Source organism: Phaseolus vulgaris, chromosome 11 (genome assembly GCF_000499845.2).
Source record: "Phaseolus vulgaris cultivar G19833 chromosome 11, P. vulgaris v2.0, whole genome shotgun sequence".
Lineage (NCBI taxonomy): Eukaryota > Viridiplantae > Streptophyta > Magnoliopsida > Fabales > Fabaceae > Phaseolus > Phaseolus vulgaris.
Genome location: NC_023749.2, coordinates 5352638 through 5408603, shown reverse-complemented (window position 1 = coordinate 5408603; position 55966 = coordinate 5352638). Strand labels below are relative to the sequence as shown.

The following is a 55966-nucleotide window of genomic DNA, read 5'->3' as shown; positions in this document are numbered from 1 at the left end:
TGTATAAAATTCTAGAACGTTATAATAAAATAATAAAATTATTATTTAAAAAAAATCTAGAACATTGGTTAGTATGTGAACTAGTAGATCCAAGGCTGCTAATAAATTAATAACATTGATTTAATGATTAAACGTTACTTCTAGCAACACTTTTCATCGTCAAGATAACATGAAACATAAAGCAATATGTTTTATTTTCAAGAATTAGTGTAATATTTCCCTCATAGATGTAACTCCAAATAAACTGTCCTGTAGTAATATTATCAAAGTGTAACAAGTTGATGGCTATAGTGAATAACTTAGAAACTCTTTTCTTCTTTAATTCAATTACCTTGGTCAAGTTCTTCATTTTATAAAGAATCAAATTGAGTAAGAAGAGTTGATAGATTCTTTCTTAATTCATAATTAATTCTACAAGAATTTAATAATAGTTCATACTATTCACCTAGCGCTTATTAGATTTCTAAAATCAAAATATAGTAAATAACTTGTTTACTGCTAATGTCGTGTAAGAAAATATCAAATGTCTTCATTGTAATTTTATTTTGATAATTTAAAAGTAAGGTTTACTATTAATAATTCTTAAATAAAATCAATGATCGCATTCTCATATACATCGTTTATATATTTATTAATCTTTATCTAATAAAGATCATTATCATATATATTAATTTATGTAACTAAGTGATTTTTTTTAATAATTTTATGATAAAAAAGATAGTTGTCATACTACAATGTGTCCTACAATAACAGTTCTTTAATTTAAATTTATAAGAACCTTATCATATTAATTAAATAACAAATATAATAAAATAATAAATGAATTTATCCATACAAACATGATGAATTGTACTCCTTCATGGCAGAAGAACTCAAACTTTTTTATTTGCTCAAGGTGATTTTACATACACTAAAGCTATATCATAATCTCACTATTTGTTTTGGGCTATATGAAGTTAGACAGTCACTGATAAGATGCTCTTTACCAACCTATTCAAAGCATCATAGGAAGATTGATGTTTTCCCTTTTATTACAGTCAACTGCGGTATTAATCTATTTTTGTACAAGTTCAATAGAGAAGAAAAACATGACCAATTGATACACAAAGTTGAATACACATCAACAACCTTCAATCTCCTCCTCCAATTACCTTTTCACGCAGGCTTATCCTAAAGTCTACCCGTTTATTAATGGCGTCTTTTATGCAATATCAACATCAATATCATGCTCCTTAATTTGGAGACATTATAGGGCACACGATGTTGAGTGAACAAGACACAAGTGCAATTTTCTATTCAGGCGAAATCAGACTATAAAAAAAAATATATTGACCACTTGTACAGTTTACAATTCCATCAATTTCATTTTTTTATCTAAAATTTCAGTTTCATTTTTTTTTATGAAATTCCATTTCTTTATCTAAAATTTCAGTTTTTGGATGACAAACTTTTCTTCATATTATCAATCTCAAGTTGATAAATTAAGTAGATTGTTAATGTATCATTACTGATAAAAAAAATTAAGGAAAAATGAGAAAATAATGTTAGTTAAATGGTGATTCATCGTCCAAAAAGTTGATCAGATAAAGATAACTGAAATTCTGATAAATAAAAAAACCAACTTATGACACCAGAAGTGATTCACCAAGCTAAACACCAAAACCAACCGGCCAAGAAAGCAACTTTGAGATGAATCGACAGTAATTTCGCCACAACTCCAACAATGTTTCCAAGAACCATGATTCCCAATACATTAAAAAGGGTATTGATTTATTAGAGTTAGAGTTGCTGAAGAAGTTCATGGTAGCGTTTGCATGAAAAGCAGGTAAAAATGACTTAGTTATCAAAAAAACATTTGCAAATGAGTCGCACTAGCCTGAGTGGGAAAAGCTAACAAACCATTTGGGTACGTAGAACATCCATTTCCAAACATGATATATATATATAATATTTACATTGGTTTAACTTAACAGAGCAGGGTATCGCACACACATCTTACAAAACAGAGCTGGATCGGACATAGACTCACACGACATGGTTAAAGACAACAAGAACGACAGCGTTTTTATGTCTTTGTTTGGACTTTAGAGTGAACAAATTGAAGAGACAGAGTTTGCTCACTGAGGTTATTGTCTGGTGAAGGGTTCAGTCGGTGCCGTCAATTTGAACGACCCTGAGATTCCTACTAGGAGGTGGAGGAAGGGGTTGGTGAACCTTGGGAACAGTGACAACAAGAACCTCGTGACGCATGTTGGCTTTGAGTTGTTCGAGGTTAGCGTTGTCGGGGATCTTGAACCTGGTCATGAAGTTCCCACTCTCCACGCTCACTTGGAGCACCCTCTCGTCTTGGAGCTCCACCAGCACGTCTTCGTTGGTGAAGCCGGGAAGCGCCACCTTCCACACGTGAGCTCTGGACGTCTCCCTCCAGTCCACACGGGTGTTCACCGACGACCCGGATCCGAATTCGAAACCGGGGAAGAAATTGGAGATGGAAGGAGGGAGAGGAAAATCGAGGAACGGATCCCACATAGCGAAGAGATTGGAGGCGTTGCCCTCCTCCTGGTTCATTGGAACGATTGACATCTTTCGACACTCTCTCTGCTCAAACCACAACAATCTAGAACCTGCTTCTAATTAACGCCTTTAACCTTTCTCAACCTTCTCCAACCTCAAACACAACAAATTCTTTCTCCTTTTTTTAATCAAACAGATAACTATAATGTTCTTGGGCCGGGCTACGTAAAACAATTGGGCCAACCAAATGTGTTTCTAATTTTCGGTTCAATTTTATTTTGATTATTCTATTTTTCATATCATTTTACAGTGAAAAATCACTGCTAAATATTAAATTTAAATAAATACGAGCCTAATTCTACATATTTAAAAGGAATAAAAAAGTTTATTTATTTATTTTCTGGATAAAGAAAATGTGAAAGGGGAAAAAAAATTGCCGACATATTATTGGGTTGAAGACATTTGCGACCAGCACTTGTTTTGTCATATCTGAAGGATGGAAAGTAAAGCATTATAGCAGCTGTTACGGTCCTTGTTGTTATTATAAACTGTGGTTCAGATCGGTGCGTATCAACATGTTCCTTTTCTTTTGTCTGGAGAATGTCGTTTTGTGGTTCAATTAACTGTTTTCTTCTTTAAGTATACTAACGTTTTACGTGTTTTGCATGTGTTAAAAGACTTATAAATTAGTCATTATATTACATATAAAGACATTCTTAATTTTTTTTAAATGACATTGTTGATACTGTCGTGCATTGCGTCCACGACATTAACAATTACGTTTCGACAAACAATTTAATAGTTTATTTAAGCAGAGAGCACACATGGCAATTAAAGTTTTAAAATTTGGTCACGATGTGATCTTAACAGCAGTGTGAATGTTTCGGGTATCTGTGTTTTTTTTTGTTTGGCTTGAGTTGTGGCCTTGTCTTTGGTGAGAAAAAAACTACACAAATTGGATAAAACCCTAAGAATAGCAAGAAAAACTCGAATTGTCAATGAAGATCCATCCCATTAGGATCGTATAAACAATAAGCAGAAAAGATGGTTGGATCGAATTCACATAATTTTCTTAGATACCTTTTTTAATAATAATAAAAAGGTACTTTTAAAGCGTTTTCTGAACAATATTTATTTTTCGAAAGTCTAAAGCTAATTTATCATTTAGAAAATAGCATTTCCAGAAAAGCATGTTTTTTAAAAACTGATTTTTATTAAGTTATCTACAAAACATTCTCATCAAAAAGTGGTTATAAAGTTTTACTCAAACCATTTTCTAGAAAACATATTTTACTTTTTTTTTAATTATTTAATGATAGTGGTTTAATAAGATCAGTAAACACTTGTTATAATAGGTTTAGTGCATATAGATCTCCTCAATAATTATTTTATTTTAAGAAATTATTAGTCCAGATATCAAATGTTTTCTACAACGTCAACTTCATACTAAACTTCCTTCAAATTAAACATTAACCCATTTTAATATTCGGTAATAAAAATTGATGTTAGATCACACACGTGTATAGTATACTCTGTCTATTGTATTTTATTTTCTAAAAAGATTAATAAATAGGAGAAAAAAAGGTTTTGGTTTACATTATCGAAATGGATGATGATGGTTTAAAACCATCACTTTTTATCTTATATAAATTACAATTCTGTAAATTAATATTTTTTTATAATATTTATTTATTATGTGGAGACAATAACATCTTACTTGTAAAATTAGAAATTTCCAAGAAGATATAATATACCCAATAAAATTCGTTAAGATCCGGATATAAAAAAATGAGTTAAAATAAGTTATCCTTATCTCTATTTCTATTTCATATAGGATCCACATGTTTGTTTATTAATTGAAAAGAGTGTAAAAATAGATCTATCTTAGTTGATATGCAACATTTATTCTTCATTTCACCATCATGATCCCTGCTACTTCCATTTTCCAAAATGAGCAGTTTCCATTTAAATTATCTTGGTGGTGTAGGAGAAGGGAGAGGGGATTAAGCAAAGTGGAAGCATAGATGATGCAAGGTTTGTTACATCACATGCCTTTCTTGATTTATCCTTTGCCATGAAAAGCCACTGCTGTTCTTACCATTTCTATTAATCTGCATTAATAACATGGCATGTCCTATGTCCTTCCCTTTCAATGACAAAGACTCAAATTACACCAGAGTGGCGTCAAACCAAGACATCATTAGTGTTACACATGCGTCTGTCCTTTTTTATCCACACTCTCATTGCTCAAAATCCAAACCTACCTCACTATTCTTGCTGCATCCACCCAGCCTCAGCTTTCACACAACCACCCACGTTTTCCTAGGTTTTACTCATAAACATGTTATATGGATCAAATCAAACTATTCTGGTGTAAACCTATTAGATATTTTGATTTTACACAGCTTTATATAAAATGATAAAAGTGTTTAATATATGTTGTATCTAAGATGCCAGCATAGAAACATTGTAAAAAATTCTATCTATCTACTTGATGATGATGATATTTATATGAATAACATGAGTTGATGTTGTTGGTTGTTTTTATGATGAGAACACGTGGGTTTGGATTTGTGAAAAAAGAACAGAGATTCCTTTTTCCTAGACTCATCCGAAAGGTGCAGAGTTTTGTTCAGAGGCATGTTGGAGATTTGTGTGGCAAATCCGAGAGGGTATCCTGAGTGTCTGTGGTGAAATGTGGGGAAGTTTTATAAAAATGGTTGAAAGGTAGTTTTGTTTATTGTGAGAATGATAGTGAGGGAGTGAGAGATGAAGAAAAGAGGGTTTGATGGAAGATTTATTGGTTAACCATGCAGGGGTGTGTCTCCCCAAAGAGGTGCATTATTAGTGGAGGTGTTAAAAGAAAATATGGGACCATTGGTGTCAAATGTTCCTCCACTTATCAACAATATTGAAAATATTATAGCTGGATCAGGATGTCATGTCGCAATGCCTTTTCTTCACCAATTAATAATGCTCACTAATTATTATTTCTATTTCCAGATAAATAACTATTCATTTTATTCTTGCAAATACCTATTTTACTAATTTAAATAAAGCAGTTCAAGAAAATTCAATTCAACTTCTTTTTTATTTAGTTTATAAAAACTTAAATAAAACTTTATAAACTAACCTATATATAGTGTTTGAAATTGAAAACATGTTTTAAAATGAATTCACTTATAACTGAACCGCTTTCAAAATTAAATTGATTTTATTTAAATTTAATTTGACCATTTTGCGTACCTTAATTACTTATTTGTAATAGTTACAGACAGAACAAAACAAAAAATATATTTTTATAACTTAGGTCAAATCAAATTTGTTCCATTTTCCTACTTTGCTAGTAAATCAACAAAGTCTTGAAAACCAAAATGTTCTCGAGTACCTAATAATATATATTTTAATTAAACAAACATACTACATTATTTAATAAGTTTAATATATTTCAAATATTAATTTCATTGAACGGGATAACGATCGAATAATTGATAAGAGTATAAAATTGTCTTATACCAATAATGTTGTAAATAATAATAATTAATATTATTATTGTAATATCTACCAATAAAAACTATTTTAGAGACAAAAAATAATTAATTGTTATAGTAATTAAAATAGAAACTATTTTAAAGACTAAAAAAATTGTTGCTTTCTAAATTAGTTTATATTATTGTTAAATGGTTTCTAAATTGGTATCTAATTAACAATCAAAGTTTCTACTACTAAATTTAGAATCTAAATAATTGGTAGTTAAAATCTTGGTTGCTACTTAGATACCAATTTAAAAATCATTTAACAATAATAAAAACTAACTTAGAAACAACAAAATTTTGAGTCTCTAAAATAGTTTCTAATTTAGTCACTATAACAACTAATTATTTGTTGTTTTTAAAATTAGTTTCTATTTCATGATTTTCTTGTAGTGGATTAAATTTTTTTCTTGATTTAATTATATGTATACCATAATCCGAAACTCATTTGATCATATATATTTAATCACTTTAATAACATCTTAAAGGAAAATTATATATATTAAATCATAAAAATCATATTAATAGAGATTTACATGAACAAAATTTAAATTCATTCTTATATTTATGAATATTTATCCCATTTAACAATTCAAAATCAAACACTAATTTGAATGTTAAAAAACTTTTTTGCAAATATCTCAATATTTAAATTGAAAATCAAAACCTAAAGACAAAAAATTGTAAGATAACTAACTTTAAAATAAATAAAATTGATTCTCACAATATTATTTTAAAAATTTAAAATTAAAACATTAATATTGTCATGAAAATAAATAAATTCAAGGTCGCTTCTATCACTAGTATGATTTGTACTACACTCAAAATTTATTTAAAATGCAAATACCAATTATAGTTTATATATATTTTATCTCAACCTAGTAAAAAAAAAAGCTAATGGTGTGTTTGCTTATGGAGGTGACCCTGTAGTCGCAGATGAATTAGAGAGTATCATCCCTGTTTGCTTTTGTGAGAGGGGGAAGTTGAGGGTGAGAGTGAATGAAAATATGGGAGTATTGAGGATGCTCTCATAATTGAAGAGAAAAGAAAGTGAACTTATTGAGGTCGCTTCTATCACTAGATGAAAGTCACGTAGGATGTATGCAAAGATGAGAGTGCCCTTATTTTCTCACCTTTTTTACTTACAAACTATCATTAAGAGCTTTGCATGGAAAAGCAGTGCACAATACTCTTCAATTTGCGCATGAGGTTTAATAAAATGGAAAATAATAAAACTATACTTAAATTTAAAATTATATGTAATTAGTTCTTTGAATTTTAAATTTTTTTCTTTTATTTAAAAATGAAACTTTAAATTATTTTAATTAACTAAAATATACGCAAAATTAATCGTTATTTTTTTTATATACAAAGATAAATTTGTAATCTTACAATTTACACTATTCAAAATAATTTAAAATACCTTATAATCACCACATCACGTATTTTAATCAACTTTTATCACAATTCACTCTAACCTACCATAATCCAAACAACTTCACATTTTCCTTCCTTCACACCCTCAACTTTCTATTCTGACACTTTCTAATCTAAACATAAAGTAAAATTATGACGAAATGAAACTTAAAACACAATACTTAAATGTATTAATTGACCTAACTTTTTATTTGAAGGATTCAAAATATAAATTATAATAATTATAATAATAATAATAATAATAAAGTCTCCCTGTTATAAAAAAAATCATTTTTATTATATTATTCTCATCTCAGAAAGCTTATGCGTATTTATCCGAAAAACAATGAAAAGTTATTTTGATTGCACGTGAGTGAGGCGGCTTAACAAATCGAGGAGATGCTCAAGTCATTAATTAAAATAAGTAAATTATTAATATATGTAATCAAATTTTAAATATGAATTTATTACAGTTTATGATAATTTTTAATTTAGCATGTTGCAAGATTTTTAAATGCGCATTGAGAAAGCATTTAATCCGTAATTGCCATTATTAATTACTATTATAGCTTTACAGACTTCATTGATATTTGTGCAGTCGAATATTAATTTATTTGCACTCTTTTATTGAAAATAGAGATGTGTTAATTAGGCATGTTTAATTAAATAATTAAAATTGAGGAGGATAAAATGGCAATAGTTTTAAACATAACTCTAAAAGCATAATATAAATTAATAACTAATATAAGGTAGGTGAATAATGAAATTAATGAAGGTTGTGAATCCTTGTGATACTGTATATGAGACAGGAGAATGTCGAAAGGGACTGCATAATTATTAGGGCAACATCCAAGTTTAAAACTTCATTGATTAGAAACAGTTAGTTTCGGAAAAAAATTGATTATTAAAACACAAACAATTTGTGTTTGTAGTTATATAAGGTTGAAATTTCAGTGATGTCTTTTTAACTGTTAAATAAACAAGGCTGGAAAGAAAATAATTTATTTATAAATATTGAAAGTCCTCAATAAAATGAGTTTTTATTATTCTTTTAATATGAAAAAAACACCTTATTTTTTAAGTTAAAAAACTCATCCTCTATATATAAGAGGTTTTATGTATGGTTGTGTCTCCATCGAAAACAAAGAATTCTTAAAAAGTAAAAATGTTAGACACTAATAATAATAATAATAATGAAAATAATAATTGAAAAGGGTAAAGGCAAGGAAGTGCAAAGGTGTGAGAAGAAAAGAAGAATGATGAAGAGAAGAGGTGACTGATATCATTCATTCACTGCAGCAGCAGCATCACCACCGCAGCAAACACACATCAAAGAAGAAAAAAGAAAACCTTTGGATCCCAAAAAAGCCATCTTTTTTCCCACCCCACTTTCTCTCTTCCCAAACACCGCCGTATTTCGCTTTCTCCTTTCATTTATCCTTCCCATGCCATACTCCTCTTCAATTCCCCTTTTTTAATCTTATCTTGCTTCTCTCTAACCCTTTCTTCTTCCATAAAAGTGACACATCAAGTGTTGTTACTATTGGAGAGGAAAAGGGTCTCATTCTCTCTCTCTGACTCTCTCTTTTGCTCTCACAACACACCCTTACTCTTTTTTTCTCTTGTGTGATTGCACTCTCTCCGATGGGAGCTCGTTGCTCTAAATTCTCTCTCTGCTGGTGGCCTTCCCACGTCAAATCAAACCTCCATGATTTGTCTGATAATGGTGACTTTCCTTTCCTACTTCACTTGGAACACACTAAAACAAAAGCAAGAAGGTATTTTTAATTTGAATGCTAACTTCATTTCTGCTTTTGATTTGTGGGTGCAGATGACGATGGGAAGAGGAATGAGAAGGATCCTTGGGGAGGGTTCAGTGAGTACAGTTTGGATCAGCTGAGAGTTGCCACCTCAGGATTCTCACCAGACAACATTGTCTCGGAACACGGTGAGAAGGCTCCAAATGTTGTCTACAAAGGGATGCTTGAGGATGATAGGTTGGTTGCTGTGAAGCGCTTCAATAAGTCTGCTTGGCCTGATTCTCGACAATTCCTAGTTCGTGCTACTGCTTCTGCTTCTGCTTTTTGCTTTTTCTTGCTGTGTGTGGTGTGAGTGGAATTTATGTCTGATTTTGGTGTCTTGTTTGGTTGGACTTTTCAGGAGGAGGCACGTGCTGTGGGGCAGCTGAGGAATGAGAGATTGGCTAACTTGGTTGGGTGTTGCTGTGAGGGAGAAGAGAGATTGCTTGTTGCAGAGTTCATGCCCAATGAAACACTCTCTAAACACCTTTTTCATTGTGAGTTTTCCATTTATTTTATTTTTATGTGTTTTATTTTTATTCAGCAATCAACAGAAGAGAAGATCTAATTTGATGTCATTTAGTTAAACCCCTTTGGCATTTTCAATATTTTGCTTTAGAAGCTACATCAGGAGTCAAATTTGAGTGATGTGCTCTCTCAAATTTGTCCCCTGATTGTTGACGCTGTTTATGAAATATCGTTCCCATTTTAATCCCTTGATTTTGTGACTCAAATGATCTGCTCTGGCAGGGGAAGCCCAGCCTATGAAATGGGCAATGAGGCTGAGGGTGGCCTTATATTTAGCTCAAGCTTTGGAATACTGCAGCAGTAAAGGAAGGGCATTGTACCATGATCTTAATGCTTATAGAATTTTATTTGATCAGGTACTTCAGCTTTTAACCTCTTTTGTGCCTCTTTCCTTGTATTTTGACAACTTATGTGGTACCATATTGGTGGACAGGAAGGCAACCCTAGACTCTCTTGTTTTGGACTCATGAAAAACAGTAGGGATGGCAGAAGCTATAGTACAAATTTAGCCTTCACGCCTCCAGAGTACTTGAGGACAGGTAATATAGCCTTTTCTTTAATATTGTATTACTTGGGGGGCTAAAGGGCCCTTTTGTTAATTTCTTGCCTTCTGATTTTTTAAATTCCCTAATTGAGCTAATGTGTGATTGAAATTTGGCAGGAAGAATCACCGCGGAAAGTGTGGTTTACAGTTTTGGCACCCTATTACTTGATCTTCTGAGTGGAAAGCATATCCCACCAAGTCATGTACATTCCATCTTTCCCATTTCATGTTCATTTTAATTTAAGGTGGCATTGTGTTTAGTAAATCTTTGACCTTTAGAATTTCAGCTCTTTATGGTTGGATTTGACTAGATTTGTAGTAACATCATGTGATGGTTTGGTTTAAAATGATTATATTGTATATAGTGTTTCATAAATAAGGAGGTATATAGTGTTTCATAAATAAAGAGGTACTATAATGCATACAGTGTTTCATAAATAAAGAGGTACTATAATGCAGGCACTTGACCTTATCCGAGGCAAAAATTTTCTGTTGCTGATGGACTCGTGTTTGGAAGGTCATTTTTCAAATGATGATGGAACTGAGTTAGTGAGGTTAGCGTCGCGTTGTTTACAATATGAACCTCGTGAGAGACCAAATGTTAAGTCGCTTGTGACTGCTCTGACCCCTCTTCAGAAAGAAACTTCGGTATGCCCTTCTTTTTGTCTCAAGTTATTCTATTACAATTCAATCAAGGATCAAAGTTTACTTGGCTGATTGTATATGCCAATGAAGCCTGTTGGAATCAGAGAAACGTATTTGGTTTGAAACTTGTGGTATTTAGCAGGTACCGTCATATGTTTTAATGGGCATACCAGATCAAAGTCTGTCATCAAAGGAAACAGTTTCATTAACACCTTTTGGTGACGCTTGTTCCAGAAGAGATCTCACTGCAGTACATGAGATTTTGGATAAAGTGGGCTATAAGGATGATGAAGATGTTGCAAATGAGGTAATTCTTAGGTTCTATTTCTTCCTCTACTTAGACTTTTATTCAGAGGGTATTTTATTTTTGTCCACACAGTTTTGAAACCTGCTTGATGTCAGATCTAGTTGTTTGAAAACTTTGTTTTACCATGCGCGCACACACGCACACATTGAGTAAACCCTATGTTCCGGTTTTTAGAGCGTAAGTTAACTGTCTAAGTTTCTTCCAATTGGTTCTGTTGCTTTTAGATCAATGTTTAATGAAGTGGCAAAGGCTTTTTCACTGTGTTGAAAATGGTCACACACTATATGTCTTTGGTCTTATATATATGGCGTGACATTTTGCTAGAAAGACACTGGTCATGGGTAACTAAAGACATTTGTGAATCTTTCATATCCATGACAGTTTACCTTTGCATTTCTTCATTCTAATGCATCTTCTGGTTTTGGTCTGCTTTTTCTATGCCACCATTTTAGAGAAACAAATTCTGTGTAGTATGATATGACAAACAAAGTGTATTTTGCTAATTCTTTTGTAGTTCATAGCACAGTTAGACACTCCTTGTAGAATGATATTTATGGATTTGTATTTTGCCTCCTTTCGTGTTGTCACAGCTTTCCTTCCAAATGTGGACAAATCAAATACAAGACACTCTAAATTCGAAGAAGCAAGGCGATTCTGCTTTCCATGCTAGAGACTTCTCTACAGCCATTGACTGCTATACACAAGTAAGTCAGTTAGAGATTTGTGAATTTGTTATCCAGAAAAAAAAATTCAAAACATCCAAACTTCAACTCTTTATAACTTCAGAGTATCTATCCTTTATCACTGCAAAATTAATGATTACTTTGTTAATGAAGTATTTACTGGGATGTCCACCAACATTTCTTTTTCTAGATTGAATGTTTTGGCTATAGTAATTTTGGTAGAATAAAGGAGGGTAATTTGGATTCACCAAAAACCTTGGAAAATTAATGCTTGGGGCAGTTTAAATTAATACTATATATCTTCGAAGTTGAAAAAAGAGGGAGGAATGTCTAAAGTAGACATTACCCAAGCTGGTTAAACCTCACGAATACCATGGATCATATGTTCCACACCATTACGTTGAAAAAAGAGGGAGGAATGTCTAAAGTAGACATTACCCAAGCTGGTTAAACCTTACGAATACCATAGATCGTATGTTCCACACCATTACTCGCAAAGCATTGTAAATGAAGATTCATCAACAGTTAATGGATATTCATGCCAACTTTCTTTTGCTAGACAGTTTCATGATTCTTGTTTTTGTTTTGTGTGTAGTTCATCGACGGTGGAACCATGGTATCACCTACAGTGTATGCCAGACGCTGCTTATGCTATCTGATGAATGACATGGCACAAGAAGCACTTGGAGATGCCATGCAAGCTCAATCTATATCTTCTACCTGGCCCACTGCATACTATCTTCAAGCAGCTGCTCTCTTCAGCCTTGGCATGGACAATGATGCACAGGAAAGTCTTAAAGATGGAACAACACTGGAAACCAGGAAGTATAGAAACTGAAACTGTATAGTCTTTTCTCTCTTCTACTTCCCCTCATTTATCAACCGAAATTTTTATATATCACTGTTAGTTGTATGTAATTTATATATGCTTTTTAGACTCTTACGATGACTCTATGGCCTCCCTTGCATTCTCTTGTATTTTTGGCCCAATGATGTGAATCTCATTGCTCAGATTCTCATAAAAGATGTCCTATTTCCCACCTAAATTCTTAACAAGTTAACGAAGAAGTAAATATCAGTATTTTTCGCTTCTTCAACCACTATGTGTAATTTGTCAGTAACAAGCACTCATATTTTTATTTGATAGATGTTTCATGATGAATAACTGTATAACCAGGATTAGATTCCATAATTCTCAGAAGTTTCAAACAAGGTGATGGCTCATTCTAGTTTCACACTTTCACGCAAGATCACTCTATTCACACGTGTAATTTGATTTTGTAGAAAATTTATGCATCAGAACTTAAAATACTTAAAATGTTTCGATTATGAATTAGTAACATTCTAACAAACATAGTTCAACATTTAAATGTTTGCTGGTAAATTAGTAGTTTAGTACCGTTCAGAACAAATTTATAAGCAATAGAGAATCATAACATGAAGAAAGCAGCTATGAATAATAGACACGTCATATATATATATATATATGTATATATATATATTATAGTATAATATATTATATTTATTTAAGGTTATTTTTTTTTCATTTTAATATGATTATTATAAAAAAATATTATCTTTAATATTTTATTTTATTTTCTCAAGTAAAAGTTTAATATTATCTTAAAATATTAATCTTTAATAAAACTTTAATTTACTATTTAAAAATAGATTTAAATTATAAAAAATAATTTTATGTTTGTAATTTAAAAATTAAGTAAAATAAAATAAAATATTTAAATTATAAAAAAATACATAATATTATATAATAAATTGTATTTAAATTTAAAAATATAAATTAAATAATAATTTTAAATTCAAAATAAGAAAGTTCCTATTTGTCTAATCCCTCATCCTCTTTTATCTTTCACACTTTGTTTACCTCTTTACCTCTTGTCACCATTACCACTCCGCTCTCATCATCTTCATGTTGAAAATGTTGTTTATCTTCAACGAAATTCTACGTTTTCTATCGTTCAACGTCATCAATCTCTTGTCTCCAAAGTTAGAAGTTTGCGTCGTTGTTGTACTGTATTTTAGTAGGAGAATAGGAAAATCGCGAATTTGTGCAACGTCGTCTTCTCTTTTCTTACTAGTTTATTGTGTGATAAATGTGTTCAAGAAAGTTGATCATATCATCTTCAACATACTCCTTTTCTTACTAGTTTATTGTGTGATAAACGTGTTCAAGAAAGTGGATCATATCATCTTCAACATACTAAAAAATTATATTGTGCTCGTATCCATTGTATGTCCATGTATAAGATGCTTTCAAAGCATAAAAGGTATATCTATTGTATGTCCATGGCTAACATGTTTTCAAAGCATAAAAGCCATATTTGTAAATCATGTAATAGCTTCATAGAAAAGTAGTACAATATCATATTAATATATATATATATATATATATATATATATATATATATATATATATGAAACCTTGTCCACTCCTTTCAACAAGAAGTTATGATTTGAAAATTGAAGACGTTGCTAAGTATTCAATTAATCCTACTCTCAACCATATACAATGTAGCTAAAAGAAGCATGTAAAAATCAAGTTAAGGTTTCAAAGTTTTTCTACTATGTTGGACACAGTATCATTTATGTGAGAAACAAGTCTTGAATTTCATGATTTCAAGAAGAAAGAAAAGAACAAGATAGTGTGGGCAAGGAAGAAGAAATACTATTCTGGAAGGAAAAAAAAAACTGTATTCTCATTCTTTTTCTAACTACGTAACTCTTACATAGATAATGTTTTATACATTCTAAAGGAAAAAAAAAACTTAGGTTTTGGAACAGAGCCCACAAGAAAGATACAAGTCCAATAACATAAAACTTAAAACCCTCCCTCAAGCTGGAGCATGTATGCAAAGAACTTCAAGCTTGCTGTAAGTTTATGGAAACTGTTTTGCTCGAGGGCTTTTGCTAAAAAATCTGCAGGTTGTTCTGCAGATCAAATGGGCAGGAGATGGAATAAATTCTGTTGTAGCCTTTCTCGAACAACATGACAATTAATGTCAATGTGTTTTGTATGTTCATAAAAGTTACTATTAAGAGAAATATGTCTGGCTGCTTCTGAGTCACACTAAAGACATGCAGTTTTGAAGGTGGTGACATGGAGATCTCTTAGAAGAAAGATCAACCATTGTAGCTCACATGAGGTTGAAGCCAAGGCACGATATTCTGTCTCTGAGGATGATAGAAACCGTGCTTTGCTTCTTGCTTTTCCATAAAATCAATGAGTCTCCTAGAAAATTGTAGAAGCCAATTGTTGAGAGTCGAGTCATGGAACATGATGCCCAGTCAGAGTCACTAAAAGCTTTTAAATGCAAAACATAATTCTTTGAATAGAAGAAACCTTGTGCAGGTGCAACTTTTATGTATCGTAGCACATCTTGAACGACACGATGATGATGGATTGTAGGCTTCTGAACAAATTGACTCAAATGTTAAACTGCAAAGCATATATCTGGTATAGTATTTACAAGATACAAAAGACGTCCAATGAGTCTTCTATAACTTGAAGGTTCATGAATGTCAGGTTCTTCAAACATATTCTCTACCTTTTTCTGCATGGGTGTGGTTGCTGGTTTTGCACACAATATTTATCTCATGCATGTCATTACCGGTTAGAATAATGTCATCTACATCCTATGTAATTACTATGTAACTTTTGACACCATACAATAAAATTTGCAGTGAATGGGATGAAACTAGGTCCCTTCAGTGATCAAAGAAAATTTAACAACTACCACAAACAAATTCTTTAGTATTATTATAATTTTTATTATACTTATTATTATTAATAATATTAACGATATTGATAATATTAACAATATTAATAATATGAATATAATTTATATTATTGATAATATGAATATAATTTATATTATTATTATTATTATTAATATAATTATTAATAATAATAAGTATAATAAAAATGATAATATGACCAAAAAACTTGTTTGATCTAGTGGTTAATGCTTCCTAGTGGAGTACAGTTTTTAACATGCTGAAAGGATTCATCAGTTTGAGTGAAGAGAGAAATGTTCTTCTCGGATGAAAAATCAAAATTATAAAGTCCTACACCAAGCCTAACTCGTCCAATCATCTTGGATGTAGAACAAATAATATATTCAGTGCAAATTCGATAATAAATAAAACATTGTATATTATGAAATCTTCATATAAGACTATGGTCAAAATTTCAGACTCAATTTCATAGTAAGTCAAGAAAAAAGACATATCACAGGTTACATGATCTGTGACTCCGGTATCAAGAATTCGAGATTTTGGATTTGTTTTACCTTTCTCAAGAGGTTGATTACTGACAACATTACTGATTATTCATTTGAATAATATCAACTATTTTCTGCATTTGTTCAGTGATAAAGCATTCAAAATTTGATGATTTAGAAACTTATCTTGTGGAGAATATCTTTCAGCCACCTGCTCTTCAAGATTTTCTACCGCATTTGTAAAAGCGTGTGTGATTCTCTGTTTAATCCATGGTGGATAACCATGTTTTAAGTAACATTTATCCACAATATGGTTTATCTTATTGCAAAAAGAGCATTGCTTTCCAAAATTCTTTCCTCTGCCTCTGCCATTTCCTTTCCATCCACTGGTGTTCCGTTTTTTACTAGATTGACTTGCAGAATCTTTGACTTTATGACAACAACATCACCGAAATTTCTTTTTTGTCTCTCTTGTTGCAAAGCAAGAGAAAAAACTTTGTTTATACCTGAGACTTTATATTGTTATAAGTATCTCTGAGGCCTTTTAGAAAAAACAAAACTCTCTCTAATTCTTTGTACTTGAGGATGGTCTTGGACAATCTACAAGTGCATTTGACACTACAGACGCATGTAGGAATGGGTCGCAGTGAATCCAGTTATTCCTACAATATTTTTGAACCTGAGTAATATTTATAAATGTTTCTCTCTCCTTTTCTGATCGAATTCATTTTTTAACGGAGATCATAAGTGTGGAAATGGATGCTTTTGGAAAATCTCTCCTTCATATCTTCCCAAAAATCCCTTGTGTTGTCAATGTAAATGGCGCTTTGTGTGATAAGACTCCGATTAATCCACAAAATCACAATGACATTGCAGCGTTCCCATGCTTCATATTGCTTGCTCTTGCATGTCGATTCTGGAATCTCTCAATTGAAAAAATTAAATTTGTTCTTCAAGAGCAAAACCTTTTTCATCGCACAACTCCATGAATAATAGTTACTACCGTCAAGTGGAAGCAAAACTAGCACTGCTCCTGGATTCTCTCCGAGATGAAGGTGGTAGGGACCCGTTGGGTCTTGTAAAGGGTCCTCGAAAGCCATAAAAGAAAAAAAATAAGAGGATACAAGAATATAAAGAAAATAAAAAAGAAACAGAATATCAGAGCGAGCGCAGTAGGTCAGAGCAAGTTTACCCCTATGATATCATCTTGAATTTCATAATTTCAAGAAGAAAGAAAAAAACATGATAATGTAGGCAAGGAAGAAGAAAGACTATCCTGGAAGGAAAACAAAACTGTATTCTCATTTTTTTCTAATTATATAACTCTTATATAGATAATATTTTATACACACTAAAAGAAAAAAAAAACCCTTCAACTTTGAAACAAAGCACACAAGAAAGATACAAGCTGAATAACATAAAACAAAAAAACAGGTGCACATGAAAATCCTGCTGATCCCGCAAATAAAAAAAACCGTCATTGCTAATTGTTAAAATAATAACTCATTCAAATAAATATACGTTTGTTTTCCTGCTTGACACAACAAAAATTATGACACGAAAATAAAAAAATAAAGTTCTAAGCATGTTACTAAACAGCATAACCTATAAACTTACAAATCAATTCTTACGTGGGTTGGTTTATGATGCTCACTGGTTCAACAGATCTGTTAAATATATCATAATAGTTGAAGCCAAAATGCAAAAATCAGAAGCAAAAAAAAAGCGTAAAGAAATCCACTATGAGAAGATGATAATAAGTGAAGAGTTTGAGTGAGTATGACAAATGTATGAGCAGGGCGCAAAGTCTGTAAAAGGAAATTTATTGAGTGTCAGAGGCAACTGACAAACACGAAAAAACATGTGAATGATACTTAAATTCATGTAAGGCATTCTATGTTTTCATATTTAATGTTGCTAAAAAAAGTATCACAAAAAAGGATGAATGAGCCGAATTAAACATGTCTTGTACCTAAAGTTGCAGATTTAATTCCTCAATATCAAAATATGGCAAGTCTTTTCTAAGAACCTTGAATCTGGAAAATTTTCCCATGTCTGCCTTCTCACACTAAAATTCATGTACCAAAAAAGGATTACAGAAAAAGATAAAATTATGTTCTTTGCTTCTTCCGGACAAATTCTTAACGTCCTTTCATAGTACCCCCATAATTTTTTTAATTTTAAAAATATACTTATGCAAATAGTTCAATATTTTTTTAATTTTAGATTGTCTAATTCTAAGACTTTTCAGATTATACAATATAAAATATAGTAAAATAGATCTAATGTATCTTGGGTTATATAATTCAAAATACAAATTTGTATTCTGAAATATCATTTAAATTTAATGTTAGAATAAAAAAATTGTATTTTAAATTGTAAAATCTAGAATAATAAAATCTGAAATATAATGTATTCCAGATTTAACAATCTGAAATACAAATCACAATTTATAGTTTGAATAAAATTTGAAATACAAATTTATAAGTTTTATAATCTGAAATACAAAATTTGTATTTTGAATTCTATAATTTAAAATATAAATTTTGTATTTTGGGTTGAAAAATACAAACTACAATTTTTTTAATTTAGATTATAGTATCTAAAACGAATAATTTTAGTATTTTAAAAAATATGGGATATCAGAAGAAAATATGGAGGTGTAGTAAGAATTTTCATATTTCTTGTTTTGAAACGAACCCAATTGGGCCATATTATAAGGCCATCATGCTAACATGTTTTTATCAAAACATTATCTTTGTAGGAGTTCGTTAATACGCTATATGTGTGACTTTTATTTTATAGTTATATTTTTTTAATGAAATAATTTATAAGCATTTGATATTATTAAATTTGTAACTAATATTTTAACTACAAGAAAAATACTAATATTTTAGTGCACATAAGAGCCTTCATAACATAATGCATGTAGACCATGACCCCAAATAAGTTTTAAGTGGTTACAGAATACAACTATTTTTTAAAATAATAAAAATGAAAACCAGTTTGGTGTAAAAAAAATGAAAACCAACTCAATAAATTTACCCAAATTAATTCACATTAACCTATAAAATGACTAGATTGAGTTAAATTTGTTTTGAGAGTGAGTAAGGAACTCCATTCAACTGAACTCATTTAAACTCGTTTATCATCACTCTTACCATATAACATAATCTATTAATATTATTATACTATAATTTTTTAATAGGTATTTTAATTATCAAAAGTAAGTGTCACTTCTTTATAAAAAAAATATTTTTTAGCTGTCATTAAAATAATATTAATTCCTAGTTGATCAATTATGAGAGAATATAATTAACAATACAAATAAAGAAGATAAAATTTGTGGAATGATAGCAATAACATACAATTAAACTAATTGTTTTTATTTTTCTCTTATTTGGTACATTTATTTTATGTTCTGCACATATTCTGAAGCACAAATATAGCATTTCAACCAATCCACTGAAAGTATCAAAACTATGATGATGGGTTGGTGTTGCCACTGTTAGCTCCTAATCAGCTTCCAGGGTCCTGACCCAGTTCCAATCCTGCATCAATGTGATTTCTTTAATTCATCAATGTTGTAAGAATAGCAAAACCATTAGGAAAAAAAAATACAGGTGAATTTCTACCTCAGAAGGCCCACAATTGCTCTAAGACCCATATAGATGCTCAAAGCAATCCAAATTCCTGTGAAACCGCCAACAGATGATAAAACAAGTAGACAGATTATGCTGACAATTGCCACCACAACCTGTGAAAGTGAAAAGAAGATCATAATGAAGAAAATCAGTTTCTATTCTAATGATTCTTTGGTTCATACTTAATACCACACAATAGAATGAAGCAGTTTTGAATATTGACCCTGCATCGTTTATAACGAGTAGTAGTGCATTGAAAGGAACAAAATGTTTAACTATATAATCTATTATAGCATGAAAGAAAATACCCACCAATGAAATGGCTGAATATGCAAAATCAGATGCCCCAAAGTTGATACCATCAAATACAAATGCCAAAGCGTTGAGGGGTTGAGTGGCTGCTACAAACTGATCAAAATAATGATTATGAATTTAAGTTTCACCGCTTTGGAATTGAAAAGATGAGCTAGTGATTTGAACATAAGTTACCGGGATCCCAATTCTAATGAGGTGAATGACATTAACATCTTTGGTAAATAGTTTAGCTCCAAAATGCAGTCCTGTTCCAAGAATGAATGCAAGAGCTAACCCCAGAACCAAACCCAGCTGCAGTATAATTGCTTGTTACATTGCAACTAATCAATTTGTTGCAGAAAGATAGGGAAATATTTCCACATTGTAAAGAACCTGTAATACTCGAGATGCAGTTGCTTCGGCCTTCTCATAGTCCTTGTTAGCAAATGCACCTGCAAGAATTGCCTGAAACAAGCATGATATCATCATAGAAGTTATCAATAATTGGAAATAGATTGAGATCGAAAGTTTCCTTTCTTTTGCTCCTAAAGAGTGGCACGATATAAAAATCAATCATTATTCTTACACCCACTTACAAATATGATCACTTCAACAAATTTTTGTTATGATTAACTTTAAATAATTTTGATATTAAGAAATGAACTTTAAGTCAAACTTAACCTTATATAACCGACTTATAAGGTGAGTTCTGCATTCAGTTTTATGACTCATAAGGTGAGTTTTGCATTCAGTTTTATACTATAAAATGTCCTTATTTCTAGTGAAGGGGAAAACTCCAACAAATTGAGTTTAATGCCTATGCTAGGTTGGTGTAAAAACTTGTATATGTTGAATCAATCGAAAATCACCTCTAATGTGACTTTTCATGTAATTATTGTATAAATGAAAATGATCATACTTGATAGTTTATGATAGGATGATGACATAAAAATGTTTTATACTACCAGCATATAGTCTATCTTCTCAAAAGGATTCATGTGCATGTCATTGATGCTTTATGAAGGCTTTGGTATGAAACATGCATGATTAGCACAGCGGGACAATGTGATTGTATCTAACCTGTCCGGCAACAGCCAGACCATCGGCAAGAAGGGACACAGCTAACCAAATCTGCAGGCAGACTTGAAATGCAGCCATGGATGTTGGTCCCTTGCGTGCAGCTAATGCTGCTGCCAGTGTCACACAGAATGTTACAGCAATTACTCTTACAAATAATAGAAAGCCTGGATGAAAAAGTTGAAACAGGAAAGCGAAAATGTAGTGTCAAATGTCAAGGATCAAGCGCTTGGTGACCTTAATCCAAGGGAAACATTTAATAATAAAAGTGTGAACTTGAATGCAAAAGGAAAGATGAAGAGCAAGGTAGATATTTTAGAAGCACCAAATAATGTGATTAAACACCATGAAATGAATTCATCAGATTGAGAAAATTCTATGCTTGCTTTCATTAGTGTCATTGCAAGTTAATCACTTATAATGCAAGAAAATTCTATAAAGTTAAGTTGGTGGAACTGGTAATCTGTTTTGTAATATAGGATATGAAGCTTTTAAGAATTTATTTCTATAATAAACTAAAAAATGTACATGCCATTCCCTTTTCAAGGCTTTGGTCCAGCAAAATAAATCCTTACCATTTTTAAGAAATCGATGAAATTGTAGATGCTTGATGCTTGGCGGTATAAGATCAACTTTTTCCATCAAGCTCCACAGGAGCATAAGTGAAATTAGGTACCTAAATCACCAGTTAATTAGAAAATAAGAGATGACTTAGGCCAAAAGGAATAAAAGGAAAATAAGAGATGAGTGACGTGATTATGCTTCCAAAAGATGTTTCCAGACTCATTCATATTTCAATGGCAGTTTAATCAGTGCAATGAAATGAGACTCACTGAGATATAACATGAGCAACAGCTGCACCACTGACCCCGAAGCGGAAAACAAATATGAATAAAGGATCAAGGGCTACATTGGTCACATCTCCTACCACTAGACCACATCAGAGAAAGAGCCATTAGAATCAGATAACAGCAGGATATTGCTACACTCAACATGTAACAATACAATTCGGTTAAGGCATACATGTGGCATATAAAGGTGTTTTAGTGTCTTTGAATCCTCGGAAGATTCCCTGCATAGTTAACGAGAGAAGAACTGCAGGAGCACCAAGAGACCTCAATGTCAGGTAGTTATGTGCATGGTTTAGCATAAGAGAGTCCTGTATAGATGTTGTGTACTAATTAGCAATCATCCATCATGCTGGTACAAGGTCGTATCACTGAAGGAACACGTTGAAATAAATGCCAACTGCTAAAATCTAGAAGAAACATTCTCAATATTTCCATAAAGCACTTACTGAGGTTACTCCCATGAAGTTCAATAAAGGTTTTGCAGCAGATATGAGGAACATTGCTTGGATGATGCCAACAATGCCACCGATAAGTAATGCTGATGAAGCAGAAGAGATATGTCTTTTCTTATGTTCAAACTTAACTATATTAAAGTCAATACCAATCAAATCTGATTTTTGCACATTTCCACCTGTGTCTGACCAGAAAAAGAAAGGGTTTAAAATGTGCCATGTATAAACCTCTTTTTATTGGCAGTCCTGTGGAGCAATAAGATGTTACTCCAGAAGATACCTTTTTCAAGTGGTATTAGTTCTTTCATTTCAGCATCTATAATTGGACTTGCCTCCAACCATTCATTCTTCTCTACTTGAGGACAGGCTCCAGAAAGGGTATCTTCCTCAGCCACAAAAGAGGTAGTGACACTGACAAGTGGGAATATTGCAATTCTTGATATTTGATTGAAGAGTGCTATGGCCACCCCTACAGCTGCAAGCTCCACTGGACCTGTAGGCATGGACCATTAATATTCAACAATAGATAGCCATGTCATTTAGCAAACTTAGATTGAGACTGGTGTGTGTTGTCTATACTGAGCTCAAAGCTACTAAAGTAGTAGAAAATACCTATTTGACCAATAAATGCTGTGTCAACCAGTGAAGCAATAGGGTCAGCTGTCAAAGCCATTGCTGAAGGCAATGCAATTGATAATATTTCACGACCAAGATTGTCAGATTTGAAAACTAGTCTGCATTGAAATGAAAATCAGAAACTGCATCAGAATTAGGAGTGTAACAGAACAATCATTTAGAATGAAAAACCAATATCAATGTGGTCAAAACCAATATAAATGATACTGTGTATTTTGTTTAATGAACAAACTAAACATTTTACAGAAAATGTTAAAAGAATTTCAGGAAAACAAAAGAAGATAGTTTCCTTGTACGTTAGGGAAAGAAGGAGAAAGATAAAAAAAACAGCACACAGAAAATAAAAAGAAACAAAAAAGATAAAAGGACTGTGACTTTTCCCACCGTTAATAATAACTTGTGTATCTAAAGATGGTCATTCGTTTAGAGTTTCTAAGTTAAGGTACATAAATTGATTTGAAGTACAAGAGAACTTATCAAAAAATTATCTAAAATTTACTCATTTGAAATGCTATTAAATCCTACCTAGCATCTTTAAACAAACTGAAAATTGGAATTCTCCTTTCATTTCCTGCTGAATAAACGGTATCTTTGTCAGCCATCTTATCTAGGATGACAAACGTGCTTCTTCACTGAACAAAAGTAGCAGAGAAATTCAAGTCATGAAAAGGATACATGATAAGCTTCAATATATAGAAATGCATTGTCATTTTAGTTTTCTGGTTGGGATTTTTGCATGATGTGATGTCAGAATTCAGAGGTGGTTTGTCCATGTTTATTTGGTTAAATTTCCAATTGAAAAACAGTTTAGAAAGAGAAGTGTTACCTATCTCAGTTTCAGAGGAAGTTCAAAGGAAATTTCCTCTGAAACAGCTTTAAAGTATGAAACCTGAGAGTAAGATTAAATAGACAAGCACAAGTCTTCTTAGGATGAAAGCAAATGCCTGAGATTCTATTTGGTGAAACAACATCTAATGTGAGCATTGAAATCTATGTTCCCATTATTAACTCAACAACAAAGGGTATAGAGTAGTTAGCATGCCCCATGCACACATTATATCACATAAAATTTTGATGGGTAGGAAGAGTAGGAGAAAGAGAAAGAAGTGTAGAACCGAACAAAAACATTTAAGGTGCATAGGTGGCAGTAATGCCAAAGATAAAACAAAAGTGGCAGTGTCCTGCAGAAGAAAACCACAACCCTTTTTAGGAAACAGTGAAAGAGTAAGGACAATGACAGCCACGTTCCACATGAAAGGCTTCCGTGATTGTTTTTCTTTTGGTATCTGAAAAGTTTAGAGTAAGATAACAGAAACATCCTTTGGTAATGTCATAAGAAATCACTGATCTCAACCAAGAGTTATAAGGAAATTCACTTATTATTGTACAAATAAGAAAATCCAAGAACCAAACATAAGTCACAACCTGACACTCCTCTGTTGAAATTCCGTGATGGTATCTTGGAGCTATGTGGAAGTGCATTGCGTCTGCTTTCACAATTCTCTTGTTTTCTGCATATTGCCAACTTCCTGCAAATAGTGCTGCTCAATCGTCATCATCATGAATGGTGTTAGTTAGTAAATTTGAGGAGATAAAAAGAAGTAAAATGTTACTTTCACAATTGAAAGAGTACATTGAAAGACATATGTCAACAAGAGTGTGATGTAATGCAATTTTAAAATTACTCAATTTCGGTAAAAAAGTTAATTTTTTTTAGGGTTGTTAATATATCAACACTTATAAAAGAAGATAAATCATAAAAAAATATATATATATAAAAGAAGATAAATTAAATGGATGCATGAAAATTTGGATACATGAGAAGGAGAAGAATAAAATTTCCATTTGTAAGAAAATGAAATAAAAATATTAAAGTTATTGTTTGAAAACTTGAAAAATGAATTTGATTTTAAGAATAAGTTATGTAAAACGAAGTAGGTCATGGAGAGCATGAAAAATTATAATTATTTAGTGAGTGCTTATAGGCAAGTGAATTTTCAACAAGTTTAGTGTAAAGTGCCACTTAAATGAAAATTACTATAAAAAAATGGGTTTTAAATAGGAAATTGGCGTGTTTTTATTATAAATTTAATGATGACGAGATGATAATGACTATTATCAACTTTTCGTTTCACTTGTTAAAGTTTGGCACATTGATAATTTGTTTTTGTATTATTGTTTTCTATTGCTTGTTTATCATTTATTGAACTTTTTCCCTACTTTAAGTTATTAAAAAAATCTAATTTAATTCCAATAATATTTATTGTTGTGATTCATTTTAATTTCAGCATTGCCGTTTAGTTTTGCACATTTCTTTCTAAATCAATTTATATATAAAGAACAACTTAATATATATATATATATAAACTTTGTTTTATATTTGTTTAAAAAATCATCAAACTCGTACGAATATGTGAAAATATTTTTTCTTAGAATCTAAACTAGTTGTTTTATTGAAATTTATTGCTTTTTTTGTAAGTCTAGATTATTTTTATATCATCTTCATTTCGCTTAAATTGAAAGTTTTAAAATTATTAGTCTAAATAAAATAGTTTGCAATTTGTATTTCTTTTTTGACTAATCGAATTGAAAATCCAATTTTCACCGAAATCAGTCAGGGATACTGGTAGGTATTAGCAATAATTATAAATCTTTTTTAAATTACTTATTCAGTAATTCCCTTACTTAAAAAGTTAAATTCTTTTTAGTATATTTTTTATGATATTAAATACGAATACTTTTTAATTTAATCCTTATTTTATTTGTATAAAAATATTAATAAGAAGTTGTTAATAAAAGTGTAGTAAGAGTACACTAAAATTGAGTAAAACAAACCAAAGGTGAAATATTTACTCTTACGAACCAATCAATTCATTCAAACTGTTTAAAATACCGAATATTAATCAATAAGATTTAATTAGAAGTAATGATTAAAAAATATTTTTATTAATATATATTGTTAATATTAAATGTTATATTTTTATATTTTTTTACTTTTAATCATTTTGCTATTTACTACTCTTAAAATAATGATTAGCAAAAATGTGAATATATTTGTATTTTTATTAAATGCCTTTTTTTAGTTATGTACCAATGTTTCAAAATACTCTAGCATTCTTTCCATTGCAATTCAACTTTCTTTATGTTAAGATTAAATGTTATAACAACTTTTCTTTCTATAAGTATTAAATTTTCAACTTCTCCATATATTTGTTTCGTCTATGGCAAAAGAAAATGCTTTTATACTGGAAAATAAAACTAAAGTTCCTTGAAAAAAAATACAAAATTGCATTCGCGCAAGTATCAGTTTTTTTTTTAAATTTAATTCGATTTTATTATTTTTCTTAAACATTAAATGTTTTGTAATACGCTTTTGTTTGATTTTAAAATATTTATTAGGGAAATTAGTTTATATATATAAAAAAGACACATTTTCTCGAAATTTTATTTGATTCAATTCAACTTTTTCAAAAGTAGTAAAAAATTCAAAATAAATTGAATCAGAAACTATAGTTCAAACGGATTTATTTGGACCCAGCAAACAATAAATGTTTCTTCTTACACCTTCAAAGAATTTGAACATCTCCCGTTCATTTTCAAAATGTAGAAAGTACATTTCAGAAAATTCACTCCTTGATGAACAGGTGCCATAAAAATTTATGGGTTTATCGAAGGAAAAAAAATCCCAAATTATTATTATGTGGGCCTCTGAAACTTCGAAAGCAGGTGTTGTTTAATCATTTTTGCTTCATATAATAAGTCATTTTCTCTGTTGAGAATGTTTGTTAAAATCTTCTAGTTTGAGTCTTTAAAACCCCTCCTTAAATCAGCAACAACGTTATAATAGTATTCAGAGTAAGAAAAAGTGGATGCATAGAAAAACATTTTGAAAGTATTATTGCACTCATTAATATAATACCACTACAGTTTATCTAAAAGAGATCAATACTGTTCAGAAAACTCAGAGATTCATAACATTGAAAGCAAGCTTTCACCGCAACATAGATAACAACATTTAAGGGTTTATGAACACAAGTGAGATGATGATAACTTGTCAAATGCTGAATCATACTAAAGTCTACACAACACAAGAATATAACATTTGTTCAGCAAAATTTAATAATTTATAGAAAAACGCATTCAAGGCATACAACTACAACATATCCTGAATGGCAGGATGTCCTTACATTTCAGAAAGAAAATGAAATGTTCTACCCGGGTCTAAAAGGACCAACTGTATTCATGTCGCACCTAAATCTCCATCAAAACCTCCCAAAAGGATTATTTTAGAAAGAATCAGAAAAAAGATTAGCAGGTTGCTTCAACTGCTCATAGTAAGGAGGATTAATACATGAACGTATACAAAAATCTTAAATTAGAAATCTTGTGTAGGCAAAATTATATAATAGGCTTCTTACCACAAGCCAATGAATTTCCACCAAACTCCTCCGAGTCCAAGCCAGATTACAATGTTAACAATACTAATGAGGAATCCATAACCCCACCATTTAGCAAGGGGAACATAGTTGGCACCGAAAAACACAGGAGCTGATCCAATTCCGTAATGAGTAAGGCCACCCATAAGGTTGGAGAGGAACGACAGCACTATGGCTCCGAAGAAAGGTGGAGTCCCCAGAGCAGTGGAAACAGACAAAAATGCAGTAAACATGGCGCCAATATGAGCAGCTCCACTTGCAAAGAAGTAATGTGAGTAAAAGTAGAGAAGGACTAGAATCCCAAAAGATAGTTGCCATGATAGACCCAATCCACCAACAAACTGTATAAAACAATGGCATAAGTAAATCATTTCATTAAAATAGTCAAGATAATAAATTATTCTAATGAGTTCTCAAAATGTAAAGTTCGATTTTATAAACACATATGCACAATGCATATTCTCTTTTGCTGAGTTGACTATGAAGGTGACGTTGATTAACTGAGAAATAGGAACAAAGCAGAGGAATGAAATAAGATGCATGATGAAGACTTCATTCCAAGAGATTAGACAAGCAAACTGATCAGTCGTAATATACTAGAGGCAAGTATGTTCAATAATCATATGCAGTTGGTGGAAAGCTTGATCAGCTACAGCATATTTCAAAGCACTAAAAAGGTTCCTGCGTTTGCTTGGTTTGGTCAAACAACTAAAACAATTTAGTAATGAGAAATGAAACTATTTGTTTAATAGATTCACAATTTCACCCCCAAAAAACAGATAAAAAAGTAGCAAACTAACTAAACAACAATTATCACGAGCGGCATAAGTTATGTTAATTGAATATTTGCTAGCAGAGTAAAGATACAAGAAATGAAAAAAAAAAATACCTTGACTACCGTTTGACTGAACCAAGAAATGAGGCCATATTTGTTCAAATACCCAGCCATTGCTATGAGGGCAGCAAACCATGTGAGAGTATCCCAGGCAACTCCTTCCGCTAAGCACTCCTTCCATGTAACAACCCCTGTGACAAGAAGTACAGATAATCCAAGAATTGCAGCAGATACAGCATCAACATTAAGAACTCCTCCAAATACCCAGAGTCCTACCTGGCAAGTGAGAAGTAATAAGTTAATAAACAACCAAAGATTCTTAGGCGTTTAAAGCACCACATTAAGTATTCACGTTATCAAGACACAAGACATACAACTATACAACTACAAAATGATTACTTTTTCACAGACTAATAAGAAGCTGCAAGCTTCTGTGAAACTCGCAACCAAACAAAATTAAAGATGGCATGACTAGTAAACCGATGTTTGATATTTCCACTTTAAGTCCTGTGATCAGCCTAACACTGAAATTGAATATTCACTTAACTAACGGCAGAAACCCCAACAGCACAGTTTAAAAACACATTAGGTTCAAAATATATACTAACAAAATAAGCAAAAGATAGCAGGTGAGTGACCAAATGAGTTTGTCGGGGCCAACTGTGCATTCAAATCAGCAGTTCTCCCAGAAGAGAACAATAATGTGCGATCATATTTCAAAAACAATTTGAAATCCCAAGCCCTTGATGAGTGACTAACAACCCAAGACTGTCAGAAACCAAAATAAACAGACTTATCCCACTGCAAAATAATAGAGTTCCTAATGCCATCAAAGTATCCACAAATTTGGCTCCAAATTAGTTGATTCAATTTCACCACCCTATTGCACAATGCACGCTTTAGTGTAGTGTTTAGTCCACACAAACAACAGAATAGACTGACCTATTCCTTTAATAAAACCGCCATTTTTAAAAACATAACTCTTTTAACTTCATATTCAAGTTCAATTTAGTCCTAACTACAATATCACTCCCACACGTTACATTGTACAAAACACTACTAAGAAAGAACACCAAATCAAGCTAAACTAAGCAAATCAAAATTCATGTCATTACCGTGAGAAACAGAGTAGCAGTCATGATCTTCTCATTGGTTGTCATGGGCCCCATTGTCGCCAACTTCTCTCTCGCAAGCTTAGGAGCATCAGGACTACTCTTCAGAGTCGGAGGGTATATAACGTACAAAATCAACGGAACCAACACCAACGACGCCAAGCCAGGGACAATTGCAGCTTTGGCCCAATCCAACCACCCAATCGTCTGGTTAATGGAATTTAGCGTCAGCGTCGCGCAGAGTGGATTCGCCGCCATGGCCGTCAGAAACATCGCCGACGTAATCACCGAAGTCTGAAAGCACGTGAGCATGAGCCACGCTCCCAACTTGGTCTCCGTCCCGTCGCCGACGTTGCTCCCGCACGCCACGCACAGCGCCTTCACGAGCGGGAGGAATATCCCGCCAGCTCTCGCCGACACCGAGGGAATCGCCGGCGCCAGCAGCGCCTCGCTGAAGACGAGGCTGTAACCTAACCCGAGGGAGGAGCTGCCGAAGAGCTTCACGAACTGGTACGCAACACGGTTCCCGAGCCCAGTTTTGATGAATCCCTTGGCGAAGAAGAAGGCGAGAGCGATGAGCCAGGGGATCGGGTCACCAAAGCCGGAGAACGCCGCGGCGAACGGTAGGGTTTTGGTGAGAACGGAAACGCCCAAACCTAATATCGCTACCGCGCCGAGGGGCAACGGTTGGGTTATAATGCCGACGATTGTGCCTAAGAAGATCGCGAGTAATTGCCACGCGTTACGGTTCACGCCCGCGGGAACTGGTGTGAACCAAAGTATCACTCCCGTGGCGATGGAGGCTAATAGGGGTTTTATTGCAGCGCCTTGCCATGGCTGAACCGGAGCCGGTGTCGGCGCCGGAGTGATGGGAGCTACGGTAGCTCTAACAGTGAGAGAAGAGTGCTTGCGATTGAAAACGAGGTTTGTTTTTTTAAGTGAGAAATTTGGGATGGAGGAAATCGAAGTGGTGAGGTTTGGTTTCAGTGAGGAAGCTGGAAAAGAAGTGAGACGATTGGGTTTGAGGGCCACGGCGGTGGTGGTGCTGCGGCGGAGGCGGAGAGAGGGGAGGGTGGTGGTGAGTGCTACAGAGGCCATGGTGGTGGGAGTGGGATCTGGTGAGGTGGCAGTGTTGGAGCTTAATAGAGTGGCAGCATGTGATGTGATGTGATGTGAGGGGTTTGATCATGGGTCGTTAGATTTGAAACGGACGGTGGAGATTGGAAGTGGAATATGCGGCTTTGTTTGCTGGTGAGAAATTGGTGGTTTGGGTAGGTTTTAGCTTTGTGATTGACGTCTGAGATGTCGATGTCTCCGCCACACGAAAGAGAGAGGCAAAATAATGAGATCAGATCTTGTTTTCTTCTCTGTGTGTGGAGAATCCAACGGGGCCAGATACACACGTGGCGACAGGTGAATGGGTGTGTTGCCACGTCAGATTGTCTCTTTTGGTGAGGTGGAATGGGTGAACACGTAACGATGGAGACATGGCATGCATCCAAAAATAAGATATCATGTTTTGGGCCTTTGGATCGTCCAAAAGGCCACAAACTTCTTTGGAAACAAAAAACCCATCTTTCGAATAACCTGAGTAGCCCTTTTCTTTTTTTGTACTTTCAGTTAGATTTAGCTTTTTCTGTATCTGCTTTCAAATAAATTATTTTTTATAAATAATATGAATTTAAATTATCTTTTATATGTTTTCTAAAATAAAATAAATTCTTCAATTTGAAAATGTAAACATTAAAATTGAAAATTTACTAAAAGTACAATTTTATTTTATTTTAAAAATGAGGAATTAGTATATACAGTTTGTGATCGATGGCTTGAAGAGAAGACAATGTGATAAATATAAAAAAAAAATAGAAAGACAGTGATATGCATTAGAAATGATGTGGTGTTAAATATATCGTTGTCAGTGTTTTTTTTCTTATTTTTTTATTCCTCAATTTAAAGGTCAGTTTATTCATTAGATGGTTCTGTTTTAATAATTTTAAAGAAATAGAACATTTTTAATAAGAAATAAAATGAAATGATGATTTTATAATTATTATATAATACTCTTTTCTAATAACATTAATCTTTATTTTTTTGTAAAACCCAATTGTGACAAACTTATTAAAAATATTAGACCATATTTGTTAAATAAAATACAAATTTTACTAAGTCCAATTACTATTGACTGAGAATTTTTTTTATTTCTTTAATATCTTCTTAATAACATCATTAAAACGTAAGGATGAAATGGGTATGTTACACGTGACCTATTTAGATTGGATTTTTTAGTTACATACTAAAATTTATTTTTCTAATTAAATAAATCAACTTAACCTCTTCCATAAATTAATTGCTTATTTTTCTTTCCACAAACGTACGCATTTTATATTATACTTACTTATTCTTTTTTTCTACGTAGTTTATTTCTACGAAAAATACATTAATGGTAATGGAGAGAAGATTTTAATCTAACAATAAATCCAATTTCATCTAATAGAATCCTTAATGATTTATAAATATATTAATTTATAATTTTTCAATTAATCATATTTATTCCATTATTTGTAAATTTTTATTTATTTCTCTTTTTTTTTCACTCAATCCCAACACGATAGATACAAGTAACGAAGACACAATGCACATGGAATGTGCGAAAAAAGTACAACAACATAGTTGGCCTATGTTGATTAAACTTGCCATTCATGGGACAATCATTTCATTTTTTCTTTGTCTCTTTCAAATGTAACAGATAATATTGAGTGTGGTTGAAACTTTTTTAAAGGACTAACACTAATTTTGAATTGGGGTTGAGGTGGAAAACAAAAGAAAGGAAAGAAAAATATTTTAATTGATGAAAAAAGAAAAAAAAAATTGTATTATACAATTAATTACAAAATCACCTTATTTATATTTAAAAAAGGAAGAGTATAAATTAAATTTAAAATTTAATTAATTATGAAGTAATTAATTTATTAAATAAAAATATTTAAAAAAAAATTGACAAATTTTCAAAAATATTAAACTTTTGTTAAATTAAATATTAATAAAAATAAGGAATTCCAACTTTATTTTTTCATTTCACCATAAGTTATATAATTAAGCTGTAAATGTTAAATCAATAAATAAATATATTAACACTCTAATATTATTTGTTAATATAGCTCCAATTTTTAGTAATGTTTAATGCAATGTCAGCCATTAAATCTGCTAAACTTAAAATATCTGCATTTTAAAATCAATATCTATGTTATCCCATATAATTGTCTGATGCTATAATTATGATATAAAGTGAAGAAGAATAAAATAATTGATCTGATAGATTATTTGAAGTGTTTCATTTGCTTGCATAATCAATTATTATGTGTTATGTAAGCAAGCATAATAATTTCTTATCATTATTCACGAAGTGTATGACTAGTGTTTAAGAAAACTGTTCTTCCAGAGGTTGAAATAGCCTTTTTTTTTTTAAATATTTCTGTGCCAATACTCCTAATTTTATCTTAGTATACTATTAATAGTGCAAGTATTATTTATTATACTATTTGCATTTATTTTACGCAATTAAATTTTATAATGAAATATTTTTAATACATTAATTACAAGACTGTGATATAGTTTATTTTAAATGTTAATAATTTTTTACAAAAAATAAAAATTTAATTTCAAGATAAAGATCTAAGGGATATAGATTGACAATTACATGATTTTGTAGGTGTGAAGGTAACATTTACAGTTTGAGATTATTAAGAGAATTCTAAATGCATGAAATGTCAACATTGTTTTTATCATTTTCATCATTTACATTTTTCTTGCTTCCATTTTATTTATTGTACATCTAGTTTCTATATTTTCACAATCTTAAATAATTTATTCTTATATTTTCATAATTTATATTTTATCTTCATATTTTTACATTATTATACGTTTTGTTCTCTATTGACATCTTATCACATCAATTCCTTATCATTTATGTTAGAATTAAGATACTTTGATAACCATTTTTTCAATAAATCTATTTTAATTTTTTTTTTAATTTTATAAAAAAATAGTTTATATTTTAATTAAATACCAATTTAATAGTTCATTTTTTTAAACATTCTAAACGTATCTTTTTCCTTTAGATTAATATCTCCATCATCATGTGAATGATTAACTTTTTATATCGACGAGAAAGTCGAAAATTTTCATCATTTATAACTTTCGACGAAAAATTCACAAAAAGAATATACAACATAATTCAAAAGAATTCAAACCTTTGAAAGAAAGAAAATTAATAAATTTAAAAGACAGATTTTAAAACATTAGATTTTTTTTTCCTTTCTAATGTATATTATCATCATATAGTGTGTGTTATTTTAATTTTCTGGGCTTCTGTCTATACATCGTATCTGCGGAAAGTTATTGGGCCTAGGTCCTAGAGGCTTTCTCTTGATACAAATGATTTTCTGTTTTATGTGTTCAATACGATAGGCATAAAACCATACCTTTAAATTTGGCTACATTAACAATTTAAAATTGTCTAATTATTATATCTATGGTTTCATTTTTTTTCTCTGTAATATTTCTTATAATAAATTAATTTCCCATACTTCATTCATCTCACCACCCCTTGTAGACAACAAATTTCTTTTATCTCTTCTAGAAAAAATTAGAAGATAAAAATCCAAACAGGTCTCATCATGTCATGTTCTCACATATTATTTATTTCGTATTACTCTTGTATATCCTTAAATAAAATAAATAACTTTGTCATATATAGTTTCTGAACACGATACATCATAAAAAAAAAAAGCAATGAGCACTAACTAGCATGTGGTCACCACTCCAATAAGCCAGTCACAGAACATCCTTTTAAATGACAACAAAAAAACCTTAATGATTTGAAATTCGGTCTGCATACATAAAACTGTTTATTGCTTAAGCTGGTGTTGTAATTCTTTGGCTGAATCTTCGAGCATGTTCAATAGTATTTTTCCACTTTATTATAAGCATTTTATATTAATGAACCCTATTTTCAATAGTATTATGGATGCTTTCTAAATGGTACATGCAACGCAAAATGAACTTCAAGTGTATTTTTTTTTTTTGTACTCTGGTTTTTCATTTATTCATTTTCTTCTTCTCTAGTTTTATTAATTCTATGAGGAATGGAATCTACCTACTTACATCCTTCATAATGTAAACTTAAAAAAAATGGCTCAGTCTTCCTTTGACATTCTTGAAGTTCTAAAGCCACTTTTGAAACTTCTTTCAGATTTTAGATTTTGAAAGTAATAAAATATTATTATAGTCTAGTAAATGGAAAAAGCCTTCAACGAAGTCGCTTTGGCCGAGTGGTTAAGGCGTGTGCCTGCTAAGTACATGGGGTTTCCCCGCGAGAGTTCGAATCTCTCAGGCGACGATCCAATTTTACGTTTTTTTTAAAAAATTATTATACCTCTCTCTATTTTCATCACCTACTCAAATACATATGATGTAAGATTTCAATAAAAATTGTGAAAACATTATATTTTTTTTCGTGGAAATGTTTGTTTGTCGAAACAATTCTATGGCATAAAAAATTCTTGTTCAAGTTTTTTATGCAATAATTGCATAGGGTCATTACGGTTTTAAGAATATTGACACAAATGTTTTATATACTACATTAAAACTATACAGCAATTTTTTTAATACTATTGTTGCATAGTAAATAACACTTATTATTAAATGGTTTTTACTTCTGTTTTCATGGTCTTATGAAAATAATTTAGCATGTTTTTCATCTTTTAGTTAATAGAGAAAGTTGGGCTTGAAAGTCAGCGGAAAAAGGTAAAAATTGTGATTACTTTGTGCTAATATAATTGAGTAAAGTTTTGAAAAGAATGTGACGTTACCTAAGCTTAATATGTAGCAATTAAATGAAAAAGGTAATGACGAATGGTACATTATACATTGAGGCCATTCTCTGAATGTGTCCGGAGGCGTCACATCGACACTAACATAATTCTAATGCAATAATTACACTAAAAAAAAACGTCACTGCAAATTTAGAAATTTTTCTAATGCTAATGCTTAGAAAAATTGGTAAGATGTAGCATTAGAATTATTTGCAGTGTTGCTTATGGGATAAAATTATAAATTAAAAAAGCACAATTAGAATATTTTGTCAAATATTTACTAAAATAGTATATTACTTTAAATCATAACTTAAATAACATGTTTTACTGTAACAATTTAGAGTTTGATTTCATACTGAATTTTTTTATTTAAAAATAAAAGATATATAATTTCAAATTTTAAAATAAATATATTATTTTAAAATAAATATTTTGAATAAAATTATAAAACAATATATATTTTAAAATATATTTTTGTAAATAGTTATTTTCTAAATTATTATATTCTACATCATGATTTTTATAAATAATTGTTTTAATAAATTATTTTCTAAACAAAATTTTTAAACAATTGTTTCTTAAAAGTACCAATTATTTTCTTTATTTTTAAATAAAAATTAAAATCAACTTCGAAATGGAATAGAATTCTGAACTGTTATAATAAACGTGTTATTTGGATAATTATTTTGCATAATATGTTATTTAGATAAATATTTGAATATCGTATTGAAAGAAATAAAAGTGTGATATTTTGATCAAAATTTCACAAAATTATACCACCTTAACAAGTAATTAAGTATATATAAAAAATTTATATTATATAATTAAACTATAATAGTCTTTACGTAATTATTATAATAATAAAAGTTCTAATGACATTATTTCTATAAATATTAGATCATATGATATATTGGTTCTACATATTATATATTGGTTGCCGATAAAAAAAGAAACTATATATTGCTTGATTTTCACTTGTTATTGTAGGAATAAATTGATTGATTTTCAATTATTATTGTTGGCAATAAATTGACAGGTGTAAATATATTACACATTTTTCCATTTTTATGTATTAATTATTTCTCTTATTTTTCGCTTCTTACCATTTTTTTATTGGTTTTTTATTGTCACACTCACCAAAAACTTTACTTTCAATCTCTTTCACAAACACGATTGCAACATTTTGATTTATTTATTATATAATTGGATTTTTTTCTCCAAATCTATTATATAATTCTCCTCATTATATATATATATATATATATATATATATATATATATATATATATTCAAAGTATATAATTAAAGGAGTAGTGGTACAATGGTTGGGGAGAAACATAATAGCCAGAATGTTAGAGATGCCACGTCCTTTAGAATAGATATACAAATATTTTATAATATATAAGTGAGAACAAACCTAATCTCATAAGTCGATTTTGTAAAATTGAATTAGATCTAAAATTTACTTCTTAAGACCTAAATGTGAATGGTATACCAAAATCGCATATAACACTCATACAATTCACTTAAAATTAGGTGGGCGATGTAATCGGTGGACCACCACAAGTGTTATTTATATATAAATATATTATTTTTTACGGAATAAAAAATATTTTGAAATCCTCTTTTAACTATCATCACTCTTATGTTTTTTAGATTTGTTTTTCGTTCATTAAATATACAATTCGATTGCATTTAATGAAAATCTGGTTAGGAGGGTTACAATTGATTGTATTTCTTGTTGTTTGTGTCGGGAAGAAGAAGAGACTACTAAGCACTTGTTCTTTGAATGCAGAGTAGCTTGGTTGGTTTGGAATTAGTATTATGCTTAGCTTGGGGTGACATCGGTAGATCATATTGATTTTGGTTCACATTTTTTACATTTTAATTTTTACAATGTTTGAGACTATGTAAATGTCACTTGGAAAAGTGTTTGGGTTGCAATCATTTGTGAGATTTTGAGACATAGGAATAACACATTTTTAAAGGTGGAGTGATTGATCATTGTGTGATCTTTTATTTGGTTCAATTAAAAGTTTGGTCTTGGTTTACTTCTAATGTCTATGATAATTTTCAATTTGAGTAGGTAGATTTGGTGGTATTATTTTTTAGGTACTTTTGTTAGTTGTAAGTTAGTAGTTTTGAATAAGGTTATTGGATATGTCCTTTGAGTTGAGTAGTTGACATGTATACGAGTTATATCACCTCTTAAGTAATTTTTATTTATTTATTCTTTTTGCTCATAGAAGAAAAGTTCATTAAATATAAATGTTATTTATTGTGGATTTATTAGGTTTTGTGTAAAATAAATACTATATAATTTACACTCTATAATGTTAAAATTTATTTTCTATATGAAAGATATGTAAATGGATTCATTATATGATGTGAAATGTATAAAGTATCCTTTTTAAGTAAAAAGTTCAATGTTACACTAATGACAAGAGAGTTTTCTTATTCATTGACACATGAGCTAGCATAACCTAAAGTTTAGTTTCGTTAATTTGTAGGTTAAAAGATATGTTGGAAGCAATGAGGTTTGTTACCGTACCAGGCTTTGTTGGTTATGATGATTGATTTTGATTGTTTGTAGGTTAAAATAATTGTGAAACACACGTGATAATTATGGCATGGGGCGTTCATATTCCAATTAGAAATGATATCGTAAGGCACTCTCCTTCTCCATCGTCTCTCGTCGGTAAGCCAACTTGTCATTTCAAATTAAGTTGCTTTAAATTCACACTATGCCATACACAATGCCAAAATTCTCCTTCCACTGATTGTTTCTCATCACAGTTGCATTTACCCATCTTCAAAAGTTGAAACCCAAAGCTCAAGTTATAATTACTATTTGAATTCAACAGCTTATTCGATCACACTAACTTTCTTATTATGATATCATGAAAACCCACAAACTAAATGAAAACTGGTGGACTAAGCACCCATTAACCATCATTCATTCATCATCGATCGTGCTTGACATATGGTTTGCTTGCAAAATTCTAAGAGCAGAATCATTCCGCATTGTGATCTTAATCGCATAATTCCAATGGAATGAAAATTTATAAGCATATGATATATGAAAAATTAACAGACACTTAAGAACTATTGTTAGCACCAACAAGCAGCTCTCAGTAAACAATATCTTAGTATTATTATCCACTCAATAGTTGAACAGAAAAATAATGTTTTACAATCTATTCACAAGTATAACAGATTGCTGTAAATAACTACATTTGGATCCCCGGATAAAAGTGACCTCATCAATGCCATCAAGATGACGAGTTGCATGACTAATTTAATTACACATGATCACCAATCCTGCAGATATACATGATTTACTTTTATTTTCGACCTAAGTACCTTTTTAATCAGTGAATATAATGGCAAAGGTACAAATTACAAGGTTTTTAGGAGATCACCAAGCTTATCTAATATGAATGGACATATGTATATATAAAGAGAGAGAGAGATGGAGGTGCTGATTCCAATTATGACTAGCTAGCAGCCAATGGGATCCTTTGAAGACTTTGAAAAAGGGAAAGAGAGAACACTTATTGGATATTTGAAAAATCAAGAAAGGGAAAGGATGAAACATCTTTCATCAACTCCTCCAAGTCCCACTCTCCCATGGTTAACTCTTCTTGAAATAAATTCTCCACCCCAGCCCTATTTTCAGTTCTCTTGTTGCTGCAGTTATTAAGGATGACACTGTTTATATCATCGAAGTAACTATTGTTAGTATCTGTGTTGCATGTGCTCTCAACTTTCAGGTTATGGTCAGAAGTAGTGCTTACACTCTCTAGAGGAGGAACATACATATCTCCTTCAGCCCCAATATTTACACTCCCAAATACTCCTCCATTTTCCAAATAAAAACCTTTGTGATCAACTCCACTTTGCGATGAGAAATATGGTTCTGTGCCATTGAAGAATCCACCAGAAACTGGCATGTTTTGTCCATGATCTAGCAAAGGCAACCTGTCAATTATGGAATTGAGAACTGTGGCATGCATGGATGGTGATGGAGATGATGAATTCAACATAGGCATAAAATCAGCTAGTTGATCTTGATGGGTATTAGAAGTAGTAAACCCTGCCATGTTAAGGTCTTTGTTAGGGTCATATGACGACTCGCTTCCATTTGGTGAGGTGTTGGATGACAAGTTCTTGAGTCTTTTCTTTATTGTTGAATTCCAAAAATTCTTAATTTCATTGTCAGTTCTCCCAGGTAAGCGCGCCGCTATTTGAGACCATCTTTAAAAGTGGAACACAAATGAATATTTGTCAGCTTAGTACATAGCACAAACTAATTGAGTTTGGTGGGTGTCCATAAAAACAGTGCATGTTTATAATTCATGGAGGTTAATGTATATATAGTTTTTTATTAAGTGATTCAAATTATGGAGTGCCTTCAACTCGAAGTTCAAATACAGACCAATCGCAATGCTTCTATGTTGTTTTCATTTGTCTTTTTGTCCTCTACAAGGAGCCGCCTAGACTTATAAATATGTATGTCTGTTATATATTTATAATGCATGGTTTGTGCAAGTATTTTTTAACTTTGAATATTGGTGCCATATCTTAGACAAGGAGAACTAGATTTCACAACCAATGACTCAACAGAACCATTTTAAAATCTCTTCGGTCTTATTGTAAATGCCAGGTTTCTTATAATTACTACTGTTTTAAATAGTTAGTGTTGGGCATGGTATATATGCATGTCTGAACTTTCTTGCATACTTTTAGATACAGACATACAATTTTTATAGGAAAAATATATGGCACATGGCATTGGGTTCTCAAATTATGTATTTCACTTAAATTAACCTCATCCAGTGGCACCAAGTACATAATTTTCAAACATTAATCATGCCTCTATCCACCTTTCTAATAAAGAGAATATAGCTAAAGTTAGAAGGAGCTAGTGGGTGTAACATGTCAGACACACAACTTTGATTTGCTTGATAAATTTTGAGATATATGTGTATGTATACACGTTGGTGTAAGTATGTTTGGATTTAGAAATACATAATACATGTAGAGAAGTACTGGCAGAGTTCTTGAAGATCAAATAAAATCAAGTTTAAAATGCATTATGGCATATGTTAATCAATAAAAGTTATTATTGCTTCGTGATGTTAATGATATATACTTTGATCGGTTCAAATTAAATATGGCAAAATGGATGAGTTTTTGAGAGAGAACATGGTACAAAAGAAGGAAGGGTAGGTGAACCTGTTTCCGAGAAGGGAATGCAAATGGACAATGAGTTCCTCTTCTTGTGGAGAGAATGCACCTCGTTTGAGATCAGGCCTCAAGTAATTGATCCATCGAAGGCGACAACTTTTGCCACACCTTTGAAGGCCAGCATTTCTGGCTACATCGCTCCAACAACCTTGTCCACTGTTTAGCATGTAGTTCATGAGCTTGTCATCTTCTTCAGGTGACCACAACCCCTTTCTAAGCTTGTAATTAATGTTGGAGTTGTTTTTTCCAGACACCTCGGGCTTTCTCATTGTACACTACTATATGATCCAGACCCCAGAAGCAGTGTTCCACTGATGACCAATTTCCTCTCCAAGGGGTGTGATGTAAGATAAGAGAAGCATTTATAGAGGGAGAAAGATAACAAAGAAGCTTCATAGGGTGGGAATGATGATGATAATGATGGTGATGGTTGTGGGGTTTGCTTACAAAATAGGGAAGAGTCAGAGAGAGAGAGAGAGGGAGAGAGAGAGAGAATTGGTTGATGAGTCTAGTAGAAAACGGTTTGGAGAGGGACATGAGAGATTGAGAAAGATGGGTGTCTTCTTGTCTTTGACTCCATGGCCTTGTCTTTTTTCTTTTCTAATTTTTTCTTCACTCACAAGGTAGTCATCATACGTGAACCATAGGGTGCCACACACACATACGCACCCAAAATATATAAATGAATAAATAAAAATGTAGATACAAGCAACTTTGTTTTATAACCAAGCCAATATATTTGCTTCCACTTCACATAATCTCTTCCTCTCTACCCCCACACGTGTTCTTCAAGATATTATAAAACAAAGGTTTATATATGACGGCACATCCTGGGAAATAATGCATGTAACTTTTATTTTTAATTCTTTTTTCTGCATAACATCCACATGCCTAAGTTTCATTATTACACAAAAAGAAGTAAAACAGACTCAATATATGTACGAACATATATATGTTTTATACGCTTTTGAACATTCGTCAAAAGCGACAAAAGAAGAATTTGTAAGTTTCTTCACCTCTCTCTCTCTCTCTCTCTCTCTCTATATATATATATATATATATATATATATATATATATATATATGTAAAAGCATTCACCCTTCAAAGCATCTCGTACAAAAAACACTGGATATACGCTAACATCAGCATGAATCAATGATAATTAATCAGCTGATGAGGGAAGATTTTATCAGTGCCGTTTGATGATCTGATAGAAGTGAGTTTGATCTTAATTGAGTTTAGGACAATACTATGTTAGCTGTTACTTTCACCAACCAAATAGAAATAAAGATTCGTGAATAATATATTTAATTATGTTGTTTATAAACGTCCTAGCAAGGGACCCAATGACAATTAGTTGGCCACAAGCTACTAAGCTTAAGTTTCATTCTTGCATAATACACTATTGAAAAAGAAAAAGAAAAAACTTCAAGTGTTATTAAATATCAGATAAAGAGACTGAAACTTGTAAAAATACTTCAAAATTTCACCATAGGGTATAAAAAATTATGATTATAAAGCTACTGGAAAAAACTCCTAGCGAGGATGGCAAGGTGAGTCTCTGCGGATTACCAGCAATGGTTGAGTAACAGATATAGAGAGGCAAGGTGTTACTATTTTTGCAGAGAAATGCTGACTTTCATTAATAGTAAACGAAAAGATGGAGATTAGTAAATTGCAAATGAAGGAAGTGTTCACTTTAGCCTTCTTTGATTTTGTCATGCATATTCCTCCACATAAAGGTGAATCATGCTAGAAAAAGAAGAAAGAAATGGTGCAACAGATAATTGACTTTTTGGACCATCTTTTTAAAGCAGCAAGGACAACATTGATACATATATGGACAATATAGCAGTTTCCTTAATTATATAATAAACTAATTAACATTACAACCTTCAAAACAAGTTGACATGGAGACCCCAAATTTTACCTGTTTTGATTTGGAGGTTATAATATAACATTCTGCTGACGTACCTGTGATAATATCTTAGCGATGAGGGTTAATTAGTTAAATCATTTTCCTTATTTTAAAATCAAAACTTGAAGGAAAACCATCCTGAGAGGACTTGTGGTAGTTAAAGTGGTGGAGCATGTAGGAGCCTAAACACTTCTCAAAAGCTCATTGGATGATTGGAAGAACCATAGAAAGATAAATTGCTAGCTGCGTAACTGGTGTGAGCACTAAGTTAATTGCAATGCATCAAACAAAAACAACCAAAATCTTTTCAGTGTGTAGGGATAAAGTAGAGACCCACTTTCTGCACGAGGAAAGGAGATCCAATTGGAATAGGGATAATGGCTACCCTTTCTATAGTCTCATTCTGTACACATTTATTATGATTGTTCTTTTTCATAGTAAGTTTTTGTTTGTAACAACCCTATACAAGTTCTACAAACTCAAAAGGCTTGAAAGATTGCCAAAAAGTTGCAGAAATAGTACAAGTAAAAAAGTTAAAAGAAGCAATCAATTTAAACAAATTAGCATCCCCCAGAGGGACCAAAGTGGGTGGATCATACATTTCTGTCACAAAATCATGTGTTTATGAAACTATGAAAGTGGCTAGAGATTCGCTCGGTATAAGAAATGTAGCAAGGGATATTTGCTTGGGTGTAGGTAGAAAAAAAAAATCAATTTTTCCACCTCACAGTTCCAATTTATGTCGTTAACAACACATCATATTGCTTTGACTTCAAATAATATAATGATTAATCGCAGTTTTAGCATAATAGTGCAGGGTCTAGAGAATATGCGTAAGGGTTCGTGTCCACAAATCGCAAAACCCTCACACAAAATCACATCATAAGAAATGGCCCATTTTCAAGTTGCTTCGAAATGCATCCTTAATCAATAAAAATAAAGTGTAGAAAAGTATAATTAATGAAAGTAGAGAACGACCAGAGAAACAAGCAAGCCAAAAACATGAACGTAATGTCTTAATCCGTGTTTGAATATGCTTCACATACTTACGTACACAGACTCTAGCTAGATAGCTAAATTTAGTGATAGAAGTTGTGAAAATGTGAAGGGTTGAGCTTTTCCATGCTTTCTGAGTACTGCATGTTTTAGCCAAAGCTTTGCACTGTTCATGTTGATTACCTCATAAATAAGCAAGCATGACTTTAGTTAGATGAGAGGAGGGGTCCTACCAACAACAAACTTGCCATTAAAAACCTAGCAATAAATTAAGAAAGTGCAACCACCATAGCAACGGACTATAGCTATCTCCTAAGGCAGTGGACATATGATACGGGGAATGTTTTCTTAGGATACATGATTCTGATAACACACAGCTACAAACAAACAAGACGCAGAAAAAGATGATGGTAGGTGTCAATTATGAATAATGAATATCAAATTCAGTGCATCTCCTAGATACTATTATGGTTAAACGACCAGAAGAAAGCCCTTTTTTTTCACTAGTGTGGTGTTTTTGAGTCTTGGTTGGATGACCCATATATTTACACCAAAATCGCCATAGACTAGAGATTATTTTGAGAAGGTATGAATATGTCTTTTCATACTATTATTATAATAATTAATGAAGATGAATATTTCTGATCTGATGTAGTGCTTCAATGGAAAGCACGTAATCACAATAAAGAAAGAAAGGTTTTGATGAAATCTAATTGCAAAGGAAAAAGAGATAATGACTTAAATGTAAAAGAGAGAAAAGTAGAGAAAAGAAAATTCAATAACTTGTCTACTTGAGAATAAAATACATGGTATATATATAAAAAAAAAAATTAAGATCTAGCTAAAACAGAAAAAAAAAAAGTTGGACCAAATAAATAAAACTTAAAAAAAAAAAATGTTAACAACTAAAAAACAACCTATCCTTAAATAGGGTTAGCTATCAATGTCTCTTATTCCTATTTCAAATGTTTTAAAGATCATTTTTTTAAAATTCGAACTCCGAGCGATAACCCTAATCAGTTAAAGGACTTTTCTCTTTACTGGACCCAAAATTCACATATATTCAAAGTGCTTGATCGGTGGAAGAAAGATTTGGAACCAATCATGAGTGTTGTGACAAGTTTAAAAAATTTAAAACTATTTTTTATATTACCAACATGTTGAAACTCAAGTACTAGACAATAGATATGAAAGTCTATATTGAATATATTTTATTTTATTATTTAATTTAAACCTTAAGTATCAATTATTCTAATCTTGTTATTATTTGTTCAAATAATCAAATGACCATCTCCCAAAAAGAAATGACTTATATATTCAAAGAGATAAAAGCCTTACAAGAGTAAAAAAAACACATTAGAGGGAACGGCAAGATAATTATTGCGACAAAACCAATGACAACCCTTCAAACCCACAACTAAAAAAAACATTCAAGAAAGAACAATCAAAATCTTATTTCTACTATAACAACTCACTCTAAAGCATACACTCTTTTTATAACTTTGACATAAAAAAATTTAACTATTTTTTTAGTTATAAATATTTTTATCATAAAAAGGTACGGAAATTTTATCATATTGGTAATATACAAAGTTTTTTACTTTTACTCTTTGATCCTTTAGAGTGTATTTGAATCCGGGTAAATATTGTTCATCAACATGGATTTGTATTGATCATTCACGTTTGCATCCATGAATTTGTACTGATTTGGAGGCGTGGAAATACAAAAAAAAACTCAAAACACAGTCTACACAAGATGGTGAAGATTTGTGAAGAAAGTCACGTCAAATTGTAATATTTTATATATATTTTTAATAAGAAATAATCGATGTTGGAGCACATGAGAATCGATTATGTGTGAATTTTAAGTGAAAATCGATGTTGGAGCATATGAGAATCAATTTTGTGTGAAATTTGAGTGGACAATCAATGTTGGTCACAAGATAATCGATTTTGTGTGTAAATTTATGGGATAATCGATTATCTCTTCTCACATAATCGATTATGGGTTGGTTTTTCATATTTTTTATATTAAATAATTTAGATTTATATTTATTTAGAATTTTGAATAATTTATTTATTTCATATTTTTATTTAAATGAGACATTAAATAATTTAGATTCATAGTTATTTAAAAAATTCAATAATTTACAAATTTTATTTATTTCAAATTTTTATTTAAATAATTTAGGTTTGTATTTATTTAAAAATTTAAATAATTTAGGAATTTTATTTATTTCAGATTTTTATTTAAATAAGACATTAAATATTTTAGATTTGTATTTAGTTAAAAAAATTAATAATTTAGGAATTTTATTTATTTCTAATTTATCTTTATTTAGAATTTTTTTAATAATTTAGGATTTTTATTTATTTAATATTTTTATTTAAATAATACATTAAATAATTTTCATTGTATTTATTTAGATTTTTTAATAAATTAAAAAATTATTTATTTCAGATTTTTATTTAAATAGAACATTAAATAATTTAGATCTTTGTTTATACATAATTTTCAATAATTTTAAAAAATTATTTATTTTAAATTTTTATTCAAAATAGAACATTAAATAATTTAGAATTTGTATTTATTTAAATTTTTTATTTAAATAGGACATTAAATAATTTAGATTTGTATTTATTTATAATGTTAAATAATTTAGGATTTTTTTATTTCAAAATTGTATTTAAATAGAAATAATTTAGGATTTGTATTTATTTGAATTTTGAATAATTTAAAATCTTATTTATTGATAATTTTTATTTAAATAAGACATTGAATAATTTAAGATTTGTATTTATTTAATTATTTTAATAATTTAATAATTTTATTTATTTTAAATCTTTATTTAAATAGAACATTAAATAATTTAGAATTTTGTATTATTTAAGATTTAGAATAATTTAAAAAATTTATTATTTCATATTTTTATATAAGTATGACATTAAATAATTTAAGATTTATATTTATTAAAAATTTAATAATTTAAAAAAATTAGTTATGAAAAATATGTGTGAAAATTTGTAACATATTTTTACAATGTTAAATTTTTAGGTATAAAATAATTTAATCATATATTTTATTTTAACAACAAAGATAAATTTTTAATCTTACATTTACAGTTACTTTTCTAGTTGTCACTGTTAAAGTCAAATTTTAATATAAAATTAGTTTATTAAATTCGTGTTCCTAATACATTATAAATTTTTTTCATTTATTCCTTCATTTTATTTTTTAAAAATAATTTTCCAAAAAAAGGTCACAAAACGATACTCTGTTTTTTATTTTCTCTATTCAAATCCTATAATGTTTTGATTGGTAAAAATAAAACAAATAGGGAGAAGAGTAATATACAAAAGTAAAGGTTAGTTGAAGAGTAATAAAGTGAAAACTAATTTTCTAAAGTTATTTGATTTAAAATATAAAAAAAATATTATTTTTGTTTATTTATTATAACAAAAGTAAAACTTGAAAAAAAAACTAATGAATCTCACATTATTTTCATTAAACTTGGTTCTTATCAAATCGTCTCAATTATTGAACCAAATTAAGAATGACATAAAATTACTTAGATATTTTTAGAAATATATATTTAATAATTTTATAAAGTAAAATTGTAATGAACAGAGTAAATAAAATATATGATTGGAGAAAAAAAAACCTTTAAGAAATGGTCAACTAAATTATTGGAGAAAAATTAAAGATTGACATAGTCGATAAATACTTTATATAAATAACATTAATATAAATAAATAAAAAAGCTAAATGAAAAATATCATTTGAGAAAAAAAGTTAACCAGACCAAAGCACATCTGTAACAAGAACAATTTTATGTTCTTACATTATGGTTTAACAATTTCATAGAACGTTACTTCCAAGAATCTTAAAAAGCACATTTGTACATTTGTAACAAAACAAACTTATGTTGGCTTCCGTTGATATGTAAAAATTGGGACTATAAATTAGGAATACTCAAGTTCCTTTCCTAGCTATATAATTTTCACCTCTCTCCGTTTACCACCCTATTTTCCAACAAACAATAACGATTAACATGTTTCGATAATCTAGTCATTTTGAACTCTAATCACTTCTTCTGATAACGAGTGCTGCTGGGATTAAACTGACATCAATTGGTCTCCAACAGTTCATCCCCCCTTTCTCGACAAAAACAAGGTGTTATCCTATCCTATGAACGAGTTTGTAATAAAATTGTCCACATCAAAACACATTTTTGTACTAGTTCCAGTCTCTGCAAGACTAGAACAGAATAACCACACACATACGCAATTTTAGTTGAACGACTCATTAAACTAGAAGAAACTAATTTCCAATGGCAGCACTTATGGTTGAAGCATACGAAACAGAAGCTCAATTGTTTCCAAGCATGCAAATACATATGAAACAGAACTCTGTTGCGACTCAAACAATTCAAACAGCACCTCATTCACAGATATCTCCAAAATTGAACTAAATAAATAATTAGCAACAAAGGAAGCTATAATTTTGCAACTTATAGAATAGCAAGTTTAATAATAATGGAAAAAACAGTATAAAGTAAAACTTAACTTGGTTGCCATCATGGCACCTTAAACTCCCAACAAAAAACACTAAATAAAATAACAAAACTTTAGGCAACTGCGGGAGAATGCCAACAAATGTCTTTAAATTGCAAAAAACTGCATCACCTGCAGAGAAAATTTAATCTGGGTGAGTTGCGAATACTGAAATCAATCTTCCAAAAAAAACAAAACATGTATATATATATATATATTATATTAGGTCAATCTAAAATGTCTAACAAGAAAAATCAGCTACTATTCAATTCCTATGAACCAATAAAAAAGGTGAGTACTCATCAGACAAAAATCAGCATTCAAGGGCTTGAAACATGAGCAATTAGTGAAACTTCAAACATGATAAATAAGGCACGATGCCCAAACAAAACACATACCTGTCTTAGCGTCTATCAGTTTTTCCAGAGGAGCGCTTCCCAGAATATAAGTGCTTGGGCTTCAGAGTAGGTATGACTCTATCAGCTTCTCCACGACGGGCATCCTTGTTTCTCTTCTTGACAGATTTCTTTGCAAGTTTAATTGCCTTGATCTTTTGAGCAGAATCCCTCAAGCCTTCACCGGGCACAACTTCATGTGGTGGGCGTGACAATGACCTAGACCGTGACAGTGATCTACTCAGTCGCTGTTTTTTGCTAGGTGTATCACCATCAATATCCATACCATCTCGGCCATCTGCACTTCTTGCAGGTGATCTATCCCTTTTCCGTCCTCTAGTAGAAACAGATCTGCTGCGCATTCTCTTAATTGCCAAAGTGGGATCAAGCCCCAAAGATGACAGCTGTCTTCCCATTCTCTCTGATGTGAACTGTTTGTCCTTGTCAAACTTCCTAGGAACAGTTGGCCTGTTCTCCGCATTGCTCTTTTTAATCCTGTGCTGCTGGATGAGCAAGCTTTTCTTTTTCCTAATCTCAGCTAAAGCCTCTTGCTGTTCAGGAGTCAACTCAGTTCCATCAATCTCAAAATCATCATCCTCAACTTCTGCCTCCCTCATCCCTTCTTCTCTTTCCAACTCTTCAACCCTATGCAGAATATCAGGATCAATGAAATCATAAACATTGTGTCCATCCAAGATTTCAGGCAGTATATCCTCTTTCCATTCATCATTGGCTAAAATGTAATTCTTTCTCAAATTCATTGAGTATACACCAGCCCCACCATTCTCATCCTCCAGTTCCTTTTCAGTTTTTCTCTTTTCCTTCTCAGCTGCTTCCTTAGCTTTAGCTTCTAAAACTGCTGCAGGAATACATGATGGTCTTTCCTTCTGGTCACGAGGCTTTGGTACTGCAACATGAAACCTATTCAAGCAGTCATTCATTTTCTTTGATTTCATCTTTACTTCTACCCTCTGATTCAATAACCTGTCACATGCTGCATTTTTTACAGCAATTACCCCTTCTTCTGTCAAAGTGCTCATGGTCAACAATACACTGTCTTCATTTGTTGCCTCACCTCCTTGACCAACTATAGTCTTCATAGCTTCAGCTTTCATCTCCATGACCAACTTCATATCTTCCTCGGATAACCCATCCAGTGGTTGCAAGTCAGTCTTGTTGCAAACTATTATCAGTGGCTTGTTCAAAAACAAGGACTTAATGCTGTGAAACAGAGCTGCCTGCTGAGCAATACTGTACCCACAAGACCCAGAAATGTCCAAGAAAAACAATATTGCCGCTCTCAAATGTGCTAGAGCAGTGATACTGCACATCTCAATAATATTACGATCTTCAAACGGCCTGTCCAAAATCCCTGGTGTATCAATTACTTGGTACCTCAGGTATTTATAATCTGTATGACCTACAAATAGAGACTTTGTAGTGAAAGCATAGGGCTGGACATCGACATCAGCTCGTGTAATTTTGTTAATGAACGAGCTCTTGCCAACATTTGGATATCCACAGATCAAGACAGTCCTTGTATTAGGATCAATCGAAGGGAGCCTAGCCATGTGCTGTCTGACCTGCTCTAGATAAGCCAAACTCGGGCCAATCCTCTTGAGCACAGTGCACATGCGGCCAAGAGCAGCCACCTTAAGACACTTGCACCGATACAGTGAGTCACCATACTTCAGCAATTTCACATAGTCTTTGGCAATCTTACTAATAAGATTCCTAGCAGTGTTGATTTGTCCAAGTGCAAGCTTGTAATGGTCTTTGTTGTAGAGCACATGGAGGAGATCCCCATAGAAAGGATGAATATCATCAAGCCGGGGGAACTCATCAATTATGGTAGAGAGCTTATCATAAAAATTCTGCTGAGTGTACTTCACCTTGCGCATGTAGAATTGACGAAGCCGCGAAATTGCATATCCCTTGTGCACAACAGTCGGTGTCTGTCGCTGGGTGCGAGAGAGGATGATATCAACGAAATCCTTCCCATTTGGCACCACAGTAATCTTCTTAAAATTATACTGAACCATCGCACCCTATCAACCTTCCTGCCACAAAAAAATTATAACAGAAATATAAAAAAAAAAACGCTGAATCAAGCTACAAATGTTAAACAAAACATGGGTAAGACAAACATCAATTTTCATTCAGAAAGCAACACTACATGTGGATTATATGCTGAATATACAATTATACAATTTAATCGAACATAATCAAATTTAAAACATATAATAACAGCTATAAACGAATCTTAAAAAACCTAAAAGAAAACACATACTAAACTCAATCGAACATTTAAACGTAAGATCCCATGAACAATCCTGAGAAATTAACAATATGGAAAACGGCGCGATTACGCGAGTGACGGATACTTAGCAAGAACAGACATACCGTAAAACACGTTCGCTTCTAGGGTTTGTGTTGTATACGGCAGCGAAGGTTTTGCGGCTATGCTATCGATCTTATAGACTCTGTTTTGGTTGGAGGCTGCAGACAGCTCAAACATATGCTCAGGGTAGAACGAGGGTTTTATTTTGAAGAAGGTGGCACTTCGTGGGTTGGGTTGCAATGGAAAACTGGATCAACCTGGCCCAGTTTAAATTTACATTAGTATCAGCCCAAACTTTTTTAATAGTATTAGTAAATCATGATAAATCTTTTAATTAGAATATAATGTGTAATAAATATTTTTAATTTTAATTATTATTATAAATATGGTTTTTTTGTATGTTTATGATAATTTATTAAAAAAATAAGAGGAGTGTTTGAAATTTTTTCTCATACTTTTATGATAATAATTTCAAAGGAATATTTGAGATGATTTTTAGTTCATTGATAATGTGATATTTATTATTATAATATTTAGTATTATTTCTCTTTTATAGATAGATAATGTAAAAAAATAAAAATAGTTAATAGTACAAAAATTACACTCATAATTTATTGAAAATTTTAAAGAAACTAAATATATTTTATCTGGGTTCGAGAAATCTTGTTTTACTCTCTTATTTATTTATTTTTTAATAAAAAGATAAAACATAATTTAATGCAAACATAATAGTCTTACCCTTCTTTAAAAAATATGACCTTGATCCTATATATTATATTGTTATTAAAAATTCATGCAATAAATGAACACAATTTTTCAAGCTCAAAATGCAGTGATTTTGAACAAATCTTTTGAAATATTATTTTATATTTATTTGATATAGGTTTTATTATTATAATATGATTTATTGTTAACATATTTAATTTTTTTTTTAATTATTGAATTTTGTTTGTTTGACGCAACTTTCATTTCTGTTTCAGTTAGGTTATAGTTTTTTGGATTTATTATATTATTATTAAAAATTCATGCAATAAAAAAACACAATTTTTCAAGTTCAAAATGCATAGTGATTTCGAGCAAATATTTTGAAATATTATTTTATATTTATTTGATATAGGCTTTATTATTATAATATGATTTATTGTTAACATATTTAGTTTTTTTTTAATTATTGGATTTTGTTTGTTTGACGCAACTTCATTTTTTTGTTTCAGTTAGGTTATAGTTTTTTGGATTTATTATATTGTTATTAAAAATTCATGCAATAAAATAACACAGTTTTTCAAGTTCAAAATGCAAAGTGATTTCGAACAAATCTTTTGAAATATTATTTTATATTTATTTGATATAGGCTTTACTATAATAATACGATTATTGTTAACATATTTTTTTTTTAATTATTAGATTTTGTTTGTTTGACGTAACTTTCATTTTCTTTTTCAGTTAGGTTATAGTTTTTTGGATTTATTATATTGTTATTAAAAATTCATGCAATAAAAGAACACAATTTTTCAAACTCAAAATGCAGAGTGATTTCGAGCAAATCTTTTAAAATATTATTTTATATTTATTTGATGTTGGCTTTATTATTATAATATGATCTATTGTTAACATATTTAGTTTTTTTTAATTATTGGATTTTTTTTGTTTGACGCAACTTTCATTTTCTGTTTCAGTTAGGTTATAGTTTTTTGGATTTATTATATTGTTATTAAAAATTCATGCAATAAAAGAACACAATTTTTCAAGCTCAAAATGTAGAGTGATTTCGAACAAATCTTTTAAAATATTATTTTATATTTATTTGATATAGGTTTTATTATTATAATATGATTTATTGTTAACATATTTAGTTTTTTTTTTAATTATTGGATTTTGTTTGTTTGACGCAATTTTCATTTTCGGTTTCGGTTAGGTTATAGTTTTTTTTCTTATATATACATCATGTATTTTACTCTTTAATACACAAATAAATATATATTTAAAAAAAACATTTAATAATGTTTTCTCCTGTTTTATTATTATTACTTATGTATTTATATATTAAAATGTTAAATTCTTTTAACTCAATGTACTTATTTCATAATTTTATAATACAAATGAAACTCAATCTTAAGGTAACTTTCAACACGTGTCACTATCACAATTTTTGCACAAAAATAATTCGACATGATTTTATACCACAAAAGGAAATCTTATATGTGTCAATCAATGAGCACCAAATTGTGGCTCTCTCTAAGCACGCCTGATGCACTAAGAAGAGTTCCCGTTTCACACTATTGTTTACCGTTTCGTTATTCTCTCTCATCCTCACTCTATGCCATATGTATTCCGCGACTACACTCTTATCACTTCTCTCTTAAGCTCTCTCTGAAACTACGTTTTTGCCTGTTTATGTCTCTTCTCTCAAAGTCACCGCAAAGAACGATCTTTGCCTTATTTTCTTACGCCTGTCAAAGGAGCAACTGACCTTCTGCTACAAGTTTTACCCAAACTGTGATGCTTACTTGCTTAAATTTACAAGTCAAAAAACAAAAGATAAAATACTTATTTCAAATTTAAATATATATAAAGTTATTTAATGTTAATGTTTTTCTTTAATAAATACACCTAACAAATCTAAATACCAAACACGTGTTTAGTTATTTCAACCACTAACAAATTTCAAACAAAATTAATGCAATAAAAAAAATTGTAATGAGAATGTAATTTTTCCTTAGTGTACTAACAATGAAATATGTTAATACTTGTTATATTGAATCAACTATTTAAGTTTTTTTAACGAGGAAAATTAAATACACATGTGGCATATATTCACTTTATACATTATTGGTATCATTTTTTTTACTGTTAACAAAATAAAAGATGGACAAGTTTGTTATGGTATTTGGATTAACTTCTTCTAGTTATGTTGTGTTGTCTTTTTACTTCTCCTCATGTTTTCGTGTCTTCTCATTGGTAAAAAAATATCTCATTTTTTTCCTCAATGCATCTTCATTCCTCCTCATTGGTCAAAAGCCTTATTTACCTTACTTTAACCACCTTTTTCACTTTCTAAGGACAATGTGAGTCTTAACGATATGTTTTATCAACATAACTTTGTCGTTCACCCTTATGGAGTCTCTCCACACCTTCAACCATGATGCATGCACTTGTTATTTGTGATATATGTTATCCTTTGTCACCTTCGTTAAAGGTTAATACTTTACTATTTTGTGTTAATAATTATTTATTTCATATTTTATCTTAGTTGGAAACTACAAATAACATGTGACTTTAGGTGTTGCATATTGCCTCTAGATTTAAAATGCAATTTGTATGGTAGTTATTTTTCATAGTCATTACCACCCTCGTTGTCACATGAAGAATCCTCATAGTCATTATTAACCTTACTGTCACATGAAAAATCAATTATCAATATATTTGTGTATGTGGACCAAAAATATTGGTTGAACAAGTTAAAAAAATTGGTTAAATAAGCATAATTGTTGGTTAGAGACCTCATGTGAACCACAATTGTATCATATGGAAGTACTATATGAGAATGATTAGGTCTAGCATAAACATAAAGCAATGAGAGAACATTACGGGAAACATGAGATTCTATTTTTTTTCAATTAACTCAATTCAAGTTTTTTATTACATTAATTATTGGTTAAAGTCTTGGTTAAAGTAGTATCTGACCAATATGACACTTGTAACACAATTCTATTGCTTATTCTTGATTTTTATAATTTTTTTTTCATAAAATTAAAATTGTGGTACTTGGTAGAACTTTTCAGTTGTCCATAAACACATGACTATCACAAATGCGAGTCTTTACGGATTATGTTATTCTTATATTTACAAAATTAATTAAGTTTTCCAATCTTTTTTAACAAGATGATGATTCTTAAAAAAAACACATATATGATATTATGTAGTGATAAGCTTTATCAAATAGATTAAATGGAAATTGTGTAGGTTGGTATTATGTGTTAATTTGTTTGTTTTGCTAAATTACCTTTTTGGATATTTTGCATGATAATTGATCTCGCATAATCACATTAGTTCATGTGTTGATATATCAACATACTGTCCATCAATTGACAAAAGGTATTTTTATCTAAAATCCATCTATTCCATTATACAACTTTGGTTTTTAAAATATTTTTTTTTTTTAAGTCGAGACTTTGATTTTGGATCATTGAAGGTTGATGAGAGAAATAAAAATTCTAGAAAAATTATATTTTGAAAACATATTTTGAAGATCAATACACAATAGTGAAAAGGAGAAAAGAGAACGATGAAAATGTCAATAAAATAATACATATTAGTGAAAGTTGACGAGAGATAATGAAATGCAAATTCTTATAAAATATAAAGAACAAGAGACGATGATAAAAAGAAAAAGGTAGGATGATAAAAATATATTACAATAATATTAATTTTATGATTTCATTTTTATAATAATTTAGTTTTCTAATTATGTTAAAAATAAAATAATATTAACTCAATAAAGCACACACTAAATAGTATATTACTCCAAACCTTCTTTCTCATGTAAGCATATGAAAATATGTTGAAGTATGTTTATAACCACTCTTTTAAAATTTTATAATAATTAATAATGACTATTATCTTATTATATATATATATATATATATATATATATATATTCAAAATTACGGCATAATTTCTTCTTTCTTTTCAAATAAAACTTCAATTGAAAAAAAAAGTGTAACTAATCGATAATATTTATTAGCTTTTCCTAACTTACAATTAAACTTTTATTTACTGATAAAATTCAATATTTTAACTGTTACTGATAGACAAATTACTCATTACACACACCTGTATATTGATTTCAATTACAACCCAGAAACAAATCTCTTATTCATATCTATTAATAGTCTAAAACTAAAACTATATAAATATTAAAGTAAATTAATAGTATAAAGCTAAAATTCTATGTGTTCCTGTAGGGATATCGTGTGCGGAAGCGTGATAATTTCAAGCAAAGATTATGAGAAATTAAAGTAACAAGTAAAGTGAGAATGATACCAGAATTTTTAGGTAGAAAACCCCTTTAAATAGAGGTAAAAAACCACCGGTG

General features: G+C 30.7%; 6 protein-coding genes and 1 non-coding gene across 13 annotated transcripts; 2 read left to right on the top strand and 5 right to left on the bottom strand.

Moving 5' to 3' along the window:
- Window positions 1-1901: 1901 nt before the first annotated feature.
- Window positions 1902-2680, bottom strand: LOC137831667 (18.5 kDa class I heat shock protein-like). The gene has a single exon (XM_068639438.1). The coding sequence runs from the start codon at window positions 2581-2583 to the stop codon at window positions 2146-2148; it is 438 nt and encodes a 145-aa protein (XP_068495539.1). The 5' UTR covers window positions 2584-2680; the 3' UTR covers window positions 1902-2145.
- A 5967-nt stretch (window positions 2681-8647) lies between these two features.
- LOC137831652 (serine/threonine-protein kinase BSK5-like) lies at window positions 8648-12993 on the top strand. Of its 2 annotated transcripts, none has more exons than XM_068639426.1 (10): window positions 8648-9189; window positions 9295-9518; window positions 9624-9759; window positions 10013-10146; window positions 10224-10329; window positions 10452-10537; window positions 10794-10982; window positions 11122-11286; window positions 11877-11990; window positions 12565-12993. In XM_068639426.1, exons 1-10 carry the CDS (start codon window positions 9108-9110, stop codon window positions 12805-12807), a joined length of 1479 nt encoding a protein of 492 aa, XP_068495527.1. In that variant the 5' UTR covers window positions 8648-9107; the 3' UTR covers window positions 12808-12993. The 2 variants fall into 2 exon arrangements, with proteins under 2 accessions (XP_068495527.1, XP_068495519.1); XM_068639418.1 differs by having other exon boundaries at window positions 8685-9189; window positions 11119-11286.
- Window positions 12994-19572: 6579 nt separating this feature from the next.
- LOC137831874 (protein DETOXIFICATION 42-like) lies at window positions 19573-24250 on the bottom strand. 5 transcript variants are annotated; one of them, XR_011084495.1, is made up of 14 exons: window positions 23988-24187; window positions 23687-23793; window positions 23138-23259; window positions 22806-23018; window positions 22520-22704; window positions 22246-22381; window positions 22056-22152; window positions 21798-21898; window positions 21226-21389; window positions 20539-20610; window positions 20341-20411; window positions 20164-20259; window positions 19843-19964; window positions 19573-19758 (listed from the first exon to the last, which is right to left on the bottom strand). XR_011084495.1 is itself a non-coding variant. In XM_068639759.1 (14 exons), exons 2-14 carry the CDS (start codon window positions 23761-23763, stop codon window positions 19716-19718), a joined length of 1551 nt encoding a protein of 516 aa, XP_068495860.1. In that variant the 5' UTR covers window positions 23764-23793; window positions 23988-24250; the 3' UTR covers window positions 19573-19715. The 5 variants fall into 5 exon arrangements, 3 of the variants coding, with proteins under 3 accessions (XP_068495860.1, XP_068495876.1, XP_068495868.1); XR_011084494.1 differs by having other exon boundaries at window positions 22520-22710; window positions 23988-24153; XM_068639759.1 differs by having other exon boundaries at window positions 20341-20457; window positions 22520-22710; window positions 23988-24250.
- A 3012-nt stretch (window positions 24251-27262) lies between these two features.
- On the bottom strand, window positions 27263-31116 carry LOC137813446 (dicarboxylate transporter 1, chloroplastic). The gene is made up of 3 exons (XM_068615743.1): window positions 29548-31116; window positions 28487-28708; window positions 27263-27938 (listed from the first exon to the last, which is right to left on the bottom strand). Exons 1-3 carry the CDS (start codon window positions 30640-30642, stop codon window positions 27576-27578), a joined length of 1680 nt encoding a protein of 559 aa, XP_068471844.1. The 5' UTR covers window positions 30643-31116; the 3' UTR covers window positions 27263-27575.
- A 3744-nt stretch (window positions 31117-34860) lies between these two features.
- On the top strand, window positions 34861-34942 carry TRNAS-GCU (transfer RNA serine (anticodon GCU)). The gene has a single exon. It is a non-coding gene; the product is annotated as a tRNA-Ser (tRNA).
- A 3609-nt stretch (window positions 34943-38551) lies between these two features.
- On the bottom strand, window positions 38552-41000 carry LOC137832116 (transcription factor MYB46-like). The gene is made up of 2 exons (XM_068640127.1): window positions 40656-41000; window positions 38552-39674 (listed from the first exon to the last, which is right to left on the bottom strand). The coding sequence occupies exons 1-2, from the start codon at window positions 40934-40936 to the stop codon at window positions 38972-38974; spliced, it is 984 nt and encodes a 327-aa protein (XP_068496228.1). The 5' UTR covers window positions 40937-41000; the 3' UTR covers window positions 38552-38971.
- Window positions 41001-48061: 7061 nt separating this feature from the next.
- Window positions 48062-51140, bottom strand: LOC137828077 (nucleolar GTP-binding protein 1-like). Of its 2 annotated transcripts, none has more exons than XM_068634497.1 (3): window positions 50934-51140; window positions 48534-50590; window positions 48062-48267 (listed from the first exon to the last, which is right to left on the bottom strand). In XM_068634497.1, exon 2 carries the CDS (start codon window positions 50570-50572, stop codon window positions 48539-48541), a length of 2034 nt encoding a protein of 677 aa, XP_068490598.1. In that variant the 5' UTR covers window positions 50573-50590; window positions 50934-51140; the 3' UTR covers window positions 48062-48267; window positions 48534-48538. The 2 variants fall into 2 exon arrangements, with proteins under 2 accessions (XP_068490598.1, XP_068490602.1); XM_068634501.1 differs by having other exon boundaries at window positions 48534-50586; window positions 50934-51112.
- Window positions 51141-55966: the final 4826 nt, after the last annotated feature.

Excerpts from the sequence above, each read along its gene's own strand:
- LOC137828077 (XM_068634497.1), bottom strand. The coding sequence starts at position 50,572 with ATGGTTCAGTATAATTTTAAGAAGATTACTGTGGTGCCAAATGGGAAG.
- LOC137831652 (XM_068639418.1), top strand. The coding sequence starts at position 9,108 with ATGGGAGCTCGTTGCTCTAAATTCTCTCTCTGCTGGTGGCCTTCCCAC. Across the intron at positions 9,519-9,623 it reads CTGATTCTCGACAATTCCTA|GAGGAGGCACGTGCTGTGGG; the intron begins GTTCGTGCTACT and ends TGGACTTTTCAG. Across the intron at positions 10,147-10,223 it reads ATAGAATTTTATTTGATCAG|GAAGGCAACCCTAGACTCTC; the intron begins GTACTTCAGCTT and ends ATTGGTGGACAG.
- LOC137813446 (XM_068615743.1), bottom strand. The coding sequence starts at position 30,642 with ATGGCCTCTGTAGCACTCACCACCACCCTCCCCTCTCTCCGCCTCCGC. Across the intron at positions 28,709-29,547 it reads CTGCTACTCTGTTTCTCACG|GTAGGACTCTGGGTATTTGG; the intron begins GTAATGACATGA and ends CTCACTTGCCAG. Across the intron at positions 27,939-28,486 it reads TCAGTCAAACGGTAGTCAAG|TTTGTTGGTGGATTGGGTCT; the intron begins GTATTTTTTTTT and ends TGTTTTATACAG.
- LOC137831667 (XM_068639438.1), bottom strand. The coding sequence starts at position 2,583 with ATGTCAATCGTTCCAATGAACCAGGAGGAGGGCAACGCCTCCAATCTC.
- LOC137832116 (XM_068640127.1), bottom strand. The coding sequence starts at position 40,936 with ATGAGAAAGCCCGAGGTGTCTGGAAAAAACAACTCCAACATTAATTAC. Across the intron at positions 39,675-40,655 it reads CATTCCCTTCTCGGAAACAG|ATGGTCTCAAATAGCGGCGC; the intron begins GTTCACCTACCC and ends CCACTTTTAAAG.
- LOC137831874 (XM_068639759.1), bottom strand. The coding sequence starts at position 23,763 with ATGGCTGACAAAGATACCGTTTATTCAGCAGGAAATGAAAGGAGAATT. Across the intron at positions 23,019-23,137 it reads AGCATTTATTGGTCAAATAG|GTCCAGTGGAGCTTGCAGCT; the intron begins GTATTTTCTACT and ends CCATGCCTACAG. Across the intron at positions 22,153-22,245 it reads AACACCTTTATATGCCACAT|TGGTAGGAGATGTGACCAAT; the intron begins GTATGCCTTAAC and ends GATGTGGTCTAG.